The sequence below is a fragment of the Caretta caretta genome, chromosome 14 (genome assembly GCF_965140235.1).
Source record: "Caretta caretta isolate rCarCar2 chromosome 14, rCarCar1.hap1, whole genome shotgun sequence".
NCBI lineage: Eukaryota > Metazoa > Chordata > Testudines > Cheloniidae > Caretta > Caretta caretta.
The window spans coordinates 38,561,250-38,630,571 of record NC_134219.1 but is presented as its reverse complement, the minus strand read 5'-3'; the positions used below and the strand labels follow the sequence as shown (position 1 = coordinate 38,630,571).

At 56.1% G+C, this 69,322-nt stretch overlaps 4 protein-coding genes across 6 annotated transcripts in view; 2 read left to right on the top strand and 2 right to left on the bottom strand.

Moving 5' to 3' along the window:
• The window catches only part of LOC142068936 (zinc finger protein RFP-like), a 23,782-nt gene extending 78 nt beyond the window's left edge, over positions 1–23,704 (top strand). The window contains exons 1-2 of the mRNA XM_075119052.1: positions 1–324; positions 22,940–23,704. The exon at positions 1–324 is cut by the window's left edge and continues 78 nt beyond it. Of these exons, the coding sequence (XP_074975153.1) occupies positions 1–324; positions 22,940–22,949 (334 nt within the window). The 3' untranslated portion in view covers positions 22,950–23,704. The remainder of the gene's footprint in view (positions 325–22,939) is intronic.
• Positions 23,705–25,946: 2,242 nt separating this feature from the next.
• On the bottom strand, positions 25,947–31,572 carry LOC142069099 (uncharacterized). The gene is made up of 2 exons (XM_075119471.1): positions 31,251–31,572; positions 25,947–28,368 (listed from the first exon to the last, which is right to left on the bottom strand). Exons 1-2 carry the CDS (start codon positions 31,367–31,369, stop codon positions 27,363–27,365), a joined length of 1,125 nt encoding a protein of 374 aa, XP_074975572.1. The 5' UTR covers positions 31,370–31,572; the 3' UTR covers positions 25,947–27,362.
• Positions 31,573–31,622: 50 nt separating this feature from the next.
• LOC125621637 (olfactory receptor 10A4) lies at positions 31,623–54,923 on the bottom strand. 2 transcript variants are annotated; one of them, XM_075119472.1, is made up of 2 exons: positions 54,694–54,923; positions 31,623–34,067 (listed from the first exon to the last, which is right to left on the bottom strand). In XM_075119472.1, the coding sequence occupies exons 1-2, from the start codon at positions 54,704–54,706 to the stop codon at positions 33,082–33,084; spliced, it is 999 nt and encodes a 332-aa protein (XP_074975573.1). In that variant the 5' UTR covers positions 54,707–54,923; the 3' UTR covers positions 31,623–33,081. The 2 variants fall into 2 exon arrangements, 1 of the variants encoding a protein (XP_074975573.1); XR_012664956.1 differs by lacking the exon at positions 31,623–34,067 and adding an exon at positions 54,064–54,266.
• Positions 52,008–57,399, top strand: LOC142069100 (olfactory receptor 14A16-like). Of its 2 annotated transcripts, XM_075119473.1 has the most exons (3): positions 52,008–52,122; positions 54,850–54,944; positions 56,407–57,399. In XM_075119473.1, exon 3 carries the CDS (start codon positions 56,437–56,439, stop codon positions 57,394–57,396), a length of 960 nt encoding a protein of 319 aa, XP_074975574.1. In that variant the 5' UTR covers positions 52,008–52,122; positions 54,850–54,944; positions 56,407–56,436; the 3' UTR covers positions 57,397–57,399. The 2 variants fall into 2 exon arrangements, with proteins under 2 accessions (XP_074975574.1, XP_074975575.1); XM_075119474.1 differs by lacking the exon at positions 52,008–52,122 and having other exon boundaries at positions 54,696–54,944; positions 56,410–57,399.
• The last annotated feature ends 11,923 nt before the right edge of the window (positions 57,400–69,322 follow it).

Genomic DNA, 69,322 nt, shown 5'->3' with positions numbered 1-69,322 from the left:
CCCTGTACAGAGTCTCCAGGATGAAGCTTCTTGTGCCATCTGTCTGGAGTATTTCAAAGACCCGGTGTCTATCCACTGCGGCCACAACTTCTGCCGGGCCTGCATCACCGACTACTGGGAGGAGTCGGAGCCCAACTTCTCCTGCCCTCAGTGCAGAGAAACCGCCCAGCAGAGAAACTTCAGGCCCAACAGGGAGCTGGCGAAAATGATCGAAATAGCCAAGCGGCTGAGTTTCCAGGCAGCCAAAGGCTCAGGAGGCGAGCGAGTGTGTGAGAAACACCAGGAGACCCTGAAACTGTTCTGCGAGGAGGATCAAGCCCAGTGGTGAGCTGGAGCCGGTTCGCACCGGTTCGCGCAAAGTGGTTGTTAAATTTTGAAGCAGTTTTTAGAACCGGTTGTGAACCCGCTTCCCTGCAGGGGCCGCTGAGGGTTTGATGGGCTCCAGCCGGGAAGTGATGCAATCCCTCCTCCGGCCACCGGGGGCGCTGCGCTGCGGGAGCCATGTGGGCTGCTGCCTGGCCCTGGGCACGAGCCCTGTTGCTGATGCTGCCGCTCCCCCGACCCCTGGCCCTGGGGCTCCAGATGCTGTCTGGTGCGTCCCCGGCTGCTCTGCTGGGCCTGGGCTGCGTCCTGCTGCTCTCCCCACGAGCACCCCCCGCCCTGCCCGCAGCCAGCCCCTGCCTCCAGCCACCCCCGCACCCCCCGCCCTGCCCGCAGCCAGCCCCTGCCTCCAGCCACCCCCGCAGCCCCCGCCCTGCCCGCAGCCAGCCCCTGCCTCCAGCCACCCCCGCACCCCCCGCCCTGCCCGCAGCCAGCCCCTGCCTCCAGCCACCCCCGCACCCGCCGCCCTGCCCGCAGCCAGCCCCTGCCTCCAGCCACCCCCGCACCCGCCGCCCTGCCCGCAGCCAGCCCCTGCCTCCAGCCACCCCCGCACCCCCCGCCCTGCCCGCAGCCAGCCCCTGCCTCCAGCCACCCCCGCACCCCCCGCCCTGCCCGCAGCCAGCGCCTGCCTCCAGCCATCCCCGCACCCCCCGCCCTGCCCGCAGCCAGCCCCTGCCTCCAGCCACCCCCGCACCCCCCGCCCTGCCCGCAGCCAGCCCCTGCCTCCAGCCACCCCCGCACCCCCCGCCCTGCCCGCAGCCAGCCCCTGCCTCCAGCCACCCCCGCAGCCCCCGCCCTGCCCGCAGCCAGCCCCTGCCTCCAGCCACCCCCGCACCCCCCGCCCTGCCCGCAGCCAGCCCCTGCCTCCAGCCACCCCCGCACCCCCCGCCCTGCCCGCAGCCAGCGCCTGCCTCCAGCCACCCCCGCACCCCCCGCCCTGCCCGCAGCCAGCCCCTGCCTCCAGCCACCCCCGCAGCCCCCGCCCTGCCCGCAGCCAGCCCCTGCCTCCAGCCACCCCCGCACCCCCCGCCCTGCCCGCAGCCAGCCCCTGCCTCCAGCCACCCCCGCACCCCCCGCCCTGCCCGCAGCCAGCCCCTGCCTCCAGCCACCCCCGCACCCCCCGCCCTGCCCGCAGCCAGCCCCTGCCTCCAGCCACCCCCGCACCCCCCGCCCTGCCCGCAGCCAGCCCCTGCCTCCAGCCACCCCCGCACCCCCCGCCCTGCCCGCAGCCAGCCCCTGCCTCCAGCCACCCCCGCACCCCCTGCCCTGCCCGCAGCCAGCCCCTGCCTCCAGCCACCCCCGCACCCCCCGCCCTGCCCGCAGCCAGCCCCTGCCTCCAGCCAGCCCCTCACCTCCTGCCCTGCCCGCAGCCAGCCCCTGCCTCCAGCCACCCCTGCACCCTCTGCCCACAGGCAGCTCCTACCTCTAACCACCCCCGCACCCCCCGCCCTGCCTACAGCCACCCCCGCACCCCCTGCCCTGCCCGCAGCCAGCCCCTGCCTCCAGCCACCCCCGCACCCCCCGCCCTGCCCGCAGCCAGCCCCTGCCTCCAGCCACCCCCGCACCCCCCGCCCTGCCCGCAGCCAGCCCCTGCCTCCGGCCACCCCCGCACCCCCCGCCCTGCCCGCAGCCAGCCCCTGCCTCCCGCCACCCCCGCAGCACCTGCCCTGCCCGCAGCCAGCCCCTGCCTCCAGCCACCCCCGCACCCCCCGCCCTGCCCGCAGCCAGCCCCTGCCTCCAGCCACCCCCGCAGCCCCCGCCCTGCCGCAGCCAGCCCCTGCCTCCAGCCACCCCCGCACCCCCCGCCCTGCCCGCAGCCAGCCCCTGCCTCCAGCCACCCCCGCACCCCCCGCCCTGCCCGCAGCCAGCGCCTGCCTCCAGCCACCCCCGCACCCCCCGCCCTGCCCGCAGCCAGCCCCTGCCTCCAGCCACCCCCGCAGCCCCCGCCCTGCCCGCAGCCAGCCCCTGCCTCCAGCCACCCCCGCACCCCCCGCCCTGCCCGCAGCCAGCCCCTGCCTCCAGCCACCCCCGCACCCCCCGCCCTGCCCGCAGCCAGCCCCTGCCTCCAGCCACCCCCGCAGCCCCCGCCCTGCCCGCAGCCAGCCCCTGCCTCCAGCCACCCCCGCACCCCCCGCCCTGCCCGCAGCCAGCCCCTGCCTCCAGCCACCCCCGCACCCCCCGCCCTGCCCGCAGCCAGCCCCTGCCTCCAGCCACCCCCGCACCCCCCGCCCTGCCCGCAGCCAGCCCCTGCCTCCAGCCACCCCCGCACCCCCCGCCCTGCCCGCAGCCAGCCCCTGCCTCCAGCCACCCCCGCACCCCCCGCCCTGCCCGCAGCCAGCCCCTGCCTCCAGCCACCCCCGCACCCCCTGCCCTGCCCGCAGCCAGCCCCTGCCTCCAGCCACCCCCGCACCCCCCGCCCTGCCCGCAGCCAGCCCCTGCCTCCAGCCAGCCCCTCACCTCCTGCCCTGCCCGCAGCCAGCCCCTGCCTCCAGCCACCCCTGCACCCTCTGCCCACAGGCAGCTCCTACCTCTAACCACCCCCGCACCCCCCGCCCTGCCTACAGCCACCCCCGCACCCCCTGCCCTGCCCGCAGCCAGCCCCTGCCTCCAGCCACCCCCGCACCCCCCGCCCTGCCCGCAGCCAGCCCCTGCCTCCAGCCACCCCCGCACCCCCCGCCCTGCCCGCAGCCAGCCCCTGCCTCCGGCCACCCCCGCACCCCCCGCCCTGCCCGCAGCCAGCCCCTGCCTCCCGCCACCCCCGCAGCACCTGCCCTGCCCGCAGCCAGCCCCTGCCTCCAGCCACCCCCGCACCCCCCGCCCTGCCCGCAGCCAGCCCCTGCCTCCAGCCACCCCCGCACCCCCCGCCCTGCCGCAGCCAGCGCCTGCCTCCAGCCACCCCCGCACCCCCCGCCCTGCCCGCAGCCAGCCCCTGCCTCCAGCCACCCCCGCACCCCCCGCCCTGCCCGCAGCCAGCCCCTTCCTCCAGCCACCCCCGCACCCCCCGCCCTGCCCGCAGCCAGCCCCTGCCTCCAGCCACCCCCGCACCCCCCGCCCTGCCCGCAGCCAGCCCCTGCCTCCAGCCACCCCCGCACCCCCCGCCCTGCCGGCAGCCAGCCCCTGCCTCCAGCCACCCCCGCACCCCCCGCCCTGCCCGCAGCCAGCCCCTGCCTCCAGCCACCCCCGCAGCCCCTGCCCTGCCCGCAGCCAGCCCCTGCCTCCAGCCACCCCCGCACCCCCCGCCCTGCCCGCAGCCAGCCCCTGCCTCCAGCCACCCCCTCACCTCCTGCCCTGCCCGCAGCCAGCCCCTGCCTCCAGCCACCCCTGCACCCTCTGCCCACAGGCAGCTCCTACCTCTAACCACCCCCGCACCCCCCGCCCTGCCTCCAGACACCCCCGCACCCCCTGCCCTGCCCGCAGCCAGCCCCTGCCTCCAGCCACCCCCGCACCCCCCGCCCTGCCCGCAGCCAGCCCTGCCTCCAGCCACCCCCGCACCCTCTGTCCTGCCCGCAGCCAGCCCCTGCCTCCAGCCACCCCCGCACCCCCCGCCCTGCCCGCAGCCAGCCCCTGCCTCCAGCCACCCCCGCACCCCCCGCCCTGCCCGCAGCCAGCCCCTGCCTCCAGCCACCCCCGCACCCCCCGCCCTGCCCGCAGCCAGCCCCTGCCTCCAGCCACCCCCGCACCCCCCGCCCTGCCCGCAGCCAGCCCCTGCCTCCAGCCACCCCCGCAGCCCCCGCCCTGCCCGCAGCCAGCCCCTGCCTCCAGCCACCCCCGCACCCCCGCCCTGCCCGCAGCCAGCCCCTGCCTCCAGCCACCCCCGCACCCCCTGCCCTGCCCGCAGCCAGCCCCTGCCTCCAGCCACCCCCGCACCCCCCGTCCTGCCCGCAGCCAGCCCCTGCCTCCAGCCACCCCCGCACCCCCCGCCCTGCCGCAGCCAGCGCCTGCCTCCAGCCACCCCCGCACCCCCCGCCCTGCCCGCAGCCAGCCCCTGCCTCCAGCCACCCCCGCAGCCCCCGCCCTGCCCGCAGCCAGCCCCTGCCTCCAGCCACCCCCGCACCCCCCGCCCTGCCCGCAGCCAGCCCCTGCCTCCAGCCACCCCCGCACCCCCCGCCCTGCCGCAGCCAGCGCCTGCCTCCAGCCACCCCCGCACCCTCCGCCCTGCCCGCAGCCAGCCCCTGCCTCCAGCCACCCCCGTACCCCCCGCCCTGCCCGCAGCCAGCCCCTGCCTCCAGCCACCCCCGCACCCCCCGCCCTGCCCGCAGCCAGCCCCTGCCTCCAGCCACCCCCGCACCCCCCGCCCTGCCCGCAGCCAGCCCCTGCCTCCAGCCACCCCCGCACCCCCCGCCCTGCCGGCAGCCAGCCCCTGCCTCCAGCCACCCCCGCACCCCCCGCCCTGCCCGCAGCCAGCCCCTGCCTCCAGCCACCCCCGCACCCCCCGCCCTGCCCGCAGCCAGCCCCTGCCTCCAGCCACCCCCGCAGCCCCTGCCCTGCCCGCAGCCAGCCCCTGCCTCCAGCCACCCCCGCACCCCCCGCCCTGCCCGCAGCCAGCCCCTGCCTCCAGCCACCCCCTCACCTCCTGCCCTGCCCGCAGCCAGCCCCTGCCTCCAGCCACCCCTGCACCCTCTGCCCACAGGCAGCTCCTACCTCTAACCACCCCCGCACCCCCCGCCCTGCCTCCAGCCACCCCCGCACCCCCTGCCCTGCCCGCAGCCAGCCCCTGCCTCCAGCCACCCCCGCACCCCCTGCCCTGCCCGCAGCCAGCCCCTGCCTCCAGCCACCCCCGCACCCCCTGCCCTGCGAGCAGCCAGCCCCTGCCTCCAGCCACCCCCTCACCCCCTGCCCTGCCCGCAGCCATCCCCTGCCTCCAGCCAACCCCGCTCCCCCTGCCCTGCCCGAATCCAGCCCCTGCCTCCAGCCACCCCCGCACCCCCCGCCCTGACCGCAGCCAGCCCCTGCCTCCAGCCACCCCCGCACCCGCTGCCCTGACCGCAGCCAGCCCCTGCCTCCAGCCAGCCCCGCACCCCCTGCCCTGCCCGCAGCCAGCCCCTGCCTCCAGCCACCCCCGCACCCCCTGCCCTGCCCGCAGCCAGCCCCTGCCTCCAGCCACCCCCGCACACCCCGCCCTGCCCGCAGCCAGCGCCTGCCTCCAGCCACCCCCGAACCCTCTGCCCTGCCCGCAGCCAGCGCCTTCCTCCAGCCACCCCCGCACCCCCTGCCCTGCCCGCAGCCAGCCCCTGCCTCCAGCCACCCCCGCACCCCCTGCCCTGCCCGTAGCCAGCGCCTGCCTCCAGCCACCCCCGCACCCCCTGCCCTGCCCGCACCCAGCCCCTGCCTCCAGCCACCCACTCACCCCCTGCCCTGCCCGCAGCCAGCGCCTGCCTCCAGCCACCCCCGCACCCCCCGCCCTGCCCGCAGCGAGCCCCTGCCTCCAGCCACCCCCGCACCCCCCGCCCTGCCCGCAGCCAGCCCCTGCCTCCAGCCACCCCCGCACCCCCCGCCCTGCCCGCAGCCAGCCCCTGCCTCCAGCCACCCCCGCACCCCCTGCCCTGCCCGCAGCCAGCCCCTGCCTCCAGCCACCCCCGCACCCCCCGCCCTGTCCACTGCCAGCCCCTGCGTCCAGCCACCCCCGCACCCCCTGCCCTGCCCGCAGCCAGCCCCTGCCTCCAGCCACCCCCGCACCCCCCGCCCTGCCCGCAGCCAGCCCCTGCCTCCAGCCACCCCCGCACCCCCTGTCCTGCCCACAGCCAGCCCCTGCGTCAAGCCACCCCCGCACCCCCTGCCCTGCCCGCAGCCAGCCCCTGCCTCCAGCCACCCCCGCACCCCCTGTCCTGCCCGCAGCCAGCCCCTGCCTCCAGCCACCCCCGCTCCCCCTGCCCTGCCCGCAGCCAGCCCCTGCCTCCAGCCACCCCCTCACCCCCTGCCCTGCCCGTAGCTAGCGCCTGCCTCCAGCCACCCCCGCACCCCCTGCCCTGCCCGCAGCCAGCCCCTGCCTCCAGCCACCCCCGCACCCCCTGCCCTGCCCACAGCCAGCCCCTGCCTCCAGCCACCCCCGAACCCCATGCCCTGCCCGCAGCCAGCCCCTGCCTCCAGCCACCTCCTCACCCCCCGCCCTGACCGCAGCCAGCCCCTGCCTCCAGCCACCCCCGCACCCCCCACCCTGCCCGCAGCGAGCCCCTGCCTCCAGCCACCCCCGCACCCCCTGTCCTGCCCGCAGCCAGCCCCTGCCTCCAGCCACCCCCGCACCCCCTGCCCTGCCCGCAGCCAGCCCCTGCCTCCAGCCACCCCCGCACCCCCCGCCCTGCCCGCAGCCAGCCCCTGCCTCCAGCCACCCCCGCACCCCCTGCCCTGCGAGCAGCCAGCCCCTGCCTCCAGCCACCCCCGCACCCCCCGCCCTGCCCGCAGCCAGCCCCTGCCTCCAGCCACCCCCACACTCCCCGCCCTGCCCGCAGGCAGCCCCTGCCTCCAGCCACCCCCGCACCCCCCGCCCTGCCTGCAGCCAGCCCCTGCCTCCAGCCACCCCCGCACCCCCCGCCCTGCCCGCAGCCAGCTCCTGCCTCCAGCCACCCCCGCACCCCCCGCCCTGCCCGCAGCCAGCCCCTGCCTCCAGCCACCCACGCACGCCCTGCCCTGCCCGCAGCCAGCCCCTGCCTCCAGCCACCCCTGCACCCTCTGCCCACAGGCAGCTCCTACCTCTAAGCACCCCCGCACCCTCCGCCCTGCCTCCAGCCACCCCCGCACCCCCTGCCCTGCCAGCAGCCAGCCCCTGCCTCCAGCCACCCCCGCACCCCCCGCCCTGCCCGCAGCCAGCCCCTGCCTCCAGCCACCCCCTCACCCCCGCCCTGCCCGCAGCCAGCCCCTGCCTCCAGCCACCCCCGCACCCCCCGCCCTGCCCGCAGCCAGCCCCTGCCTCCAGCCACCCCCGCACCCCCCGCCCTGCCCGCAGCCAGCCCCTGCCTCCAGCCACCCCCGCACCCCCCGCCCTGCCCGCAGCCAGCCCCTGCCTCCAGCCACCCCCGCACCCCCCGCCCTGCCCGCAGCCAGCCCCTGCCGCCAGCCACCCCCGCACCCCCTGCCCTGCGAGCAGCCAGCCCCTGCCTCCAGCCACCCCCTCACCCCCTGCCCTGCCCGCAGCCAGCCCCTGCCTCCAGCCACCCCCGCACACCCCGCCCTGCCCGCAGCCAGCGCCTGCCTCCAGCCACCCCCGCACCCTCTGCCCTGCCCGCAGCCAGCGCCTTCCTCCAGCCACCCCCGCACCCCCTGCCCTGTCCGCAGCCAGCCCCTGCCTCCAGCCACCCCCGCACCCCCTGCCCTGCCCGCAGCCATCCCCTGCCTCCAGCCAACCCCGCTCCCCCTGCCCTGCCCGAATCCAGCCCCTGCCTCCAGCCACCCCCGCACCCCCCGCCCTGACCGCAGCCAGCCCCTGCCTCCAGCCACCCCCGCACCCGCTGCCCTGACCGCAGCCAGCCCCTGCCTCCAGCCAGCCCCGCACCCCCTGCTCTGCCCGCAGCCAGCCCCTGCCTCCAGCCACCCCCGCACCCCCTGCCCTGCCCGCAGCCAGCCCCTGCCTCCAGCCACCCCCGCACACCCCGCCCTGCCCGCAGCCAGCGCCTGCCTCCAGCCACCCCCGAACCCTCTGCCCTGCCCGCAGCCAGCGCCTTCCTCCAGCCACCCCCGCACCCCCTGCCCTGCCCGCAGCCAGCCCCTGCCTCCAGCCACCCCCGCACCCCCTGCCCTGCCCGTAGCCAGCGCCTGCCTCCAGCCACCCCCGCACCCCCTGCCCTGCCCGCAGCCAGCCCCTGCCTCCAGCCACCCACTCACCCCCTGCCCTGCCCGCAGCCAGCGCCTGCCTCCAGCCACCCCCGCACCCCCCGCCCTGCCCGCAGCGAGCCCCTGCCTCCAGCCACCCCCGCACCCCCCGCCCTGCCCGCAGCCAGCCCCTGCCTCCAGCCACCCCCGCACCCCCCGCCCTGCCCGCAGCCAGCCCCTGCCTCCAGCCACCCCCGCACCCCCTGCCCTGCCCGCAGCCAGCCCCTGCCTCCAGCCACCCCCGCACCCCCCGCCCTGTCCACTGCCAGCCCCTGCGTCCAGCCACCCCCGCACCCCCTGCCCTGCCCGCAGCCAGCCCCTGCCTCCAGCCACCCCCGCACCCCCCGCCCTGCCCGCAGCCAGCCCCTGCCTCCAGCCACCCCCGCACCCCCCGCCCTGCCCGCAGCCAGCCCCTGCCTCCAGCCACCCCCGCACCCCCTGTCCTGCCCACAGCCAGCCCCTGCGTCAAGCCACCCCCGCACCCCCTGCCCTGCCCGCAGCCAGCCCCTGCCTCCAGCCACCCCCGCACCCCCTGTCCTGCCCGCAGCCAGCCCCTGCCTCCAGCCACCCCCGCTCCCCCTGCCCTGCCCGCAGCCAGCCCCTGCCTCCAGCCACCCCCTCACCCCCTGCCCTGCCCGTAGCTAGCGCCTGCCTCCAGCCACCCCCGCACCCCCTGCCCTGCCCGCAGCCAGCCCCTGCCTCCAGCCACCCCCGCACCCCCTGCCCTGCCCACAGCCAGCCCCTGCCTCCAGCCACCCCCGAACCCCATGCCCTGCCCGCAGCCAGCCCCTGCCTCCAGCCACCTCCTCACCCCCCGCCCTGACCGCAGCCAGCCCCTGCCTCCTGCCACCCCCGCACCCCCCACCCTGCCCGCAGCGAGCCCCTGCCTCCAGCCACCCCCGCACCCCCTGTCCTGCCCGCAGCCAGCCCCTGCCTCCAGCCACCCCCGCACCCCCTGCCCTGCCCGCAGCCAGCCCCTGCCTCCAGCCACCCCCGCACCCCCCGCCCTGCCCGCAGCCAGCCCCTGCCTCCAGCCACCCCCGCACCCCCTGCCCTGCGAGCAGCCAGCCCCTGCCTCCAGCCACCCCCGCACCCCCCGCCCTGCCCGCAGCCAGCCCCTGCCTCCAGCCACCCCCACACTCCCCGCCCTGCCCGCAGGCAGCCCCTGCCTCCAGCCACCCCCGCACCCCCCGCCCTGCCTGCAGCCAGCCCCTGCCTCCAGCCACCCCCGCACCCCCCGCCCTGCCTGCAGCCAGCCCCTGCCTCCAGCCACCCCCGCACCCCCCGCCCTGCCCGCAGCCAGCTCCTGCCTCCAGCCACCCCCGCACCCCCCGCCCTGCCCGCAGCCAGCCCCTGCCTCCAGCCACCCACGCACGCCCTGCCCTGCCCGCAGCCAGCCCCTGCCTCCAGCCACCCCTGCACCCTCTGCCCACAGGCAGCTCCTACCTCTAAGCACCCCCGCACCCTCCGCCCTGCCTCCAGCCACCCCCGCACCCCCTGCCCTGCCAGCAGCCAGCCCCTGCCTCCAGCCACCCCCGCACCCCCCGCCCTGCCCGCAGCCAGCCCCTGCCTCCAGCCACCCCCTCACCCCCGCCCTGCCCGCAGCCAGCCCCTGCCTCCAGCCACCCCCGCACCTCCCGCCCTGCCCGCAGCCAGCCCCTGCCTCCAGCCACCCCCGCACCCCCCGCCCTGCCCGCAGCCAGCCCCTGCCTCCAGCCACCCCCGCAGCCCCCGCCCTGCCCGCAGCCAGCCCCTGCCTCCAGCCACCCCCGCACCCCCCGCCCTGCCCGCAGCCAGCCCCTGCCTCCAGCCACCCCCGCACCCCCTGCCCTGCCCGCAGCCAGCCCCTGCCTCCAGCCACCCCCGCACCCCCCGCCCTGCCCGCAGCCAGCCCCTGCCTCCAGCCACCCCCGCACCCCCCGCCCTGCCCGCAGCCAGCCCCTGCCTCCAGCCACCCCCGCACCCCCCGCCCTGCCCGCAGCCAGCCCCTGCCTCCAGCCACCCCCGCACCCCCTGCCCTGCCCGCAGCCAGCCCCTGCCTCCAGCCACCCCCGCACCCCCCGCCCTGCCCGCAGCCAGCCCCTGCCTCCAGCCAGCCCCTCACCTCCTGCCCTGCCCGCAGCCAGCCCCTGCCTCCAGCCACCCCTGCACCCTCTGCCCACAGGCAGCTCCTACCTCTAACCACCCCCGCACCCCCCGCCCTGCCTACAGCCACCCCCGCACCCCCTGCCCTGCCCGCAGCCAGCCCCTGCCTCCAGCCACCCCCGCACCCCCCGCCCTGCCCGCAGCCAGCCCCTGCCTCCAGCCACCCCCGCACCCCCCGCCCTGCCCGCAGCCAGCCCCTGCCTCCGGCCACCCCCGCACCCCCCGCCCTGCCCGCAGCCAGCCCCTGCCTCCCGCCACCCCCCGCAGCACCTGCCCTGCCCGCAGCCAGCCCCTGCCTCCAGCCACCCCCGCACCCCCCGCCCTGCCCGCAGCCAGCCCCTGCCTCCAGCCACCCCCGCACCCCCCGCCCTGCCGCAGCCAGCGCCTGCCTCCAGCCACCCCCGCACCCCCCGCCCTGCCCGCAGCCAGCCCCTGCCTCCAGCCACCCCCGCACCCCCCGCCCTGCCCGCAGCCAGCCCCTTCCTCCAGCCACCCCCGCACCCCCCGCCCTGCCCGCAGCCAGCCCCTGCCTCCAGCCACCCCCGCACCCCCCGCCCTGCCCGCAGCCAGCCCCTGCCTCCAGCCAGCCCCGCACCCCCCGCCCTGCCGGCAGCCAGCCCCTGCCTCCAGCCACCCCCGCACCCCCCGCCCTGCCCGCAGCCAGCCCCTGCCTCCAGCCACCCCCGCACCCCCCGCCCTGCCCGCAGCCAGCCCCTGCCTCCAGCCACCCCCGCAGCCCCTGCCCTGCCCGCAGCCAGCCCCTGCCTCCAGCCACCCCCGCACCCCCCGCCCTGCCCGCAGCCAGCCCCTGCCTCCAGCCACCCCCTCACCTCCTGCCCTGCCCGCAGCCAGCCCCTGCCTCCAGCCACCCCTGCACCCTCTGCCCACAGGCAGCTCCTACCTCTAACCACCCCCGCACCCCCCGCCCTGCCTCCAGACACCCCCGCACCCCCTGCCCTGCCCGCAGCCAGCCCCTGCCTCCAGCCACCCCCGCACCCCCCGCCCTGCCCGCAGCCAGCCCTGCCTCCAGCCACCCCCGCACCCTCTGTCCTGCCCGCAGCCAGCCCCTGCCTCCAGCCACCCCCGCACCCCCCGCCCTGCCCGCAGCCAGCCCCTGCCTCCAGCCACCCCCGCACCCCCCGCCCTGCCCGCAGCCAGCCCCTGCCTCCAGCCACCCCCGCACCCCCCGCCCTGCCCGCAGCCAGCCCCTGCCTCCAGCCACCCCCGCACCCCCCGCCCTGCCCGCAGCCAGCCCCTGCCTCCAGCCACCCCCGCAGCCCCCGCCCTGCCCGCAGCCAGCCCCTGCCTCCAGCCACCCCCGCACCCCCGCCCTGCCCGCAGCCAGCCCCTGCCTCCAGCCACCCCCGCACCCCCTGCCCTGCCCGCAGCCAGCCCCTGCCTCCAGCCACCCCCGCACCCCCCGTCCTGCCCGCAGCCAGCCCCTGCCTCCAGCCACCCCCGCACCCCCCGCCCTGCCGCAGCCAGCGCCTGCCTCCAGCCACCCCCGCACCCCCCGCCCTGCCCGCAGCCAGCCCCTGCCTCCAGCCACCCCCGCAGCCCCCGCCCTGCCCGCAGCCAGCCCCTGCCTCCAGCCACCCCCGCACCCCCCGCCCTGCCCGCAGCCAGCCCCTGCCTCCAGCCACCCCCGCACCCCCCGCCCTGCCGCAGCCAGCGCCTGCCTCCAGCCACCCCCGCACCCTCCGCCCTGCCCGCAGCCAGCCCCTGCCTCCAGCCACCCCCGCACCCCCCGCCCTGCCCGCAGCCAGCCCCTGCCTCCAGCCACCCCCGCACCCCCCGCCCTGCCCGCAGCCAGCCCCTGCCTCCAGCCACCCCCGCACCCCCCGCCCTGCCCGCAGCCAGCCCCTGCCTCCAGCCACCCCCGCACCCCCCGCCCTGCCGGCAGCCAGCCCCTGCCTCCAGCCACCCCCGCACCCCCCGCCCTGCCCGCAGCCAGCCCCTGCCTCCAGCCACCCCCGCACCCCCCGCCCTGCCCGCAGCCAGCCCCTGCCTCCAGCCACCCCCGCAGCCCCTGCCCTGCCCGCAGCCAGCCCCTGCCTCCAGCCACCCCCGCACCCCCCGCCCTGCCCGCAGCCAGCCCCTGCCTCCAGCCACCCCCTCACCTCCTGCCCTGCCCGCAGCCAGCCCCTGCCTCCAGCCACCCCTGCACCCTCTGCCCACAGGCAGCTCCTACCTCTAACCACCCCCGCACCCCCCGCCCTGCCTCCAGCCACCCCCGCACCCCCTGCCCTGCCCGCAGCCAGCCCCTGCCTCCAGCCACCCCCGCACCCCCTGCCCTGCCCGCAGCCAGCCCCTGCCTCCAGCCACCCCCGCACCCCCTGCCCTGCGAGCAGCCAGCCCCTGCCTCCAGCCACCCCCTCACCCCCTGCCCTGCCCGCAGCCATCCCCTGCCTCCAGCCAACCCCGCTCCCCCTGCCCTGCCCGAATCCAGCCCCTGCCTCCAGCCACCCCCGCACCCCCCGCCCTGACCGCAGCCAGCCCCTGCCTCCAGCCACCCCCGCACCCGCTGCCCTGACCGCAGCCAGCCCCTGCCTCCAGCCAGCCCCGCACCCCCTGCCCTGCCCGCAGCCAGCCCCTGCCTCCAGCCACCCCCGCACCCCCTGCCCTGCCCGCAGCCAGCCCCTGCCTCCAGCCACCCCCGCACACCCCGCCCTGCCCGCAGCCAGCGCCTGCCTCCAGCCACCCCCGAACCCTCTGCCCTGCCCGCAGCCAGCGCCTTCCTCCAGCCACCCCCGCACCCCCTGCCCTGCCCGCAGCCAGCCCCTGCCTCCAGCCACCCCCGCACCCCCTGCCCTGCCCGTAGCCAGCGCCTGCCTCCAGCCACCCCCGCACCCCCTGCCCTGCCCGCAGCCAGCCCCTGCCTCCAGCCACCCACTCACCCCCTGCCCTGCCCGCAGCCAGCGCCTGCCTCCAGCCACCCCCGCACCCCCCGCCCTGCCCGCAGCGAGCCCCTGCCTCCAGCCACCCCCGCACCCCCCGCCCTGCCCGCAGCCAGCCCCTGCCTCCAGCCACCCCCGCACCCCCCGCCCTGCCCGCAGCCAGCCCCTGCCTCCAGCCACCCCCGCACCCCCTGCCCTGCCCGCAGCCAGCCCCTGCCTCCAGCCACCCCCGCACCCCCCGCCCTGTCCACTGCCAGCCCCTGCGTCCAGCCACCCCCGCACCCCCTGCCCTGCCCGCAGCCAGCCCCTGCCTCCAGCCACCCCCGCACCCCCCGCCCTGCCCGCAGCCAGCCCCTGCCTCCAGCCACCCCCGCACCCCCCGCCCTGCCCGCAGCCAGCCCCTGCCTCCAGCCACCCCCGCACCCCCTGTCCTGCCCACAGCCAGCCCCTGCGTCAAGCCACCCCCGCACCCCCTGCCCTGCCCGCAGCCAGCCCCTGCCTCCAGCCACCCCCGCACCCCCTGTCCTGCCCGCAGCCAGCCCCTGCCTCCAGCCACCCCCGCTCCCCCTGCCCTGCCCGCAGCCAGCCCCTGCCTCCAGCCACCCCCTCACCCCCTGCCCTGCCCGTAGCTAGCGCCTGCCTCCAGCCACCCCCGCACCCCCTGCCCTGCCCGCAGCCAGCCCCTGCCTCCAGCCATCCCCGCACCCCCTGCCCTGCCCACAGCCAGCCCCTGCCTCCAGCCACCCCCGAACCCCATGCCCTGCCCGCAGCCAGCCCCTGCCTCCAGCCACCTCCTCACCCCCCGCCCTGACCGCAGCCAGCCCCTGCCTCCAGCCACCCCCGCACCCCCCACCCTGCCCGCAGCGAGCCCCTGCCTCCAGCCACCCCCGCACCCCCTGTCCTGCCCGCAGCCAGCCCCTGCCTCCAGCCACCCCCGCACCCCCTGCCCTGCCCGCAGCCAGCCCCTGCCTCCAGCCACCCCCGCACCCCCCGCCCTGCCCGCAGCCAGCCCCTGCCTCCAGCCACCCCCGCACCCCCTGCCCTGCGAGCAGCCAGCCCCTGCCTCCAGCCACCCCCGCACCCCCCGCCCTGCCCGCAGCCAGCCCCTGCCTCCAGCCACCCCCACACTCCCCGCCCTGCCCGCAGGCAGCCCCTGCCTCCAGCCACCCCCGCACCCCCCGCCCTGCCTGCAGCCAGCCCCTGCCTCCAGCCACCCCCGCACCCCCCGCCCTGCCCGCAGCCAGCTCCTGCCTCCAGCCACCCCCGCACCCCCCGCCCTGCCCGCAGCCAGCCCCTGCCTCCAGCCACCCACGCACGCCCTGCCCTGCCCGCAGCCAGCCCCTGCCTCCAGCCACCCCTGCACCCTCTGCCCACAGGCAGCTCCTACCTCTAAGCACCCCCGCACCCTCCGCCCTGCCTCCAGCCACCCCCGCACCCCCTGCCCTGCCAGCAGCCAGCCCCTGCCTCCAGCCACCCCCGCACCCCCCGCCCTGCCCGCAGCCAGCCCCTGCCTCCAGCCACCCCCTCACCCCCGCCCTGCCCGCAGCCAGCCCCTGCCTCCAGCCACCCCCGCACCCCCCGCCCTGCCCGCAGCCAGCCCCTGCCTCCAGCCACCCCCGCACCCCCCGCCCTGCCCGCAGCCAGCCCCTGCCTCCAGCCACCCCCGCACCCCCTGCCCTGCCCGCAGCCAGCCCCTGCCTCCAGCCACCCCCGCACCCCCCGCCCTGCCCGCAGCCAGCCCCTGCCGCCAGCCACCCCCGCACCCCCTGCCCTGCGAGCAGCCAGCCCCTGCCTCCAGCCACCCCCTCACCCCCTGCCCTGCCCGCAGCCAGCCCCTGCCTCCAGCCACCCCCGCACACCCCGCCCTGCCCGCAGCCAGCGCCTGCCTCCAGCCACCCCCGCACCCTCTGCCCTGCCCGCAGCCAGCGCCTTCCTCCAGCCACCCCCGCACCCCCTGCCCTGTCCGCAGCCAGCCCCTGCCTCCAGCCACCCCCGCACCCCCTGCCCTGCCCGCAGCCATCCCCTGCCTCCAGCCAACCCCGCTCCCCCTGCCCTGCCCGAATCCAGCCCCTGCCTCCAGCCACCCCCGCACCCCCCGCCCTGACCGCAGCCAGCCCCTGCCTCCAGCCACCCCCGCACCCGCTGCCCTGACCGCAGCCAGCCCCTGCCTCCAGCCAGCCCCGCACCCCCTGCCCTGCCCGCAGCCAGCCCCTGCCTCCAGCCACCCCCGCACCCCCTGCCCTGCCCGCAGCCAGCCCCTGCCTCCAGCCACCCCCGCACCCCCCGCCCTGCCCGCAGCCAGCCCCTGCCTCCAGCCACCCCCGCACCCCCTGCCCTGCGAGCAGCCAGCCCCTGCCTCCAGCCACCCCCGCACCCCCCGCCCTGCCCGCAGCCAGCCCCTGCCTCCAGCCACCCCCACACTCCCCGCCCTGCCCGCAGGCAGCCCCTGCCTCCAGCCACCCCCTCACCCCCCGCCCTGCCTGCAGCCAGCCCCTGCCTCCAGCCACCCCCGCACCCCCCGCCCTGCCCGCAGCCAGCTCCTGCCTCCAGCCACCCCCGCACCCCCCGCCCTGCCCGCAGCCAGCCCCTGCCTCCAGCCACCCACGCACGCCCTGCCCTGCCCGCAGCCAGCCCCTGCCTCCAGCCACCCCTGCACCCTCTGCCCACAGGCAGCTCCTACCTCTAAGCACCCCCGCACCCTCCGCCCTGCCTCCAGCCACCCCCGCACCCCCTGCCCTGCCAGCAGCCAGCCCCTGCCTCCAGCCACCCCCGCACCCCCCGCCCTGCCCGCAGGCAGCCCCTGCCTCCAGCCACCCCCTCACCCCCGCCCTGCCCGCAGCCAGCCCCTGCCTCCAGCCACCCCCGCACCCCCCGCCCTGCCCGCAGCCAGCCCCTGCCTCCAGCCACCCCCGCACCCCCCGCCCTGCCCGCAGCCAGCCCCTGCCTCCAGCCACCCCCGCACCCCCTGCCCTGCCCGCAGCCAGCCCCTGCCTCCAGCCACCCCCGCACCCCCCGCCCTGCCCGCAGCCAGCCCCTGCCGCCAGCCACCCCCGCACCCCCTGCCCTGCGAGCAGCCAGCCCCTGCCTCCAGCCACCCCCTCACCCCCTGCCCTGCCCGCAGCCAGCCCCTGCCTCCAGCCACCCCCGCACACCCCGCCCTGCCCGCAGCCAGCGCCTGCCTCCAGCCACCCCCGCACCCTCTGCCCTGCCCGCAGCCAGCGCCTTCCTCCAGCCACCCCCGCACCCCCTGCCCTGTCCGCAGCCAGCCCCTGCCTCCAGCCACCCCCGCACCCCCTGCCCTGCCCGCAGCCATCCCCTGCCTCCAGCCAACCCCGCTCCCCCTGCCCTGCCCGAATCCAGCCCCTGCCTCCAGCCACCCCCGCACCCCCCGCCCTGACCGCAGCCAGCCCCTGCCTCCAGCCACCCCCGCACCCGCTGCCCTGACCGCAGCCAGCCCCTGCCTCCAGCCAGCCCCGCACCCCCTGCCCTGCCCGCAGCCAGCCCCTGCCTCCAGCCACCCCCGCACCCCCTGCCCTGCCCGCAGCCAGCCCCTGCCTCCAGCCACCCCCGCACACCCCGCCCTGCCCGCAGCCAGCGCCTGCCTCCAGCCACCCCCGAACCCTCTGCCCTGCCCGCAGCCAGCGCCTTCCTCCAGCCACCCCCGCACCCCCTGCCCTGCCCGCAGCCAGCCCCTGCCTCCAGCCACCCCCGCACCCCCTGCCCTGCCCGTAGCCAGCGCCTGCCTCCAGCCACCCCCGCACCCCCTGCCCTGCCCGCAGCCAGCCCCTGCCTCCAGCCACCCACTCACCCCCTGCCCTGCCCGCAGCCAGCGCCTGCCTCCAGCCACCCCCGCACCCCCCGCCCTGCCCGCAGCAAGCCCCTGCCTCCAGCCACCCCCGCACCCCCCGCCCTGCCCGCAGCCAGCCCCTGCCTCCAGCCACCCCCGCACCCCCCGCCCTGCCCGCAGCCAGCCCCTGCCTCCAGCCACCCCCGCACCCCCTGCCCTGCCCGCAGCCAGCCCCTGCCTCCAGCCACCCCCGCACCCCCCGCCCTGTCCACTGCCAGCCCCTGCGTCCAGCCACCCCCGCACCCCCTGCCCTGCCCGCAGCCAGCCCCTGCCTCCAGCCACCCCCGCACCCCCCGCCCTGCCCGCAGCCAGCCCCTGCCTCCAGCCACCCCCGCACCCCCCGCCCTGCCCGCAGCCAGCCCCTGCCTCCAGCCACCCCCGCACCCCCTGTCCTGCCCACAGCCAGCCCCTGCGTCAAGCCACCCCCGCACCCCCTGCCCTGCCCGCAGCCAGCCCCTGCCTCCAGCCACCCCCGCACCCCCTGTCCTGCCCGCAGCCAGCCCCTGCCTCCAGCCACCCCCGCTCCCCCTGCCCTGCCCGCAGCCAGCCCCTGCCTCCAGCCACCCCCTCACCCCCTGCCCTGCCCGTAGCTAGCGCCTGCCTCCAGCCACCCCCGCACCCCCTGCCCTGCCCGCAGCCAGCCCCTGCCTCCAGCCACCCCCGCACCCCCTGCCCTGCCCACAGCCAGCCCCTGCCTCCAGCCACCCCCGAACCCCATGCCCTGCCCGCAGCCAGCCCCTGCCTCCAGCCACCTCCTCACCCCCCGCCCTGACCGCAGCCAGCCCCTGCCTCCAGCCACCCCCGCACCCCCCACCCTGCCCGCAGCGAGCCCCTGCCTCCAGCCACCCCCGCACCCCCTGTCCTGCCCGCAGCCAGCCCCTGCCTCCAGCCACCCCCGCACCCCCTGCCCTGCCCGCAGCCAGCCCCTGCCTCCAGCCACCCCCGCACCCCCCGCCCTGCCCGCAGCCAGCCCCTGCCTCCAGCCACCCCCGCACCCCCTGCCCTGCGAGCAGCCAGCCCCTGCCTCCAGCCACCCCCGCACCCCCCGCCCTGCCCGCAGCCAGCCCCTGCCTCCAGCCACCCCCACACTCCCCGCCCTGCCCGCAGGCAGCCCCTGCCTCCAGCCACCCCCGCACCCCCCGCCCTGCCTGCAGCCAGCCCCTGCCTCCAGCCACCCCCGCACCCCCCGCCCTGCCCGCAGCCAGCTCCTGCCTCCAGCCACCCCCGCACCCCCCGCCCTGCCCGCAGCCAGCCCCTGCCTCCAGCCACCCACGCACGCCCTGCCCTGCCCGCAGCCAGCCCCTGCCTCCAGCCACCCCTGCACCCTCTGCCCACAGGCAGCTCCTACCTCTAAGCACCCCCGCACCCTCCGCCCTGCCTCCAGCCACCCCCGCACCCCCTGCCCTGCCAGCAGCCAGCCCCTGCCTCCAGCCACCCCCGCACCCCCCGCCCTGCCCGCAGCCAGCCCCTGCCTCCAGCCACCCCCTCACCCCCGCCCTGCCCGCAGCCAGCCCCTGCCTCCAGCCACCCCCGCACCCCCCGCCCTGCCCGCAGCCAGCCCCTGCCTCCAGCCACCCCCGCACCCCCCGCCCTGCCCGCAGCCAGCCCCTGCCTCCAGCCACCCCCGCACCCCCCGCCCTGCCCGCAGCCAGCCCCTGCCTCCAGCCACCCCCGCACCCCCCGCCCTGCCCACAGCCAGCCCCTGCCGCCAGCCACCCCCGCACCCCCTGCCCTGCGAGCAGCCAGCCCCTGCCTCCAGCCACCCCCTCACCCCCTGCCCTGCCCGCAGCCAGCCCCTGCCTCCAGCCACCCCCGCACACCCCACCCTGCCCGCAGCCAGCGCCTGCCTCCAGCCACCCCCGCACCCTCTGCCCTGCCCGCAGCCAGCGCCTTCCTCCAGCCACCCCCGCACCCCCTGCCCTGTCCGCAGCCAGCCCCTGCCTCCAGCCACCCCCGCACCCCCTGCCCTGCCCGTAGCCAGCGCCTGCCTCCAGCCACCCCCGCACCCCCCGCCCTGCCCGCAGCCAGCCCCTGCCTCCAGCCACCCCCGCACCCCCCGCCCTGCCCGCAGCCAGCCCCTGCCTCCAGCCACCCCCGCACCCCCTGCCCTGCCCGCAGCCAGCCCCTGCCTCCAGCCACCCCCGCACCCCCCGCCCTGCCCGCAGCCAGCGCCTGCCTCCAGCCACCCCCGCACCCCCTGCCCTGCCCGCAGCCAGCCCCTGCCTGCAGCCACCCACTCACCCCCTGCCCTGCCCGCAGCCAGCCCCTGCCTCCAGCCACCCCTGCACCCCCCGCCCTGCCCGCAGTGAGCCCCTGCCTCCAGCCACCCCCGCACCCCCCGCCCTGCCCGCAGCCAGCCCCTGCCTCCAGCCACCCCTGCACCCTCTGCCCACAGGGAGCTCCTACCTCTAACCACTCCCGCACCCCCCGCCCTGCCTCCAGCCACCCCCGCACCCCCTGCCCTGCCCGCAGCCAGCCTCTGCCTCCAGCCACCCCCGCACCCCCTGCCCTGACCGCAGCCAGCCCCTGCCTCCAGCCACCCCCGCACCCCCTGCCATGCCCGCAGCGAGGCCCTGCCTCCAGCCACCCCCGCACCCCCCGCCCTGCCCGCAGCCAGCCCCTGCCTCCAGCCACCCCCGCACCCTCGCCCTGCCCGCAGCCAGCCCCTGCCTCCAGCCACCCCCGCACCCCCGCCCTGACCGCAGCCAGCCCCTGCCTCCAGCCACCCCCGCACCCCCCGCCCTGCCCGCAGCCAGCCCCTGCCTCCAGCCACCCCCGCACCCCCCGCCCTGCCCACTGCCAGCCCCTGCGTCCAGCCACCCCCGCACCCCCTGCCCTGCCCGCAGCCAGCCCCTGCCTCCAGCCACCCCCGCACCCCCTGTCCTGCCCGCAGCCAGCCCCTGCCTCCAGCCACCCCCGAACCCCCTGCCCTGCCCGCAGCCAGCCCCTGCCTCCAGCCACCTCCTCACCCCCCGCCCTGACCGCAGCCAGCCCCTGCCTCCAGCCACCCCCGCACCCCCCACCCTGCCCGCAGCCAGCCCCTGCCTCCAGCCACCCCCGCACCCCCTGTCCTGCCCGCAGCCAGCCCCTGCCTCCAGCCACCCCCGCACCCCCTGCCCTGCCCGCAGCCAGCCCCTGCCTCCAGCCACCCCCGCACCCCCTGCCCTGCCCGTAGCCAGCGCCTGCCTCCAGCCACCCCCGCACCCGCTGCCCTGCCCGCAGCCAGCCCCTGCCTCCAGCCACCCCCGCACCTCCTGTCCTGCCCGCAGCCAGCCCCTGCCTCCAGCCACCCCCGCACCCTCTGCCCTGCCCGCAGCCAGCCCCTGCCTCCAGCCACCCCTGCACCCTCTGCCCACAGGCAGCTCCTACCTCTAACCACCCCCGCACCTCCTGCCCACAGCCAGCCCCTGCCGCACCGCCTGCCCTGTCTGCAGCGAACCCCTGCCGCACACACCCCACTGCCCGAAGCTAGCTAGCCCCACACCCCCCTTCTCCAGCCAACCCCTGCTGCACCCCCCTGCAGCCCTGCCCGAAGCCAGCCAGCCCCACACTCCCTGTCTCCAGCCAGCCCCGCACCCCCCTACCCTGCCTGCAGCCAGCCCCTACCTCCAGTCAGCCCCTGCCCTGTTTCCAGCCAGCCCCACACCCCCTTGCCTCCAGCCAAGCCTGCACCCTCCTGCCTGCAGCCAGCTCCGCACCCCCTGCCCTGCCTGCAGCCAGCCCTGCACCCCCTGCTTACAGCTAGCCCTGCCCCACGCCCCTGTCTGCAGCTGGCCCCATGTCCACTGGTGCCCTGCAGTTCCCAGGGCAGTCACCCTGCACACCTGCTTCAATAAGGGGGGCAGGAAGCAGCTGGGACCCACACATGTGCACCCTAGGTTGACCAGACAGCAAGTGTGAAAAATCAGGACGGGGGTGGAGAGTAATAGGAGCCTCTGTAAGAAAAAGACCCCAAAATCGGGACTGTCCCTATAAAATTGGGACATCTGGTCACCTTAGCACACCCCCAGGGAGTGGTGGGGACCCACACATGTGAAGCGAAGCAGTTCCCGGCCAATGGGAGCTGCGGAGTTGGCACGGGGGGGGTGGGGGGCCATCGGCAGCGCAAGAAGTCGCCTGCCCCTCTACCCCCCCTCCCCCTGCCACAGGCCACAGAGACATGCCAGCTGCTTCCCAGAGTGGTATGGGGCCAGGGCAGGCAGGGAGTCTCCCTTAGACCCGGTATGCTGCTGACTGGGAGCCACCTTGCACCTCTTCCTGCACCCCAACCCCCTAATCCAGGCTCAACCTAGAGCCTCCTCCCACACTCCAAACCCCTCAGCCCCAGCCCAGAACTCCAGCCCTCTGCCCCAGCCCGGTGAAAGTGAGTGAGGGCGGGGGAGAGCGAGCGACGGAGGGAGGGGGAATGGAGTGAGCAGCATGGGGCCTCGGGGAAGGGGCTGGGTAGATCCTGGGTTGATCTTAAATTCAAAAAGCGATCTTGTGCGTAAAAAGGTTGGAGACCACTGATCTAATGAAAGCATGTGTTTCAGTGTTTTGCTGAACAATGGCCATGCTTTTCCTTTGTCTGTGTCACTCCTTTTATTCCTGACACGGGAATCACTCACTTCTTGGTTCCCAAACATGGGGATGTCTCAGAGACCAGGGGGCTAAGGACTATACAGAGGTCCAAGATTGTAACATCAGTAACCAGTAAAACAATCCAATGAATTGGAGGAGACAAACCTGGTGGCCAACTATGCATGGTTGTGGAATCATTTTCTCCTTTTGAGTTAAATCAGGTGCAAAGCATTTAAACAAATACAGTCATATCCGTGAAGCTGGGTTATAGTTTGTAGGGACTGGATTCTCCCTACGCCGCTATCCAAAGAAGGGAAAAAAAGTTGAACACCCAACATTGAATGAAACAACGAAGCAATGAAACAGCCCTGCAGCCCAGTGGCGCTGACTTTGTGGTTTCCCCGGGGGTGCTTGACCCCCGCTCTGCCCAATGCCCCGCCCTCACTTCATCCGTTCCCCCAAGGCTCTGCCCTGTTCCACCCACTGCCCCGAGTGCACCTCACCCTCGTTCCACCTCCCCCATCCCGCCCCAGCGTGTCCTGCATGCCACTGATCACTGGTGCATGAGAGGCGCTGGGTGAGAGGAGGAGCTGATCGACGGGGCTGCTGGTGGGTATTGAGCACCCACGGATTCGGTGCCTATGCTGCAGCCCGAGCCCCACGAGCCCGAGTCAGCTGGCACAGGTCAGCTGCAGGTTTTTCTTTGCTGTGTGGACATAACCTCAGGGTCCTGTCTTATCTGCTCTTTTAGGGACATACCTGGAAGGTCACAGACTCTCTCGTGTCAGGCACATAGACACACCAGTCAGATTACAGCAAGCAGGGAACTGTAGGAAAATCTTCCCCCAAACAATACTGGGAACTAGAAAAGTTCCTGGAGGACAGTCCATCAATGGCTCTTAGCCAGGATGGGCAGGGATGGTGCCCCTCACCTCTGTTTGCCAGAAGCTGGGAATGGGCGACAGGGGATGGATCACTTGATGATCCCCTGTTCTATTCATTTCCTCTGGGGCACCTGGCACTGGCCACTGTTGGAAGACAGGATACTGAGCTAGATGGACCTTTGGTCTGACCCAATCTGGCTATTCTTATGTTTTTATGGGAAAGTTTCCCTCAAGCACTATTTAAGGTTGCAATAAAATACCCCCTCCGTCCCCCACCCCCATTGAGCACCCAGGGTCTCATCTGGAGCTGGCCTGAATTGGCAGAGCTGCCTTGACACTCATGAAATTAAACCAGCTGAAGATCTGGCTCCAGGTGACTCACTCTGTGGGCCCTGCCCTGCCCGTTCCCTTCCTCGTTACAGGAGCAGGTAGAAACCGAGACGCTGAAGATTCTGTCTGAATTTGAGGAGCTGTGGCAGTTCCTGGAGGAACAAGAGCGACTCCTGCTGGCCCGGCTGGAAGAGCTGGACAAGGAGATTGAGAAGAGAAGGGATGAGAACATTGCCAAACTCTTGGAGGAGCTTTCCTGTCTAAATGACATGATCAGTGAGCTAGAGGGGAAGTGCCAGCAGCCAGGGAGTGAATTCTTGCAGGTGAGATACTGGATCCTTGATACGCAAGAGCCATGGAGTCCAGGAGTCAAATGCCAGAGTAGAACTCACAGGTTATGCAGGTCAAATATAATTTTTTTCTGTTTCTAACCATTAGTATTGTTATTTGTTTCATTATTCAGAGAACCTGGGTGTCATAAATATAAAGGGAAGGGTAAACATCTTTAAAATCCCTCCCAGAGGAAAAACCCTTTCACCTGAAAAGGGTTAAGAAGCTAGGATAACCTCGCTGGCACCTGACCAAAATGACCAATGAGGAGACAAGATACTTTCAAAGCTGGAGGGGCCAGAAACAAAGGCTCTCTCTGTCTGTGTGTTGGTTTTGCCAGAAACAGAAAAGGAATGGAGTCTTAGAATTTAGTAAGGAATCTAGCTAGATATGCGTTAGAGTCTGTTTTGTTTAAATGGCTGAGAAAATAAGCTGTGCTGAATGGAATGTATATTCCTGTTTTTGTGTCTTTTTGGAACTTAAGGTTTTGCCTAGAGGGATTCTCTATGTTTTGAATCTGATTACCCTGTAAGGTATTTACCATCCTGATTTTACAGAGGTGATTCTTTTACTTTTTCTTCTATTAAAATTCTTCTTTTACGAACCTGATTGCTTTTTCATTGTTCTTAAGATCCAAGCGTTTGGGTCTGTGTTCACTGATGCAAATTGGTGAGGGTTTTTATCAAGCCTTCCCCAGGAAAGAGGGTGTAGGGTTTGGGGAGGATTTTGGGTGTAAAGACGTTTCCAAGCGGGCGCTTTCCCTGTTATGTATTTGTTAGACGCTTGGTGGTGGCAGCAATAAAGTCCAAGGGCAAAAGGTAAAATAGTTTGTACCTTGGGGAAGTTTTAACCTAAGCTGGTAAAAATAAGCTTAGGGGGTTTTTCATGCAGGTCCCCACATCTGTACCCAAGAGTTCAGAGTGGGGAAGGAACCTTGACTCATGTATACCACTTATCCACATTTATTATGTGACTTCATATCAGAGTGGTTTAATAACACTGAGATAATGTTATAAAAATTAATTGGTTTTAATTTTGTTATATAATATTTCTATTTCTGTCTGTGACTTCACAGGTTAAACTAAATTTGTCTTTGGTGGCCTTTTCTGCTAATCATGATATAAAAGTGCAATTATAAATAGAGGAGGGAAACATTTTTTCTTAGATTTGTTGTAGTGTCCTTTTCACTGGCAATCTATAAATAATATTACAAAATGCTTTCATATATTTTCCAGATTTTTATTTTCAAGGAAAAAAAGCAAGTTTCTTTCCTAAATATATTTAGTTTTTAAATTTTTCTACATTTCCTCCTTTTTTCAAAGAAAGAAAGAAGCAGTTATGAGATTTTTACAATATGAGGAAAACAAAAATATTTGTAAAAAGAAAAGGAGTACTTGTGGCACCTTAGAGACTAAGATGCCACAAGTCCTCCTTTTCTTTTTGCGAATACAGACTAACACAGCTGCTACTCTGAAAAATATTTGGGTAAGTTTTCAAACAAAATTTTTGCTTTTTTTTTCTTTCCCAAGCAGTTCTATATTTTCAAAATTGATGTACTAAAGAGAAAGTTCTATTGTGAAAAATAGCTAAAAAAGAGCTCTCTTTCCTGAAAAGATGTACCCTCCATGTGTATCAAAATTGGATTTTCAGATCCAAAATGAATTATGACTATTTACACTCCTGTAAGATCTCCTAACCAATGCGGCTCTAAGACAATAGCTAGAAGCTACTTCTGGCAGTAACATCCTTAAAAAACACTGTTAATGAATATCAAATCAATTATACCTGTATATAATGAATGAAGACAACAGGAATCTAAAATGTAGAAAACCAATGTTCAAATCCCTTCTTCCTCTCAGGCAGAGGGGGAAATTGAACTGGGGGTCTCCCATATTCTTGGTGAGTGCCCTATGCAGTGGGCTAAAGTTTATAAAAGAGGCCTTCTCCTCTCCCTGCCATTTGGTATGTGGTTGGGCTTGTTCTGAGAAAGCCTACCACCTGAGGTATGCCACATGTTGTGATAGGCATGTGTAGGGCCCATGGATCTGGAAATGTGTGTTGTGGGGGGTGTTGACTATCGTGGCAGTGGAGATATGTTGACAGGTTTTGCATCTGTTGTTATGGCAAGGGCTGGTGCCGCTTTGAGTTGGTGGCTCCTGGTCTGTGGGGAGCTTGCTTCTGATAATGAGGTTGGAGAGGTTGCAGGGGTGTGTTTGAAGGCCAGAGGAAGGGGTTCGGGAAAGATATCATTCAGGATGTGGTCCCCAGTGAGTATGGGTTGTAATTGTTTCATGATAACTTAAATTCATAAATCTGCTACACAGCAAAAATCATGGCCTTAATTATTAAGTTGTAACCTGTAAGTTGTAATGCTGCAAGTTTCACTGCTGATAGGGGACCAGTGAAAGTAAAGCGCTGGTTTGTGTACTCACTCAATTCCTCAGGTGTCAGAGAGTGTTTACGCTACCAGCATTTCCATCCCCGATGAGAGCAGCGCTGTAGGGCAGCTATCCCACAGTGCATCTCTCTCAATAGTCTTGTGGGAAGGGGGAGTGTGTGTGAGCGGAAGGCATTCTGGGTCCTGGCTCAGTGCCCCATGCTGCCCTGCTTCATGTCTCAGGAGACCCATTACTTCCTTGTTTCTTCCGTGGCATTTTTTTTTTAAAAGCTCCTGTTGCCGGCACCCAGTGCCAGAGGCAAGCAACAGCCGGGGGTTGGGGGGGGAAGGGTTTGCTGCCTGGTGTGCGTCACCCAATAATCACAACGGGGTGGAGAAGCAGAAAAGTTTATTTGCACCTGCAAAGAAGGTACAGGGAGAATAGAATCTCAAATCCTGCACACAGAGCAGGAAGTTACACAGGCTTTTATACATCCTTTCTTCAGCATACTTATCCAATAGCAAGCTGCCCTAAGTATCCATATAGCCAGCCAATCCAGTTCCCAGCTAGTTCCCTTGTTCTCTGTACCATCTGTTAAACCATACATAAAGCTGCTTTATTCAGCATTGTTCTTCCATATCTGCCTTGTTTGGCCTTGTTTAGTTTCAGGCAGTCTGACTTTGCAACATATTGTTGCAGATTCTCAGCATAACTGCTGTGAGTGCCTCCAGGCGGGGGGGGGCAGGCCCAAGGATACTTGGGCCTAGTGCGCGGGGGCTTCATCGACACTCGTGGTCTTCCATCCCCTCGAGTTACCTAGTGGCCATGCCCAGTGTCCCCAACAACTCCCTCCTTTGAGAACACTCAACAGCCTTGGCTCTGAGTTTTCTCACTTGGGCTACTTATTTCTTTACAATAGGACTTTGCATAAGCACTTTGTGACAGCCTTGAAGAGAATGACTTATTAACTTTTGCAAAAGGGTCCTGACACATGATACTGCACAGCATAATACCATTAAGACAAGCAATACAGGAAAGAGAAGTTTCAATAACAGGCAAAATAAACCACCAAGCCAAGACGACAAACCCCAGCCTGAAAACAAGGTTTGCAACCAATCGCTCTCGGGGGCAGTATAGGCAACCTGTGCTCCGGCTCGGGCATGGGCCTCAGCCTGTACCACCTTTTCATAGATCTCATAACTGCTATCATTTACATATACACAACATCGGGGCCCGACGAGGGCACAAACCCCTCCTTGGGATGCCAAGAGATAGTCCAAAGCCAGCCTATTTTGGAGGGAAAACATCCTGAGCTGCTGTACCTCTTTATTTAATGTTTTTACTGCTGACCCTAAATCACTAACCGAGTCCTCTAACTCTAAGGCAACTTTCTCAAGTACCATTTGCAGCCTTACAGTATAGCGGCCTATGCATGCCATGGCTGGCCCGGTAAACAGTGGCGCTATTCCCAGTACAGAGCACCCTACAAGCTTCTCGGTTGTGAGGGGATTCTTTATATTGCCCTCCAATGCTGTAATCAGTCGCCGCAGGGTCTTTTCTCGTGGCTCAACAGAGGTATCTTGGGCATTTCTAATCTTTCCTTTGGGCAGTGTGGTAGTTATGGAAAGATGAGGAACTCCATGAGCTATATAACAGCTACCTGTCCAGTTGGCTGGCAGCACCTTGTAAGCCTTTCAGCCACATACAAAATAGTGACCCTGTAGGGCCCAGTAAGGACTGTTTCTTAAGGGGATTCCTGGGATATTTAAGGCTGCTTTGGCTGCTTTTCCAAATGGTTCATATGCCCCTAAGGGGGCATCCCATCTTCCTGATTGGTACAAGTGGGGGCGTTTCTAATTGTGCCGTTCAAATTACACTCGCCATAGGGACCACTATAAACCCACCATTGGCTTGCTACATTGGAGATATTAACTGGACGGCAAGTTATATTTCCAAACCCTTCCTTTGTGGTAAGATTATTCGTAAGAGTTTCCCTAAAAGGGGAGGAACCATTACACCCACACTGCTGACCTCCCCTCTTGGTCTTTATCCAATACCCATCAGCCCACTGTGTAATAACACAGGAGCTTTTTCCCACAGGACGCCCATAGTGATCAGATTGGTTTCGGGTAAAACATAACACTCCCTCAGTGAGTACTGCAACTGAATACTCCTGGTCCTGATAGGTGGCTTGCTGTAAAGAGGTCTTGTTCCAGAACGGCGAGTCCGTTCTTTCCTGCTCTTTGGTGGTGGCTAATTCTGCTAGGGTCAAGGGCAGCATGTGAAGGGGCATTCCCGTTTTGGGGGACAGTGGAGTTGGAGCATATGCCCAGCAATCAGTCTGGTTTGTTAACGTAGCAACATGATGCGCAAGCGAAACAAAGGAGTTATGCTCCCGATATGCACAGTTTGGAAATACCAATACAGAGAATAACAATGTTACCCAATTAATTATGACCAGAGTCTTCCCAACCCAGGGTCTCCAGTACCTGGGTGGGCCTATTTTAGCGTTAAGGTGCCCACTATTTGTGTCTTTTAGCCTGAGATCGTCACTAGATGAGGAGTCAGCAGGTTGGACGGTCCACTGTTCTGCTGACGAGGGGGCGGGTACTGTCTTCAGACGAGAGTGCTGGATCCAGTTCTTGTGGCCCTCGATCTTTGCCGCTGTATGGGAGATCAGCAGGACGGTATAGGGTCCTTTCCACTTTTCCCGGAGAGGCTCGTCTTTCCAGGTATGAACAAGCCCGGAGTCACCGGGCTGTAAGGAGTGGACGGGAGAGTCCAAGGGGAGAGGCTGGGAATCCTTGGTATACCTGTGAAGAGACAAGAGAACAGCAGACAGGGAACACATACTGAGACAAAAAACCACACCCTATTTCCCACTCCCCTGCCAGAACCGGTGTCCCATTCGTAGGCCATGCCCTTCCAAACATAATTTCAAAGGGACTAAGCCCTAATCTACCCTTCAGAAGAGCACGGATACGGAGCAGGACGAGGGGCAAAGCATCAGGCCATCGCAGTGAGGCTTCTTGGCACACTTTTGAGAGATGCTGTTTAAGGGTCTGATTGGTACGCTCCACTACACCACTGGCTTGCGGTCTCCAGGGCGTATGGAGTTTCCAGGGGATCTGTAAGGCATGTGAGATGCTTTGAATGATTTTTGACGTGCAGTGTGTCCCCTTGTCAGATTCCATCCACAGGGGGAGTCCAAAGCGAGGAATGATTTCCTTAACAAACTTGAGGGCCACTGTTCTGGCAGTGCAATTACGGCAGGGGAAGGCTTCTGGCCATCCGCTGAACCGATCCACTATGACAAGGAGATATTTGAGCCCTTGGGTCCGGGGAAACTCAGTAAAATCTATTTGCCACACTCATCCGGGGCCCGGAGTGGGTTCTAGGGCAGCTGATGGCACAGGATGTCCCGGTCGGGGGTTATTCTTTTGGCAGACTAAGCAGTCCGCTTCTACCTGGGCAGACAGGGGTCGGAGTCTGGATGTGATAAAGTATTTTCCCATTAGTTGGATAAGTGCTTCCCTGCCAGCATGAGTGGTTTGATGTAGTTTCTGCAGCACCGGCCGGATCAGACCCTTTGGTAGGAGGACCTTCCCTTCCGGGGAATAGAGCCATCCCTCCTTTTCCTGGAGACCGAGTTTGTCAGTTAGCTGTCTCTTCTCCCCAGAGTACTGAGGGGTTGAAAGCTCCCCTACTGATGGGATAAGGGCATGCATATGGGCATTCTCAGTCTGAGGGGATGGCAGGGTGGCAGCATGCTTAGCCTCTCTATTTGCCCAGGCGTTACCTCTGGCCACATCTTGATCCTCCCTTTGATGGGCTTTACAATGTACCACCGCCACTTCCGAGGGGAGTTGTACGGCTTCTAGGAGCCGGAGGATTTGGGGCCCATACTTGACTGGGGAGCCTTGGGCTGTCAGCATTCCCCTTTGCTTCCATAGGCCAGAATGAGCATGCAGCACACCAAAAGCATACTTTGAATCAGTAAAAATGTTGACCCGCTTTCCTTTTGACAGTTCAAGTGCACGGGTCAGGGCTATTAGTTCAGCAAGCTGGACAGAGGTCCCAGCAGGCAAACCTTCAGCTTCCACAGTGTCATGGAGGGTCACAACAGCATAACCCGCCCTCCTTTGCCCATCTATTACAGTACTGCTACCATCAGTGTACCACTCATAATCTGCATTTGGGAGGGGTACATCCTTTAAATCCGGACGGCTGGAGTACTGGGCATCTATGATCTCTAAACAGTCATGTTCCTGGTCCTCTGTTTCTGGCAAAATGGTGGCTGGGTTAAGGGAGGGGCAAGGCTGTAAGGTGATTTCAGAGTTCTCTAACAGCTTAGCCTGATACCGAGCAATCTGAGCCTGGGTGAGCCAGAGCCCACCCTTGGTGTCTAGCAGGACTCGGACCATATGGGGAGTATAGATTTGCATATCCCCTCCCAATGTTAGCTTCTCAGCTTCCTCAAGAACTAGGGTAGTAGCTGTGACCACCTGTAAACATGCCGGCCAACCCTTTGCAACCTGATCCAGTTGCTTAGAAAAATAAGCCATGGGACGTTTCTAAGTCCCCAACAACTGGGTTAGCACTCCCAGGGCCACCCCTTTTCGTTAGAGATCCGGCAGACCCAGGGCTGGAGCTTCCATCAGCTTCCTTTTTAAGATTTTAAATGCCCTGTCAGCCTCTGGAGTCCAATAGAAGGGGTCATGATCTGCTCCTTTTACACAGTCATAACGGTTTAGCCCATAGTCCAAACTCTGGGATCCATATCCTGCAAAAGCCTGCCATACCCAGAAAAGCTCTGAGCTGTTTATGAGTGCTTGGGGTAGGGACTTGACAGATAGCTTCCTTTCTTTCGCTTGAAAACTGACGCTCCCTTTGCCTTAGCTGTAACCTGATCCCTCTCCACCTCAGACAACAGGGTTCTCAGGAGGATATTACAATTGTCCCAATCTGGCTTGTGACTACTGAGGCACCCCTCAAAGACTGAAATAAACCAGCTTGGGTTCATGAAGAATTCCCCAGCCTGTGTTTTAAAAGCTGCTAAGTCTATTGGATTGAATGGCACATGGGTGTAAACTTGCATAGTGGTAGCCTGACGTCCGTCTGCCCTGGGCGAGCCACAACAGTCTCGGTAATCAAAGGATAGAGTCCCACTGAGGGGGCAATCTCTGTAACTCGAGGCATCCTACCCTTATAAGGTGGGGGTGTGGGGGCCGAAGGGGACACCGGCTCTGCCATTACAGTGGGGGTGGGGGTCTGGGGACTAACATTAGCTGCTACCGAACCAGTCGGAGTCAGATTACAGTGCTGCAGAATTACAGCTCTGTTCTATCTCTTAAAGCCATAAACGCTTGTGCCTACAGAAGTTCATTCCATTTACCCATTCACCGGCAAAACAAAACTAATTGGAGGATCGTATTATAATTGATTGACCCTCCCGATGGCCACCGTTCCTGGTCCTCTAGCTGATATTGAGGCCAGTCTACTGTACAAAACCTTTTCAATTTGCTTTTTGTCATTGGATCTGATCCAAACACTTTCCAGTTTGCTAGAATGCATTCTAGAGGCGTACACTGTGCCTTAACCGCTGAGCTCTGTCCCTGTCCCATACCTACAGGGTAACTGTGGGCGTCCCCAGGTTCCAACAGAGCATACAATCCGGATTTCAAAAGGTTCCTACCTTATCCAAGGGACCGGTTCCTCACCATCACCCGCAACTACTCCTCCCCTATGTCCAAGGGACCGGTTCCTCACCGTCGCCCACAGCTGCTTCTCCACTATATGAGTGCGTTGGACCATTGTGCCCTCCGGGATCGATCAAATCGCGTCTCCTCCGAGGCCCCCGATGAACTCACCGGTGCGTGCTGGGCGTCGGTTCTCGCCGCAATCCTTGACCTCCAGGAGGGGTCCGGGCAAAGCTAAATAGCGGCCTCGTCGCCCACCCAAGCACGCCAAAAGCTGTTGCCGGCACCCAATGCCAGAGGCAAGCAACAGCGGGGGGGGGGGGGGGGTGTCACTGCCCTGTGTGCGTCACCCAATAATCACAACGGGGTGGAGAAGCAGAAAAGTTTATTTGCAGCTGCAAAGAAGGTACAGGGAGAATAGAATCTCAAATCCTGCACATAAAGCAGGAAGTTACTCAGGCTTTTATACATCCTTTCTTCAGCATACTTATCCAATAGCAAGCTGCCCTAAGTATCCATATAGCCAGCCAATCCAGTTCCCAGCTAGTTCCCTTGTTCTCTGTACCATCTGTTAAACCATACATAAGGCTGCTTTATTCAGCATTGTTCTTCCATATCTGCCTTGTTTGGCCTTGTTTAGTTTCAGGCAGTCTGCCTCTGCAACATATTGTTGCAGATTCTCAGCATAACTGCTGCGAGTGCCTCCAGGCGGGGGGGCGGGGCAAGGATACTTGGGCCTAGTGCGAGGGGGCTTCATCGACACTCGTGGTCTTCCATCCCCTCGAGTTACCTAGTGGCCATGCCCAGTGTCCCCAACACTCCTGCTGTCTGGCTGCTTTCCCCACCACATCTACAAACAAAGGGAAAGGGAGCTTCAAACTTCCCAGGGCTTACAGGGGGAGGGGCGGACGTCCGTGCGTCAGAGCAGCAGAGATGCTGGCCAGAGTGGTCGCTTTTGGAACTGTGGGATATCCTCCGGAGGCCAAAAGGTGTTTACACTGCTAGAATGTGTCTTCACTTTCACAGCCGTGCAAAAAGAACAGCGGGCAGAGCTGTATGCTTCTCGTGAAGGTGGGATTTTTTTTTGCGGAAAACCTGAGTTTCACTGCAAAAAGTCATTAACAAATGTAGACAGTCTGGCGGTTTTAACGCAAAAAAGGGACTTTTTGCCCTTTAAATAGTAAGTGTAGACATACCCCAACCCTTTTTGTCCTGTGACTGGAGAGGTGTTAACTGCCCACTTCACCTTGAATAGCCTCTTGCAACGTGTTAATGCCTTATCTGTTCCCCATTTGAATGCAGCTGTGACATGCCAAGTACCTGTCCCCGATCTCAAGAAGACCTCTGTGTAAATTCAAAAGCTTGTCTCTTTCACCAGCATAAGCTGGACCAATAAACGATATTACCTCACCTACCTTGTCTCTCTAATATCCTGGGGAAAAACACAGCTAAAACAACACTGCAAACATCGTATACCTCGCGTAGACCTGCTGCACTGTAGGGAACTTCATCAGGAATAAACCCCTTAAGTCCCCACTGACATCAGTGGAGTTCAGTTCAGGGTGGGCTGGACATGCTCTGCCCATCTCGCAGTGCAGCTCCTTTAGCTCACTTTACCCCAGGCAGATCCAGGTCCATCCAGACCGCGCCTTATGAGTCAGCGAATACCTGGCGCTGCAATCATTACTTAGAAACTGGCCCTTCCGCACACCAGGGGTCTCACTGTAGGTAATAGAACTGCTCGAATAATTCAGGGCTCCCACGTGCGCTGTGGTTTGCTATATTACACCCCTTGATGAGCTCCCATTATATCCATTTTATTGCAACTTACAATAAATGTTGAGAAGAAAGTTTGTGATTGGTTATAAAAGCCATAGTCTTACTTAGAGCTTTTCTCAGGGCCTCCTTGACCTCCTTGTTTCTCAGGCTGTAGATGAGGGGATTGACCACGGGAGTCAGGATGGTGTAGAAGACGGAGAACACTTTGTTCAGGTCTCGCAGTGCAGCAGTGTCTGGGAGCATGTAAACAACAAACAGGGTTCCATAGAAAATTGTCACCACGATGAGGTGAGAGGAGCAGGTGGAAAAAGCCTTTTGCCTCCCAGCGCTGGAAGAGATTCTCAGGACAGTGCTGATGATAGCCATGTAAGATGCCAGGGTTAATAGAAATGGGGGAAGAATGAATATGAAGCAGACAAGGAAAATCACAAGAACCATCAAACTGGTGTCACTGCAGGACAGTTTTATCAATGGGGTGTAATCACAAAGGAAATGGTCAATTTCATTGGGGCCACAGAAAATCAATTGTGATAGCCAACATGCTGTGATGGTGTTGACTACAGACCCACTTAGCCAAGACCCAGCTGCTAGCTGGAAGGAAAATCTACTATTCATGCGGGCTGCATAATGCAGTGGTTTGCATATGGCTAAATACCGATCGTAAGACATCACTGATAAGAGACAACATTCTGCAGCTAACAGAGAACCAAAGATATCAAATTGTACCAGGCAGCCATGAACAGAAATGGATCTGTCCCCAGTCAGGAGACTGGCCAGCATCCTGGGCAGGATGGTGGAGGTGTAGCAAGTCTCCAAGCAGGACAAGTTCCCCAGGAAGAAGTACATGGGGGTGTGAAGGTACTGATCGGACACAATTAGTGCAACAACGAGGATGTTCCCAGCCACTGTCACAATGTAGATCAGTAGAAACAGCAGGAAGAGAAGAATTTTCAGTTCATGGAGATTCCCAAAGTCCAGGAGGATAAATCCTGTGACGGACGTTTGATTTCTCTCCTTTGTGTCTGCCATGGATTCTAGCAAGAAAAGTAATTTTTAAAAAGTAGCAATAATAGCTTGTGAAATATGACAAGAAACAGATACCTTTGTGGGGAGGGGGTTACTTTGTTTTTGTTAAAAGAAGAGGAGTACTTGTAGCACCTTAGAGACTAACAAATTTATTTGAGCATAAGCTCACCGAGAATGCCTCAGCTGGAGGACTAGGTTCAGTTTTGGCAATCACAAAATAAGAAATATATGGACAAATTGGAGAGAATCTAGAAGTGCTCAACAAAATGATAAAAGGTTCAGAAAACCCGACCTATGAAGCAAGGCGGAAAGAACTGGACATATTTAGTCTAGAGAAGAAAAAACGGAGGGGGAACCTGATGAGCCTTCAAACATGTAAGAGGTTGTTACTAAGAGGACAGTGATCACTTTTTCTTTATGTCCACTGAGGGTCTCACAAGAAGCAATCAGCTTTATCTGCAGCAAGGGAGATTTAGTTTAGACAGTAGAAAAACTTTCTAACTCTAAGGATAGGGAAGCCCCAGAACAGGTCACAAGGCAGGTTGTGGAATTCCCATTATTTGACTTTTTTAAAAGCAGCTTAGACAAACACCTGTCAGAGATGGTCTAGATGGTCAGCACAGGAGGCTGGACTAGGTGACCTCTCAAGATCCTTTCAAGCCCTTCAGTTCTATGATTCATTATTCTACCTCCTTCTCACACACATATCTGCATTTTTTACTGATACCTGAGTTAGTGATGAATTTGTATGTGAATTTTGAATTAGGCAGTACATTAGTAGTTGTTTGTTTGTTATTCTATGTCTTTGTTTAGGGAGTTTTAACAGAATGACTAGCCATGCAAATATCAGATACAATACAATATTCATTTTAATACTTGCCTATTTCTTCTTCATATCCGCATCACATTGCATTTTTTGCTGTCATATTGAACTGTAAACTCATGTGTTTTAGGGTTTCTTTTATCTTCTGTAACTTAGAAATCACTCTGATGGCAAATGAATGAAGTTAGATAGATAGGTAGATAGATAGATGAAGGAGAGACAGAGACACTGCCAGATAGACAGGCAGAAATAAAGCTAGACTGTGGAGGGAAGGTTAGATAGCGACAGATGGGCAGACAGAGAGTTAGCTAGCTCGATACCTCATTGAAGATTTCCTATTTTAAGGTTTGTTCCTCCTACTGAATATGTGGCTTTTGTGCAGTGAATGACTGGGGAGGCAGAAATTCTCATAAATCCTCACAAATTCCTGCCATCTAGCTCTGGCTAGGGCTGACTCTGAGTAACCCCAGGGTGTTCTACATACGACTAAAACTATTCCTGTCTGTTCAGGGTGTGTCTCACAGAAACACAATATCTCTGTTACACATTATTCATGACAATATACAACATCCTTTACCTTCTGTGAATCTGATGAGAAAGATTGTGCTTCCTCAAAAACAGAGGATCCCCTGTTCTATTCTCCTGCTTGTCACAGCTGGCTTTTATCTGATCCCCAAAAGTGAATGGCTTCTCTGATTCGTTATATGAGAGTGAAACAACTCCCTGGAAACTTATGCTAATGGGAATTTACAACTGCCGCAAAGGCAGCGTTAATGCTCCATTTTATTTTTAGAACTTACAAACAAGTTTAATACATGAACTCCTAACCTCAGAGAGAAAGTTGTGGAAATAGGACAACTTCTAGCTTCAAAGGAATAGTTATGGAGATAGGAAAATGTCTAATATCAAAGGAGGTGTTTCTCTTTACCAGTTCTAAGGAACATAGGAATTGCCATTCTGGAGGAGGCCAGTCATCTACCTTGTCCACTCTCCGATCTCTGAATTAGCTAGTACCAACTGCTTTAGAAGAGGGTTCATAGATTCAACCATCTTAGGAGAACAGGGACATTGAATCACCTTCCCTGTACATAGCAGGATGTTACATTTCACCTAGTTACCCCTGTATTTAGCCCAATAACATGTGTTTGGTTAAAGCAACTTTCAGAAAAGCATCTGGTCTTTATGTGAAGATATCAAGAGATGGAGAATTCACCACTTCTCTTGGTAGCTTTTTCCAATGGTTAATCAACTTCTCTAGAAGTGTGACTCCCTGGCTGGCGTGCCTCCTCATGGTTGGGCATGGCATAGTTTTAGTTGGGGATTGGTCCTGCGTTGAGCAGGGGGTTGGACTAGATGACCTCCTGAGGTCCCTTCCAACCCTGATAGTCTTTGATTCTATGATTCATAGCAAGGTCATCTTCTTCTTCGGCACTCCTTGCTGACTGTCACTCTGGCTGTGCTGTGATCTACTTCTCGTAACTCAGCCGTCCAGCCAAGTCACATATATTCCCATCCAATCTGAGGTAAACCCAGTCTAGCTCCTCAGTAGTCCAGTGGGTTCAAGCCAGGTCTTCAGGCTGACTTCAGTCTTTATTGGCCTTCCAGCTCATCTCTGGGGGGCCTTCGTGCCACCATCCTTGGGGGGCTGGGAGGGGAACCCAGGCTTACTATCTACTCTGGGTACCCTGTAATAAGCTGTTCAGGTCTTTCTATTCAAACCCTTTGCCTCCTCCTGGGCTACTTTCTAACTCAGCCTGTCATAGAATCATAGAATATTAGGGTTGGAAGAGACCTCAGGAGGTCATCTAGTCCAATCCCCTGCTCAAAGCAGGACCAAAGCCAACCAAATCATCCCAGCCAGGGCTTTGTCAAACTGGGTCTTAAAAGCCTCTAAGAATGGAGATTCCACCACGTCCCGAGGTAACCCATTCCAGTGCTTCACCACCCTCCTAATGAAATAGTGTTTCCTAATAGCCAACTTAGACCTCCCCCACTGCAACTCGAGACCACTGCTTCTTGTTCTGCCATCTGCCACCACTGAGAACAGCCTAGCTCCATCCTCTTTGGAACCCCCCTTCAGGTAGTTGAAGGCTGCTATCAAATCCCCCCTCACTCTTCTCTTCTGCAGACTAAATAACCCCAGTTCCCTCAGCCTCTCCTTGTAAGTCATGTGCCCCAGCCCCCTAATCATTTCTGTTGAGCTCTGCTGGACTCTCTCCAATTTGTCCACATCCCTTCTGTAGTGGGGGGACCAAAACTGGACACAATACTCAAGGTGTGGCCTCACCAGTGCTGAAAAGAGGGAAATAATCACTTCCCTCAATCGACTGGCAATACTTCTACTAATACAGCCTAATATGCCGTTGGCCTTCCGGGCAACAAGGGCACACTGCTGACTTATATCCAGTTTCTTGTCCACTGCAATCCTCAGGTCCTTTCCTGCAGGGAAACTCAAAAGGGCTCACCTGGGATTTGAACCCAGGACCTCTTGCACCCAGAGCGAGTGAGACTCATACCCCTTGACCAACGAGCCTGGCCCTTAGCCTTTCTCACAGCTCCTTCTCAGGCTCCCTCCTCCACAGATCCCAGAAGGAAAGAGGATTCATTATGATGAACCAAGCAAATGTACAGGTCCAAGGTGGGGTCTATCTGCCCCAAATAGGATATGGCACCTAGCAGGCTCAGGACAGCGTCTGGCCCCAGACCAGCCTGCCTCCACACAACCTATAGGTTTTCTCTGACCCCAGCCAGGCCTTCCTTCAAGGTGCTAGCACAAGAGGTCCACTCCTTCTCCTGCTCAGCCCTTACTGTATTGGGCTTTTCCTTTTTCAACTGCTCCCTCCAGGCTTTGACCCCTCTCATAGGTGTAACAGGGTAGGGCTGACTGAGCACCTGGGCCCTCATTAGCCTCTTTCCAGCCAGTGTGGGGTCATTGTACCCCTTCAAACCCTCACTGTTAGACATTTGTGCCCTATTTCTAATTTGCATTTATCTGGCTTCAGCTTCCAGCCATTGGTTCTTATCCTGCTAATTTGAAAGTGCCCTTTAGTACCAGGTACTTTCTCCCCATGAAGGAACATATAGGTTTTAATCAAGTCACCTCTCAGTCTTCTTTTTGATAAGACTGAGAGGTGGAACACCATGACCCCATGAAAAGTCCCCACGTATCCTAATCAGTTAGCAGTTGGCTGAATACGGGATAAGTGATCTGGTAAATCTGAAGCAATAAATAATTTATCACTACAAGCAGTAACGTCCTGGAGTCGTAACCCTCCTTTCCTTGTTTACCCAAATTTCCCATTGATCCTTGCGGGTAAGGAAATGGGCACTATAGTTTGGTACGCAATGTTGCACCCAAAATCTTACTCACATAATGGGCTGAGCAGAGAAGCTGAGGATCTCTGAATCAGATTCCCCTTTCTTCTCTTGAGTGACCTTGATAATAACTTGCATATCACCCCCATCAGTGGGATAAATACATTAACATATAATGATTAGAGCTGGTCAAAAATTATCTTATGGAACAATTTTCTACTGGAACATACTCTTTTGACAGAATAGGAACTTTTCATGGGAGTGTGTTGAATCCATTGAAACTTTTAGTGGACAACAGGCAGGCTCCTGGTTGACTTCAGCTTGACTGCTGCCTGATTCCTCGGCTGCCCGGATACCTATGCTGTCTGGCTTCCCAGTTGTCCAGCAGGAAATGTAAATTTTGATGAAATCACATTTTTCAAGGGAAAAATCTCTCATGTGAAAAACAGCCCTTGAAAGAAGTTTTAAGGGGAAAACTAAAGGCAGATTTCCTCTAGCAATGTTAACTCTGCTCCACTGGGAATGCCAGTCTTCTGTCTCCACCATGGATCATACTAACCCCTCCCTGCACACAACTCTACTACATCAATATCTACAAATTATGTGGATAGGATAGGAAAGGGTAGTTTGGTAAAGGGACGTATAAATAGTGTGGCCACCTCTGGAGTGCCACCTCGTGACTTGGGATGACTCTGCAGTGCCTGGCCTCCATTTCCTTTCTTGTTGCTCCTCAATAACTCCACAAAGGCACATGTGTCCCTTCTTGGGGTCTGGCTTATTAACATATGTCAGGCTTCCTTCCCCACTCTGAACTCTGGGGTACAGGTGTGGGGACCTGCATGAAAGACCCCCAAAGCTTATTTTTACCAGCTGAGGTTAAAACTTGCCCAAGGCACAGATTTCCTTCTGCCCTGGGTTCGCTGCCACCACCAAGTGATTTAACAAACAATTAGGGAAAGGACCACTTGGAGTCCTATTCCCCCAAAATATTCTCCCAAGCCTATACACCCCCTTTCCTGGGGAGGCTTGAGAATAATATCCTAACCAATTGGTTACAAAATGATCAAAGACCCAAACCCCTGGGTCTTGGAACCATGGAAAAAATCAGTTAGGTTCTTAAAAAGAAGGATTTTATTTCAAGAGAAAAAGGTAAAAGTATCACCTCTGTAAACTTAGGCTAGTAGTTCACCTTACAGAGTAGCAGAAAATTGAAAGAGAACAGAGGAACCCCCTCCAGCCTTAGTTTCAAAAAGTTACAACAAAACAGGGATAAACCTCCCTCTAGCAAAGGGAAAATTCACAAGTTGAGAAAACAAAGGTAAACTAATACACCTTGCCTGGTGTTAGGGGGCTTATTCCTTCACCCGCTTACTTCCCTGGGCCTTCTCACATGAACAGAGAGCAACAATACCCGAAGTCCAAAGGTGCAAATAATTTGATGTTTATTGGGGTGAACTTCCAGCAAGCATGATTCCACTTTCCTTCCTTAGTGTCCCCCACTCCCAGCTCTGACACCACAGAGGGTTACCTGCGTCCCTGTTCCCGTTCTTCCTCCTGGCAAAATATGATTCCAATTTCCCCACCCCCATTCCCTGTTCCCATTCCCCCCCTTACTTCCTGACTGACTGCAGACTGTATAGTAAAACTTGAGTTCTGCTTAGCTATACCTTAGTTTAATTTCAGTAAAATGATTGGTTAACTAATCCTAACATATTGAAACACGATTATTTAACCAATTATATCCCAGCACCTTAATTAGTTTACACCCAGCAAAATTAATTATACAGCAGACAGAAACAATCACAGAACCAGACAGAGATTATACAGACAAACAATAGGGAAATGGGAACTACAATGACAGAACAACACAGAAATGAGGATTTCACATCTCAGCTACTGAGAAGTGAGTTCTTGCCAGACAGGATGCTATCAAACTAAGTTTCCTTTTACACCTTCTAGGCACTTCCCTTTCTCTGGAGGTGATAGGAATACAATCCTGTCCTGATAATGCCTAGCAGCCCAATAGCATTGACAAGGTTCCTTCCCCACTCTGAACTCTAGGATACAGATGTGGGGATCTGCATGAAAACCTCCTAAGCTTACTTTTACCAGCTTAGGTTAAGACTTCCCCAAGGTACAAACTATTTTACCTTTTGCCCTTGGACTTCCACTGCCACCGCCAAACATATATCTGGGTTTATTTTTATTAGGAAAGCGTAGTTTGGAAACGTCTTTCTCCCCAAAATCCTCCCAACCCTTGCACCCCACTTCCTGGGGAAGGTTTGGTAAAAATCCTCACCAATTTGCATAGGTGACCACAGACCCAAACCCTTGGATCTTAGAACAGTGGAAAAAGCATTCAGTTCTTGAAAAGAAACATTTTAATAGAAGAAACAGTAAAAAGAATCACCTCTGTAAAATCCGGATGGTAAATACCTTACAGAGTAATCAGATTCAAAACATAGAGAATCCCTCTAGGCAAAACCTTAAGTTACAAAAAAGACACACAGACAGAAATATTCATTCTATTCAGCACAGCTATTTTCTCAGCCATTTAAGAAATCGTAATCTAACACACACCTAGCTAGATTACTTACTAAGTTCTAAGACTCCATTCCTGTTCTGTCCCCGGCAAAAGCATCACACAGACAGACACAGACCCTTTGTTTTTTTCCCTCCTCCCAGCTTTTGAAAGTATCTCGTCTCCTCATTGGTCATTTTGGTCAGGTGCCAGCGAGGTTACCTTTAGCTTCTTAACCCTTTACAGGTGAGGAGGATTTTTCCTCTGGCCAGGAGGGATTTTAAAGGTGATTACCCTTCCCTTTATATTTATGACAAGCATCTTATTTCAATGTGACTAGGTTGGAATGTGAGGAGGTGACCGGTCGCTTCCCAGCTTATGGCTGCCTCTGCTGCTTAGCCAAAGGCCTTAGCCTAAGAACAGGGCCTCACGCTGCCACAGTAAGAGAAGGGCCTTACACCAGCAGAAGTGATTTTGATTCTTTCTTTTATACCTCTAGAACTAGCTAAGTGATAAGAATACACCTACATTCTTAGAGTATAGGCCTTTACAGAGAGGCCTGAATATCTATATCCTAACATACCCCTATGGTTATGACAACATAAAATTCAAAGTAAGCACAAAAGAGTCTTCCAGCCCGGTCTCAAGCTGGACCCAGCCTCCCCTCCCTTGGGCTCTCTGTCTATCTTCAAGTTTCCAAGTTGGGAACAGCTTTTCATCCCTTCCCAGGATCTGCTTCTGCTTCTGCTCTCCCCTCAGTCAAAGGTCTGTGTAGGTGCCTCCTCAGCTCTGCAGCCTCTGCCACAGCTTCCTCTCCTGTTTCCTATTCTTCTCTGTCTCTTTAGAAAGTCCAGCTGCTCTCTCTCAGGCCCTATTGAGAGGCGTTAATAAGGCACAGATGGGTTGGATCCATTCCCTCCTAAAGGCCCGGCTCACCCAGTAACAGAGTGTGTGAAGAAAGGGAGGTTGAGAAGGTGGAGTTCAGGTTACAGTGCACGGTCTGAAGTTTATAGGAGCTGATGAAATCAGTGAGCTGCCTCCTTGGTTCTTGTAAATCAACATAGCTCCATTGACTTCAACTATGTTGCTTTGCATCAGCTGAGGACATGGCTTAATAGCGGATTTTTCCTGGTGTGTTTGCCATGGTGCGAAGCAAGCTGAGGTCTCTGTACACCAAGTTCCAGACCTTCTTTAACACTGTTTAATGTTGGACAGTGACTGGATTATGTTAACACCTTTAGCCCATTTATTCTATCTAAGTGAATACATGAGAGTGTGGCTGTAGTTTTATTTTAGGTTTGAAATGATGAAGACACCCGTCCAAAGCTCGAGAGCCCCTAACATGTCATAACTAATACAATAAAATCCCAGCACCATCAAAAGAATCCTTTCAACAGGAACTCAGCCACCCAGAGAGCTACAGCAAATCCTTTCCACCCCTTGATCATCATGGAAAGCAAACCTTCAGCTCACTCAGAAAACAACATCAAAGTGATGGCACATTGGCTTCCCAAAGGCAAGACAGAATATCGATGCCTCCCATGTAACAAACATTTCCCTCCCCTCCCCAAAATAAAAAAAAAAGAACTAAAACCAAATTGAGAAACTGATCAAATACAAGAAAAGCCAGATAAACAAGGTGTTACAAGCTGGCCCTTTATCCAGCAGTACAGTCACCCTGTCTCTTGCAAGAGGGCCCAATCAATGGGAGCCATGTACTTCAAAGATAAGTGCATCTGGGTAGAGTCTCTTCATTGTTTCTAGCTCTGGGGTTGTAGGAAACACTCTCCAGCTCAGACCCCTTTTCTGACACCCTTCCTTTGGCCATGGGAGGCCATTGTCCAGCTGCCTTAGAACTCGGCCAGAGCTTCACCTCGGCTGTGCTCACTCTGGGCTTCTAGCTGAACCCCTTTAAGAAGAATACGGCAGAGAGGCAAGGAACACGGCTTTAGCAAAGGGTTTAGTAAGAGGAAACTGTATGCAGTAAGCCCTCGACAGATACAGATCTGTAAAACAAGACAGTTATGAGACACCCCCTTCTCCTGGTCTGATCTCACTGTTTCTGTGAGTCCAAGGTTCAACAGTGTTTCAAGCTGGGCAGAGTCCTTCCTGCCATCTTGCTCCTGAAAGTCTTTTCTACACATGGCCATGGTTGGCCCCAAGAATGGAATTGCACTGTTAAGTAGGCCCCAGTCTCTGGGCCATGGGTTCAAACTGTGAAGCTCCATCTCCGACATTCATGCCTGTGGGCCCCCTGTATAGAAAACTCATTTTTCTCTGGGGGTGGCCAAGTTGTTGAGACATTATAAAAATCGATAGCCCCAGACTCTAGTCTTGATGGGTTCTGAATGATGGTCCTTCAATGACATGTCAAACACCTTTCCCAGGCAGGTCAGCTGTCTGGAATACAACACAATAGGCTGCCATTGAGCCAGGCCAGACTTGTGCAGTCACCATGCCAATATTTCCACCAATATTGCACACAAAGTTCACAAAGTGACACCATCATACCCCACGCTGTCACACAAGCAAACAATTAACCAAAAGCCATGGCACCCCAGCAGAGTTTATACCCCCCAAAAGGAAAAGACCTCATGAAGTACACTGGGGACTTGATTATGGCTATTCATTTTAGGGGGAAATTGCTCAGATAATGTGACTTCCAGAATGCTTTCAGGGAGTCAACAAGTATGTGGACAAGGGTGATTTAGGGTACTTGGACTTTCGGAAAGCTTTTGACAAAGTCCAAAACCAACTGCTCTTAAGCAAAGTAAGAAGTCATGGGAAAAGAGGGAATGTTCTCTCATGGATTAGTATCTTGTTAAAAGACAGGGAACAAAGGGTAGGAATAAATAGTCAGTTTTCACAATGGAGAGAGGTAAATAGCTGCATTCTCCGGGGATCTGTACTGAGACCTGTGCTGTTCAATATATTCATAAATGATCTTGGAGCGACCAGTGAAGTGGCACAATTTGCAGACAATCCAAAATGACTCAGGACTGTTAAGTCCAAAGCTGACAGTGAAGAGTCAAAAAGGGATCTCACAAAACTAGGTGAATGGGCAACAAAATGGCAGATGGAATTCAATATTGATAAATGCATAGTAATGCACATTGGAAAACATAATTCCAACGATACATACAAAATGATGGGGTCTAAGTTAGCTATGACTACTCAAGAAAGAGATCTTGGTGTCATCATAGATAGTTCTATAAAAACATCTGTTGAATATGCAGTAGCAGTGCAAAAAGCGAACAGGATGTTAGGAACCTTTAGGAAAGGGATAGATAATAAAACAGAAAATATCGCAATGCCACTATATAAATCCATGGTACGTGCAAACACCTTGAAAACTGTGTGCTGTTCTGGTTGCCCCATCTAAAAAAAAAGACAGGTTAGACCTTGTCAAGGTTCCTTCCCCACTCTGAACTCTAGGGTACAGATGTGGGGACCTGCATGAAAACCTCCTAAGCTTACTTTTACCAGCTTAGGTTAAAACTTCCCCAAGGTACAAACTATTTTACCCTTTGCCCTTGGACTTTCACTGTCACAACCAAACATTTATCTGGGTTTATTTTTATTAGGAAAGCGTCGTTTGGAAACGTCTTTCCCCCCAAAATCCTCCCAACCCTTGCACCCCACTTCCAGGGGAAGGTTTGGTAAAAATCCTCACCAATTTGCATAGGTGACCACAGACCCAAACCCTTGGATCTTAGAACAATGAAAAAGCATTCAGTTTTTTTACGAGAAGACTTTTAATAGAAGTAAAAAAGAATCACCTCTGTAAAATCAGGATGGTGAATACCTTACAGGGTAATTGGATTCAAAACATAGAGAATCCCTCTAGGCAAAACCTTAAGTTACAAAGAAGACACACAGACAGAAATATTCATTCCATTCAGCACAGCTATTTTCTCAGCCATTTAAAGAAATCATAATCTAACACATACCTAGCTAGAATACTGACTAAGTTCTAAGACTCCATTCCTGTTCTGTCCCCGGCAAAAGCATCACACAGACAGACAGAGACCCTTTGTTTCTCTCCCTCCTCCCAGGTTTTGAAAGTATCTTGTCTCCTCATTGGTCATTTTGATCAGGTGCCAGCGAGGTTACCTTTAGCTTCTAACCCTTTACAGGTGAGAGGATTTTTCCTCTGGCCAGGAGGGATTTTAAAGGTGATTACCCTTCCCTTTATATTTATGACAGACTTGGAAAAGGGACAGAGATTAGGGGTATGGAACAGTTTCCATATGAGGAGAGAGAGAAAAAGACTGATATTGTTCAGATTAGAAAAGAGAGGACGAAGGCGGGATATGATAAACATCCATAAAATCATGAATGCTGTGGGGAGAGTGAACAGGGAAGTGTTATTTACCCCTTCACATAACAGAAGGACCAGGGGTCACCCAATGAAATTAATAGGCAGCAGATTCAAAACAAACAAAAGGAAGTACTTTTTCCCACAACACACAGTCAACTTGTTGAACTCATTGCCAGGGGATTTTGTGAAGGCCAAAAGTATAACTGGCTTAAAAAATGAATTAGATAAGTCCATGGAGAATACATCCACCAATGGCTATTAGCCAAGATGGTCAGGGACACAAACCTATGCTTTGGATGTTCCTAAACCTCTGACTGCCAGAAGCTGGGATTGGACAATGGTGGACGGATCATTCGATAATTGCCCTGTTCTGTTCATTCCTTCTGAAGCAGGGTTCTGACTATTTGGCATTATTTTGTAAGCAGAGTCAGAATGAGCTCTCCCCTGACATCTGGTGGTGAGCTGTGGAAAAGGACTTCAGGGCTGATCTCATTTGCATGGGCACCCCCATCCTGCCTAGCATGACGGGACTGCTTGCTCAAATGGCCACTTTGGCTGCTGTGGGATCCCAAGTCTCTTTGTTTTTGGGGCAGGAGTAATAAAGGGTTGTTATCCTAGTTATGTGAATCAAGGACAGTAGAACTGTACTTGGCACCTTATGACTGAGGGACTCACCCTCAACTAAGTAGCATTCACTAGGTGAGGGACATGGGTTCCAAAGTCCAATGAATTAAGAGAAATAAGTGGCACTAATATTGCTTGCCTGTTGCCCCAAACACCAATTTGCCCCTTTCTCTCACCACTGTGTAATAACAGAGTTAATTTAGACTCAATTAGGAGTCTTGCTAAATGCTGTAAAGCTGAAATCAGTGATGCCTAGGTTTCAGCATTAGACCTACTTTGGGCTGGTGTTTCTTGTGTGTCATAAATATAAAGGAAAGGGTAAACACCTTTAAAATCCCTCCTGGCCAGAGGAAAAACCCTTTCACCTGTAAAAGGACAAGAAGCTAGGACAACCTTGCTGACACCTGAACAAAATGACCAATGAGGAGACAAGCTACTTTCAAAGCTGGAGGGGTTGCAGAGAAACAAAGGTTCTCTCTCTGTGTGTGATGCTCTTGCTAGGAACAGAAAAGGAATGGAGTCTTAGAACTAATCTAGCTAGATATGCATTAGAGTCTGTTTTGTTTAAATGGCTGAGAAAATAAGCTGTGCTGAATGGAATGTATATTCCTGTTTTTGTGTCTTTTTGTAATGTAAGGTTTTGCCTAGAGGGATTCTCTATATTTTGAATATGATTACCCTGTAAGGTATTTACCATCCCGTTTTTTAGAGAGGTGATTCTTTTACTTTTTCTTCACTTAAAATTCTTTTTAAGAACCTGATTGCTTTTTTCATTGTTCTTAAGATCAAGGGTTTGGGTCTGTGTTCACCGATGCAAATTGGTGAGGATTTTTATCAAACCTTCCCCAGGAAAGGGGGTGTAGGTTTGGGGAGGATTTTGGGGGGAAAGACGTTTCCAAGTGGGCTCTTTCCCGATTATATATTTGTTAGACGCTTGGTGGTGGCAGCAAAAAAGTCCCAGGGCAAAAGGTAAAATAGTTTGTACCTTGGGGAAGTTTTAACCTAAGCTGGTAAAAATAAGCTTTGGGGGTTTTCATGCAGGTCCCCACATCTGTACCCAAGAGTTCAGAGTGGGGAAGGAACCTTGACATGGTGGCAGAGTGGTGGGATTACAAAACACCCTCCAAACCTCTCTAGTCTTTGCTAAAGAAAACCTACAGGATGCTCAAAAAGAGCAAAAAGCCTGGTGTGATAAACATGCCAGAGAGTGTTCCTTCAAAGTAGGGGACCAGGTCATGGTCTTAAAGGCGCTCCAGGCCCATAAAATGGAAGCATCATGGGAAGGGCCATTCACGGTCCAGGAGCGCATGGGAGCTGTTAATTATCTCACAGCACTCCCCACCTCAAACTGAAAGCCTGAGGTGTACCATATTAATTCTCTAAAGCCCTTTTATTCCAGAGAATAAAAGGTTTGTCAGTTTACAGCCCAGGGAGGAGATGACGCTGAGTGGCTTGAAGGTGTCCACTACGAAGGGAAAAGTGCTGGTGGCGTGGAAGAGGTGAACTTCTCCATGACCCTTTGGCATATGCAGCGACAGCAGATCAAGGAGCTGTGCACTAGCTACGCGCCAACGTTCTCAGCCACCCCAGGACTGACTGAACGGGCATACCACTCCATTGATACAGGTAATGCTCACCCAATTAAAGTCCAACCTTTCCGGGTGTCTCCTCAAGCTAAAACTGCTATAGAATGGGAGATGCAGGATATGTTACAGATGGGTGCAATCCACCCCTCTGGCAGTGCATGGGGATCTCCAGTGGTTCTAGTTCCCAAACCAGATGGGGAGATACGTTTTTGCATGGACTAAATGCTGTAACTTGCCCAGACAACTATCCATTGCCACGCACAGATGAAGTATTAGAGAAACTGGGTCGGGCCCAGTTCATCTCTACCTTGGACTTAACCAAGGGGTACTGGCAGGTACTGCTAGATGAATCTGCCAAGGAAAGGTCAGCCTTCACCACCCATGTCGGGCTGTATGAATTTAACATACTCCCTTTTGGGTTGTGAAATGCACCCGCCACCTTCCAAAGACTTGTAGATGGTCTCCTAGTGGGATTAGGAGACTATGCAGTCTCCGACCTTGACGATGTGGCCATATTTTCGGATTCCTGGGCAGAACACCTGGAACATCTACAAAAAGTCTTCAAGCTCATAAGGGAGGCAGGACTAACTGTTAAGGCTAAGAAGTGTCAAATAGGCCTAAACAGAGTGACTTACCTTGGACACCAGTGGATCAAGGAACTATCAACCCCCTACAGGCCAAAGTGGATGCTATCCAAAAGTGGCCTGTCCCAAAGTCAAAGAAACCGGTTCAATCTTTCTTAGGCTTGGCCGGTTATTACAGGCGATTTGTACCGCAATACAGCTAAATCGCCGCCCCACTGACAGACCTAACCAAACAGAAACAGCCAAATGCTGTTCAGTGGGCCGAAAAGTGTCAGAAGGCCTTTAACAAGCTTAAAGCGACACTCATGTCTGACCCTGTACTAAGGACCCCAGACTTTGACAAACCATTCCTCGTAACCACAGATGTGTCCGAGCGTGGTGTGGGAGCAGTTTTAATGGAGGAAGGAGCGGATCAAGAATTCCATCCTGTCGTGTTTCTCAGCAAGAAGCTGTCTGAGAGGGAAAGCAACTGGTCAGTCAGTAAAAAAGAACGTTAAGCCATTTTCTACGCTCTGGAAAAGCTACGCCCATATGTTTGGGGACGGCGTTTCCACCTGCAAACCAACCATGCTGTGCTACAGTGGCTTCATACCGCCATGGGAAATAACAAAAAACGTATTCGGTGGAGTTTAGATCTCCAAGATTTTGATTTCAACATCCAACACATCTCAGGAGCTTCTAACAAAGTGGCTGATGCACTGTCCCGTGAAAGTTTCCCAGAATCAACTGGTTAAAATCGTCCTTGAGATGTGGAAAATATTGTTAGTCTTTATATACTTGTTAGTAGATTTAGAGGTGCATGTGTCTTATTAACTCTCTTTTCTCCTAGAGTTCCAGAAAGAAATCCTAGAAAGCATTTCACCCTATCTGTGATTTGGGGGACGTGTCATAAATATAAAGGAAAGGGTAAACACCTTTAAAATCCCTCCTGGCCAGAGGAAAAAGCCTTCCACCTGTAAAGGCTAAGAAGCTAGGATAACCTCGCTGGCACCTGACCAAAATGACCAATGAGGACCAAAGTGACCTTCTGCGGAAAAGGACCTAGGGGTGACAGTGGACGAGAAGCTGGATATCAGTCAGCAGTGTGCCCTTGTTGCCAAGAAGGCCAATGGCATTTTGGGATGTATAAGTAGGGGCATAGCGAGCAGATCGAGGGACGTGATCGTCCCCCTCTATTCGACATTGGTGAGGCCTCATCTGGAGTACTGTGTCCAGTTTTGGGCCCCACACTACTAGAAGGATGTGGATAAATTGGAAAGAGTCCAGCGAAGGGCAACAAAAATGATTAGGGGTCTGGAACACATGACTTATGAGGAGAGGCTGAGGGAACTGGGATTGTTTAGTCTGAAGAAGAGAAGAATGAGGGGGGATTTGATAGCTGCTTTCAACTACCTGAGAGGTGGTTCCAGAGAGGATGGTTCTAGACTATTCTCAGTGGTGGAAGAGGACAGGACAAGAGTAATGGTCTCAAGTTGCAGTGGGGGAGGTTTAGGTTGGATATTAGGAAAAACTTGCCTAGGGAAGTGGTGGAATCTCCTTCCTTAGAAGTTTTTAAGGTCAGGCTTGACAAAGCCCTGGCTGGGATGATTTAATTGGGGATTGGTCCTGCTTTTGAGCAGGGGGTTGGACTAGATGACCTTCTGAGGTCCCTTCCAACCCTGATATTCTATGAGTCTATGATTCTATGAGGAGACAAGATATTTTCAAAGCTGGAGGGGGGGCGGGCGAGAAACAAAGATTCTCTGTGTGTGTGTGTGATGCTTTTGCCAGGAACAGAAAAGGAATGGAGTCTTAGAACTTCGTAAGTAATCTGGCTAGATATGCGTTAGATTCTGTTTTGTTTAAATGGCTGAGAAAATAAGCTGTGCTGAATGGAATGTATATTCCTGTTTTTGTGTCTTTTTGGAACTTAAGGTTTTGCCTAGAGGGATTCTCTATTGTTTGAATCTGATTACCTTGTAAGGTATTTACCATCCTGATTTTACAGAGGCGATTCTTTTACTTTTTCTTCTCTTAAAATTCTTCTTTTAAGAACCTGATTACTTTTTTCATTGTTCTTAAGATCCAAGCGTTTGGGTCTGTGTTCACTGATGCAAATTGGTGAGGATTTTTATCAAGCATTCCCCAGGAATGGGGATGTAGGGTTTGGGGAGGATTTTGGGGGGGAAGACGTTTCCAAGAGGGCTCTTTCCCAATTATATATTTGTTAGACACTTGGTGGTTGCAGCAAAAAAGTCCAAGGGCAAAAGGTAAAATAGTTTGTACCTTGGGGAAGTTTTAACCTAAGCTGGTAAAAATAAGCTTTAGGGGTCTTCATGCAGGTCCCCATATCTGTATCCTAGAGGTCAGAGTGGAGAAGGAACCTTGACAGGGTGACAGGGCATGGATCACTTGATGATAACCTGTCTGTTCATTCCCTTTGGGGGACCTGCCATTGGCCACTGAGAGAGGACAGGATACTGCGCTGGATGGACCTTTGGCCTGAACCAGTATGGCCATTCTTATTGTCTTATGTTCTTAGAGCATGGAGCCCGCTGAACATTGAACGAGACAGGACATCACACCCCTCTGTTCTCCCAGTCCCCCTATCAGTCATGTCCCCTCTTCCCAGTGTCCCACCCCTCCTCATCTCCTGACCCCCAACTCATCTCCTACCCACCCACCCTTTCTGTCCCCCACTCCATAATCACCCCTCCCCTCGCTGCCCCGAAAAGCCTTCTCCCCAATTCCCACCCCCATCATCCTCCCCTCCCAGCAGGTAAGGGCATTTCAGAAATTGGTTCATCACCTTCTAAATATCCTGTGGTGCCCAGGTGACATTTCCCCACAATTCAAAACCCTCAGGCAGAGCCAGGTACCTCCTTATTCTTAGGTTCAGATTTCAGCTCAGGGTTAGATCTGAACTCAAAGTGCCCAGATGGCATGCGGGTTTGTCAGCCACTACTGGACATTCCCCCTTCAAGGACTCACAGCCTGTGAGCCAGAGGTAGCTTTCAACCAGCTCATCCTCTCTCCATACACGTGCACAGCGTAATCCATTTGGCGCAATTCCAAGCACTTTGAAGGCTGACAAGCCTAACTGAGAGCTAAACCCTTTGGCTAATAACACTATCACTTTATTTCCTCCAAAGAGCTGGTGCGTGGCCCTTGAGCACCGGAAATGCTCCCTGCTATGAGGATCTGAGCCCTGGTTTGATCTCTGTCTGGGCACAATACATGAGCACCAAAACACATCAACGTTAAGAAAAGTTAGAAGTCACTTCTTTCCAGTCGATGGGGCTGATTCCCTCTCACTCACCCTGATGTAAATCAGGAGTAACTCCATTGGACTCAGTGGGGCTGATTTCTCCCTCCCTCACCCCAGGGTAAGTCCATGGTGTTCCAATGGAGTATGTCTGGTCTCAGGAAGAAGAGATTCAAGTCCTTTGACTCCAGCCCCTGCTGAGGTGTGGCCCTTTTCTGTGTGGTCCTGGGCCCTTCAATCCCAAATCCCCTGGGGCACAGCCCTTCTCTATGAGATGTTGGGACCCTCAATCCCAGAATCCCTTGGGGCATGGCCCTTCTTTATGGGGTGCTCTGCCCTCCAGCCCCCACTGACCATAGTGTCTCCTTCCCCACTTTTCTATCCCTCTGCCCCCTGCTGCAAACCCCGCACCTGGTGAATCTCAAGGAGACCCCCTGATACCAGAGTGCCTGCTGTACCACGCCAAGTATGGCATGACTCGGTACCAGGAGCGGGGCATGCTGGGGTGGGGGTGTCCAGTGCCCTGGGTCTGACTGGGGCCAGCAACGGATGCTGCATCACCCACAGCCTGGAACAACTGGGGTGGGATGAGGAGATCGGCCCCCACTGCAGCAGCTGCAGCATTGTCTGCCTGAGTCTGAAAAAAGCCTGAGATAATGGCTCTGGGAGAGGGGAACTGCCCCAGGTAAGGACTGGGGGGACCATGACTGCCCCCTGCCTGTCTGGGGGCACCTAGCCGATCCCAAGGGATTGGGGGAGAGTCACCTGCTCCTCTTCTGGGACAGAGCAGGGCTCCATGCCATTGGCCCAGCCTCTCTTTGAAGCCTCCCCCCACCCCGTGCATGCCCCTGGAGTGTCTGAATCCAGTCCTGAGAGTCAGCAGAGCTTTATGGGATTAACTGTGCCTCTTTCCACAGGCTCCTGGAAACAGCTCGGCTCAGAGTTGTGACACTTGGAGGGACCAGCACCAGCTGCTGGAGAGGGAGGGAGAGGAACCCCCTCAGTGGACAGTTCTGCACTAACCTCCGTGTCAGGGATGTTCCCTGTGAGTTAATGGCTGGCTGGAGACCTACACCATGGCAGTTTAATTCATTCTGTGATCTAATGTAACCATGAAGGCTCTGGTGATCCATGCCAATGTCTCACCCTGCTGGTCATTTTGTCTCAGCAATCCCTTGTGGCAGTGAGTTCCCCAGCTTAGCTGTGTGCTGGGCAGAGGCCACCCTGAAAATATTGTTCAGAAAAGGGGCTGGGCCAGGCAGAGGAAGGAGGAGAGTGGGGAAGGAAGGAAGTGGTGTCCAGGGCTTGCCAATGGGGAGAAGGAGGAGAGAATGGGCAAGTATTTGGAGCCGGGGTGAGTGGCTGTTCCCTGGGGCTGGCGCCATGTCATGGGAGTGGGGCTGAGCAGAGGAGAGGACTAGTGGTAGAAGAGGGGACTGGTGGGCAGAGGGGTTGAACAGGGAGCTCTGAGGAAGCTGAGTCAGGAACTCTGGGTGGGGAAATTGGCTCTTGGCCATGGAAGGGGGAAATCTCAAAGAACAAGGGCTGAGAGGGTCTGTGGGGTGGGGGTTGTGAGAGGGGTGGGAGAAGATTAAGGGCTGTGGGTGTTTGCTTGGGGGTGTGGGCTGAGTGAGGGAGAGGGAAGGAAACACCCAGAGTCTTGAGCAGGGGTTGCCAAACTGGGGATCAGGACCCCTCAGGGGGTCACGAGGGGTTATTACATGCAGGGTCGTGAGCTGTCAGCCTGCACCCCAAACCCTGCTTTGCATCCAGCATTTATAATGGTGTTAAATATATAAAAAAGTGTTTTTAATTTCTAAGGGGGTGGGGGTCATACTCAGAGACTTGCTAGTTGAAAGGGGTCACCAGTACAAAAGTTTGAGAACCACTAGTCTCGGGTAAGATGGGTTCATTGGGTGAATCATGGATCATCTCTAAACAAAAGTTTCTTTTTGAATTTTTGATTCAGTCTCAATTATTATCCCCCAGGTTTTGGTAAAGAGAGGCACAGAGAGTTGAGGTAACATAGCTGCATAGCTGGGCTTAGATCACAGGAATTCTTAGCATCTTGAGCTCCTTTCTCTAGATGCGTGGCTGTCAGAGGTGAAAGTAAGCCGGTCCGGTCTGGCATACCAGCAAAAGCCCGTACACCAGACCGGACCAGCTTCCCCAGGCTGGCGATTTAAAGGGCCTGGGGCTCCCAGCAGCGGCCGGAGCCCCGGGCCCTTTAAATTACTGCCAGAGCCATGCTGCTGGAGCCCCCGGGTAGTGGAGGTGGCCGGGAACCCCGGGGGTCGGGTGGCGATTTAAAGGGCACGGGGTGCCCCTGCGGTAGCGGCAGCCGGGAGCACCGGGCCCTTTAAATCACCGCCTGAGCCACCGGCCACCACCGCTACCCCGGGGATTCCAGCAGCAGGGCTCGGGTGGTGATTTAAAGGGCCTGGGGCTCCTGTCCCTGTGGGGAGTCCCGGGACCTTTAAATTGCCCCCAAACCCCGGGGCTCCCAGGTGCCTCCGTATCTGGTAGCTCTGGCCGTAATTGAAAGGCTTCCAGACACTGCTGCTGCAGCCGGAGCCCCAGGCCCTTTAAATCTCGATTTAAAGTTCCCAGGGATATCAAGCCCCACCTCTTCCGGTTCAGGCCCCGCCCCCCTGCTCAGGACTCCGGCGTACCGGTACGTCCTGTAAGTTAATTTCACCTCTACTGGCTGTACTAGTTATCATTACATGCTGATAGGGCATCTAAGGGAGTTAGGAGCCCAAGATGTACATGCCTTACTGCTGTGGAGGAAAAATCTAGTAGGTCAGCTTAAAAATGTAACCACAACCACTAGAAGTTAGAAAAGACCGTTAACCGCAAAGGAAGCACCTGTCAATAACCGGTAAAGCTTGTTTTGCTATATTCCAAATTAGGTAAAGCTACCGTTGAAGCTTGCACTGTAGGCCAAATAAGGAAAAATGCTGTTGAAGGAAGTGTGCTTAACAGATTGTGGTTTTCAGCTTTATTAGCTCCTGTATTTTCTGTTTGCGGCAGAGGAGCTCTGGCTGACTCTCCCTGTATGCGCATGCTTGAATAAACGGACCTCAGGCTTTGTTCTGATCCAAACACACCGTGCAGTTAATTTTTCCATGACACTGCTCCTTTGCCAATCCCAGGCACGATTTTCTGAAATTCAGGAGAAGCCCAGGCCTTGGAAGTTAATGAGAGAGACAGGGCCAGGATTACAAAGGGGTTTAGGTACCTAAAGAAGGAGATAGCTGCCTATTGGGATTTACAATAGCATCTAAGCAGGTTACGCTCCTCACTCCCACTGAATGACCATGGGACTTAGGCACCGAGCTCATTTCAGAGCATTGATAAATCCCCATAGGTGCCTGTCTCCATCTTTGTGATCCTGGCCCACAGATAACACAGAAGCTGGGCTGGAATCAGGGAATGCTGGGGGAGATCATAGGCCCCATGCTATGTGAGGGTCAGACTGGAGAGACAGAATGGCTCTTTTGCCTTCATCAGCTCTGCATCTCTGCACTTACTCCCTGGAGCCCTGCACAGCTCAGCAGCAGAGGCCCAGAGGTGAGTCCCACCCGCCCTTAGGAAATAGATATGAATAAATTACCTTCCTGCAGCATCAGTCCTTTAATGCCAGTGATGCCCAGCACCAGCTACACGCAGCTCATCTGCAGAGAGCAACAGGAATGAGTCTAGTTCTGGCAGTGCAGTCTCAAAACGAAGGGGGAAAGAATTCTCAGATGCATGTGCTTTTCGCTTCTAGATTCTGGTACATAGATAGATATTGACCAAAGAATCGTTGTGCTGGATGACTGATTGGATCATACATTGGGGAAAAAATCCACAAAGATCAGCACAGTAAGTTTGCTTTTTCAATTAACTAGGTTTGGGGATGAACATAGAGGGAAAATTAAGAGGATAAATATGAATTACGATCTGAACTCGTTAAGACTTTTACTCTCAAATTAATCAGATATTTACTGCTGATTGGAATTTTTCCACCTTTCAGGAAAATTTTGAGTTTTCACTGAAAACCCCAAATCCATTCCCCCCCCCCCCGCTCAGTTTTTGGCAAATGAAAACTTTCTGCTGAAAAGTGGATTTTTTTAATTGAAAAAACAAAAATGTTTGGGTTTTGAGTTTTCAGTTTCTTTAGTGAACAATCCAAAAATGTTTAGAGAAAAGCAGACAGATTCTGAGATTTGTTGTTGTTTAGCTGAAAACCCAGTCTTGATTAAAAAGAACACAGCTGAAAATTTCCAACCAGCCTTAAACTTCAAATAAACTGGAGAACATTAATATTGCCTGATAAACCCTTAATTTCAAACCATTTATTCTATTGTATCTGTGTGATTACTCCTTCAAAGGGATAGTTGCGAGGAGGTAACAACTGAATAACCGGTAAAGTTGACAGCTCACAGACTCTGTTTTATACAGACTATCCCCTTTAAACCCTGGGTTAGAGTTGAGCCAAGCAGACAACCCCTGTCTATCCTGACCCGTTCAAGGACATACGGGAGCTCACTGAGAGTAGAACTGAGAGCTCCTGTCCTATTTTCACACTGCTGCCAAAGGCATTTTGGCACCTAGTGGGATTTTCAGAAGCACTTAGGAGCTTATAACTTGTTGATTTCAAGGGGTGTTGAGGGCCCTGATGCTTTTGAGAATCCCACTAGGTGCATCAATACCTTTAAAAATCTGCCCCACAGCCCCTCTACGAAAGCCCTTACAGTCCTAGTAGACATGGCAGAAAGAGGGGAAATGACTGGCCCAAGGTCACACAGCAGGTCACTGGCAGAGACAAGAGTAGAGCCCAAGTGTCCTGGCAACCCCTGCACCGCACAGCACAGAGTAAATGACACAACATAGTGATGATGGAGGGATGCTGCTAGTCCATTGTAACACGCAGGCCAAAGTGCAGCTGGGAGTTGGTGCCATAAATCAATTTGGAAGCAGGCAGCCCGCCGTCTAGGCAGAGAGCTTGGGGTAGAAAAATCAGAGCTGAGCTGCTACTTATGATGCAGGGTGAGTGTACGTGGGAATCAGGCTGCGTTTAACAAGCCACATCTTGGGCCAAATCGTCAGCTAGGGTAAAGTAACGAAGCTCCATTGACTTTAAAGGAGCTGACCCAATTTACAATAGTGTGATAACATGACTGACTGATTGTCAGAGGTGAGGAGCACTGCCAACACCTACTCATTGTAAGTGACGAGTTCTGTGCACCTTTGACATTCATATAATGAGATATTAGAGAAAGGGGAATCAGGGCAATTCCCTCTGTTGCTCTAATCCTGACCATGGTCCTTCTCATTTCCCCAGCAGCCATCACACAGTGTACTGAGGAAGAAAATGTCCAACCAAACCACCATGACCGAATTCCTTCTCCTGGGGTTCTCTGATGTTCCAGAACTGCAGATTTTATGCTTTGTGGTGTTTCTAGTGCTTTACCTGATATCCCTACTGGGGAACCTTCTTATCATCACAGCCATAGCCCTAGACCGACACCTTCACACCCCCATGTACTTCTTCCTGATGAATCTGTCCATTCTAGACCTTGGCTCCATCTCTGCCACCATCCCCAAATCCATGGCTAACTCCCTCATGACCACAAGATCGATTTCTTATTCTGGATGTGTTGCCCAAGTCTTTCTCGTCGTCTTCTTCACTTCAGCAGATTTTGCCATACTGACCATCATGGCGTACGACCGATACACTGCCATCTGCCAACCACTGCACTATGAGACAGTGATGAACAGAAGAGCTTGTGTCCAAATGGCAGCCAGTGCCTGGATCAGTGTTCTTCTCTACTCTGCAGTGCACACTGGAAACACCTTTGCAATATCCTTCTGTGGAGGGAACATGGTGGATCAGTTCTTCTGTGAAGTCTCCCAGCTACTCAAGCTCGCTTGCTCTGATTCAGAAATCAGTGAAGTTGGGTTTCTCATCTTTAGTGTGTGCTTAGCCTCAAGCTGCTTTATTTTCATAATTGTGTCATATGTTCAGATCTTCACCACAGTGCTGAGAATCCCCCCTGAGCAGGGCAGGCATAAAGCCTTCTCCACCTGCCTCCCTCACCTCATTGTGGTCTCCTTGTTTATTTGCACGGGGAGCTTTACCTACTTGAAACCCATCTCCAGCTCTACCTCAGGTCTGGATCTCGTGATGGCTGTTCTCTATTCTGTGTTGCCACCAATGATGAATCCAATCTTCTACGGCATGAGGAACAAGGAGCTCAAAGGTGCATTGAGTAAACTGATAGTTTGGAGGTTATTCTCTAAGAATAAAATGTCCTTATTTCTTCTTCAGTAACAATTTCATTCTGTCTTTCTTTATAAATATAATTATCTGATGACATTATCGCCTGCATGAGAAAATACTGTGCACTCTGTTTATGCAGAATTGGGTATTTACACTAGGAAAAATCCAGACAAACATGACTCAGAAAAATGGGGTTACTATAGGTTTAGACCAATGTAAATAAGATAGGAATCTATCTATCTATCATATACTGCTACCCATCACCATACTATCTGAGCACTTTGCCCATAAAATCAGTAGCCAAAGCAAAGTCCGTAGTGAGATCTCTGGCTCTTCCTGTTTTGGGGGATAAAATCTCTGATTGAGGTATCAATGCATTTGTTCTTTGTGCTTTTTGTTTGTTTGTTTGTCAGATTTTCAGCATTTTTTTTTTTGGCTTAACTGGTTGGTTGGTGGTTTGTTTTGTTTCTTTGTTCCAGGAAGTTGTGGAGGTGGGAAAGCCTGGGGAGATGGTGAGTGTTTGGTTTGACAGAAATTTCAATGTTTGTCCTCCCTTGGAAGTGCCACTATGTCATCTCTTTGATGGGGTTCTCTGAGTGAGCTGAAGGTTTGCTCCCCACAATGATAAAAGGGTGCAAAAGAGGTTTCTGCTTGGCTGAGTTCCTGATGAAATGATTATGTATCGACTGTTGGGGTATTATTGTATTATTAATGATGTTAGAGAAATAACAATCTCAGGTAGGCATCTTTTCTATTATTTTTACCTATTGAATATGTAAAAACGGTGTCATTCTTGCTATGGTGAAAAGGGTGTTTTGAAGAGAAACTTTTTCCAGAGTTTCCTAAAGAAAACCTGACACAGGATAATGAGGTCAGATTTGTATTCCATGGAAGACACTAGGGTTTAGCCCATCACTTCAAGGAGATCAGGATTTGGCCAATAACCTATATACACAAGGATTCAGATTTGGCTGACAGCACCCTGAAGAAAGTGAGTGTGACAGAGAGGTCAGGGTCTGATTTCCCAACTCAGCTAGACCAGCACCAATGCAGAGTAGACCCACTGACATCACACGTTTCCTAATGATGCGGTTCTGGCCCAAAGTCACTGGGCAGCACTCAGTAGTGACATGAACACTGGTGTAAGCTTCTTGTCTGGGGTCATTTTGTTCTAATCTTGGTGTAGATGGAAAAGTGCCATCACTTACACTGATCTGGTGTTCCATACGCCTTCCCGTGTCGATCTACTCACATCCAAACTGAGAAAGGATCTCAGAAGCTGGCCAGTGATTAGTATTAGGATATCATCTTTGTGCATGGTTGTGTACACTGGATATATGATAGAGAAAAGCAGAGTATGTGATTAGATAGAGAGACAGACAGACAGGACCTTCCTTGTCCTAACACACAACCTCATTTTGTCATCATGATAGATTTCTATTTGATTGTGAATTATGTTAGCTAGCTAGATAATGAATAATCTATGGAAATTATTGTGCAAATTATTGTGCTTCTTTTCCTGTTAACGATTGTCTATGTCCAGATCATGATTTTCTTATAAGGACTTCTTATTAAACATTATTTAACAAAGATTTTTATGGCTCTCTCTTACTCTAGCTGTCATTTACAAACAGTTCGTTGTAAAATACTCGGTGTTTGACCTTTGAGCTGTTTTGACAGGATACATTTTTAACATGCTCTCTTTTGCTTCTGTGAACAAATGAAAGTATCACACTGGGGATCCTTAAAAATCAAAGAGCCAATCCTCAGATGGTTGAAATTGTCATAGCTCCATTGAAGTCAATAGATCTCTGAGAATTTTCACCAGCTGAAGATCCGTTCCAAACACTCATGAGTATGAATTTAAAACTCACTCCCTTTGAATATTCTGTACAAAGACCCTGATTCACAGCCACTTCAGCACATTCTTATGAGTGGCCCCATTGAAGGTTGAAAGGTAAACTCATGCTGAAGTCCCTGTTGAATACGGGTTAGGGCTATGCCTAGGGCTGAAGGCTAACAACAAACTGGTGTCAGACCCTGACACTGTCTCCATTTCTCTCCTTTCCCAGTGAAAGAAAGCCTTACAATTGGTGCATGGGAATTACTCTCCCCTTCTGGGATCTGAATTATTAACATAAACTAACAATTATTATTCACCAAATCCAAGCTGTGAAGGCTCTGGTCTCTGCAGCCTCTGTATTCATGCAGCCTTTAACTGGTGTCTTTAGAATGGAGCAGCTTGAGACTACAAAGAATGGGACTGTGTTGATGGTTGGTGGGCGCATGAAATGAACTGTTTGTCTGTCTATCTCTCTGTATATATACATGACCCCCATCTCAGTCGTTTGATTAATCATATATTTGGTTTTCTGCAGAGGTGTATACTCTCACATCTAGAGGGAATATTCAGGGGCAGTTCTGTGCTTAGACGAGGGTGATTTATGAGATCTGGAATCTCTTCCTGCCCCAGCCACATGTTAGCTACGCAACCTTAGAAGAGAATTATGTCTAGCCTCTCTGTACCTCAGTTTCCCCACCTGCAGAAATGGGGTAAATACTGACCTGCCTCAGCCAGAGTTAGTGAGGCAGACATAACTGATGTTAGTAGTTCAGAGGTGACAGATTGTGATACCTTCATATTGAACGGGACCTTGTTCTGTAAATTATCACAATGGTTTCTGTGGAATTGCTCATGGAACAATTGAAATGACAATCAGTAAGTCGAGCATAATGGGCTCAAAGAATTGGCTTATTATTAATTATTATTATTATAAAATATTTATTACAAATTAGAATAAGAGCAATGCCTGACCTCTTTTTCAGAGCTGGTCATGAAACAAAATATTCTGAAATATTGCATATCAATAAGGAAAAATGTTTTTTTAAATAAGGTTGAAACATTTCATTTGGACTTTATCATTATATCATATTATATAATATTACGTTATATTGTATTATATATGAAATGATATAGAGAAAACAAAATGTTTCAATCTTATCAATTTCCTCTGGAAAAATTTGACAAAATCAATGCATTGCAGCTAAACATTTAGATTTTGTTGAATTAGCATTTTGTTATGGGGAAAACATTTACCTCAAAATTTTCAACCAGCTCTACTTTTTGTTACATCTCTCTTCATAGCTATTTACAGTTGTTATATTTCCTGGTAGACCTGTAGTCACATCCTCCTGGTCTCTGGTAATGCGTTCATACTTTAGATCATGTGTGGTCAAACTATGGCCCTTGGGCCGAATCCGGCCCATTAGGGCTTTGGAGGCGGCACATGGGATTGCCAGTCTCTGGCGCAGTGGGGCTAAAGCAGGCTCCCTGCCTGCTCTAGTCCCCCGCCGCTCCTGGACGCGGCCAGCACCACGTCCCTGCGGCCCCCACGTGCCGCAGCTCCCATTCTTTGGGAACGGGGAACCACGGCCAATGGGAGCTTCGTGGGAGGTACCCGCAGGGTACCCTCTGCCCCCCGCCCCCTGGGCCGCAGGGACATGGTGCCGGCCACTTCCAGGAGGAGCGCGGGGCCAGGGCAGGCAGGGAGCCTGCTTTAGCCCCGCTGCGCACTGCTGCCACCCCGGAGCCACTCAAGTTAAATGGCGCAGGGCTGGAACCTGCACCCCAAACCCCTCCTGCACCCCTCACCCCAACCCCTGCCCTGAGCCCCCTTCCACACTCTGCACCCGCTCCTGCACCCCAACCCCCTACCCTGAGCCCCCTCCCACACTCCACACACCCTCCTGCACCCCAACCTCCTGCCCTGAGCCCCCTCCTGTACCCCAACCCCTTGCCCTGAGCCCTCCCACACACCGCACCCCCTCCCACACCCCGCACTCGCTCCCACACCCCAGCCCCTTGCCCCAGCCCTACATTCATGGCCATGCATGCAAGTTCCCCACCCAGGTGTGGCCCTCAGGCCAAAAAAGTTTGCCCACCCCTGCTTTAGATTCACCGAGCAGGGCAGAAAACTCTGTGCTGATTAGATGGAATTCTAGGGGTAAATCAGCATAGCTCCATTTACTTCAAAGCAGCTTTGCTGATCTGCACCACCTCGGGACCTGCATAGTATGTCAGTTAGACCATAGTGTAGTCAATCTGTTCCTTATGAATTACAAGTCAGAAACTGCGCATCCTTATTGGATAGGGAGGGAAGGTGGGATGGTTAAAGGAATGTGAAAGAGGATAGAATTTAAACAAGTAACTTGTGTTCAAATGAAATCTATCCATTGGTCTACTGGTCTATGTATCTATTGGTGTATCTGTATTTTTACTGGTCTGCCTATGTGTCTGTCTGTCTTTCTTTTGGTCTATCTGTGAGTCTATCTGTCTAACTGAGGGGCCCTTTCCAAGCAGTCCTGACTGCTCACAGAGAAATTATGAACTTTTGGGGATGATTCTTTCTCTTGAGACATTTTTTTTCCATTTTCTGGCCACATCGAGAATATGGAAATGCCAGTCAACCCACACAGGGATTTTGGAAGCACCCTCCATGAGATTTGAACTTGGTGACATGAAGAGAGAATTTGCTCCTATGACTTTTGGGGAAGATTTTCAAAGGCACATGTGGCATTCAGGCTCCCAGACACTTTAAAATATTTAGGTGCCTAACCCCACTAGAAATCGATGGGAGTTAGCCACTCACATACCTTTGGGGATGTGGGCCACAACTCCTATTGAATGTCCTCGGGAATTGAGTCCATAACTTCCATGTGTGCCTTTGAACATCTCCTCCTTAGTTCCTGAAATGGGTCATTCCTTCACATGTTATCTAGATATTTATTGTCCCACCACAGATGAGATATGCAGAAGAATCAAGATGGGGGAACCTCACTGTGGTGACTGAATTCACTCTACTGGGATTGTCCAACCACCGCGAGCTGGGGGTACCTCTGTTCTGCATCTATCTGTTATTTTACACCATTACCCTGACTGGGAACATCCTTCTCATCACCATCACCATGGACCCAGCCTTTCACAGCCACATGTATTTCTTTCTCCGGGTCTTATCCTGCTACACCTCGGTCACTGTCCCCAAGATGCTGGTGAACTTCCTCTCAGAGGACAAGAACATTTCCTACATGGGCTGTGTTGTACAAATGGATTTCCTGCTCTTCCTTGGGGCCTCTGAGTGTTTCCTTCTGGCCACCATGGAGTATGACCCTTGTCAGGGTTCATTTCCCCACCCACTCTGAACTCTGTGGTAGAGATTTGGGGATGCACATGAAAGACCCCCTAAGCTTATATTCTACCAACTTAGGTTAAAACTTCCCCAAGGCACAAATTCCTTCCTTGTCCTTGGACAGTATTGCTGCCACCACCAAGTGATTTATAGAAAAATTCAGGGAAGGATCACTTGGAATCCCGATCCCCAGAAAATATCCCCCCAAACTCCTTCGCCCCCCTTTCCTGGGGAGGCTTGAGAATAATATACCAACCAATTGGCTAGCAATGTGAGCACAGACCAGACCCTTTGTCTTTAGGACACTGAAAATCAATCAGGTTCTGGGACTGGCTCTTTCTGGGTCTCTGGGACTGGATCCACTACTGCTGTTGCAGATGTTGGCATGTGGTCTGGGTCCATCACCTCTGACTGGGTCCTGGTAGAAGTTTCCGTAACAGAGCTAGGCGGGACGGCTTGCTTAGCCTGGCAGCCGGTGACCATTCCCACCCTCTTGGCTAGTTTGGCTAGTTTGGCCTCTTGGCTACCACCACCAAACAAATACTGGTTACTGGGGAAGAGCTGTTTGGACACATCTTTCCCCCCAAAATACTTCCCAAAGCCTTGCACCCCACTTTCTGGACAAGGTTTGGTAAAAAGCCTCACCAATTTGCCTAGGTGACTACAGACCCAAACCCTTGGATCTGAGAACAATGAAAAAGCATTCAGTTTTCGTACAAGAAGACTTTTAATAGAAATAGAAGTAAATAGAAATCACCTCTGTAAAATCAGGATAGTAGATACCTTACAGGGTAATTAGATTCAAAACATAGAGAACCCCTCTAGGCAAAACCTTAAGTTACAAAAAAGATACACAGACAGAAATAGTTATTCTATTCAGCACAATTCTTTTCTCAGCCATTTAAAGAAATCATAATCTAACACATACCTAGCTAGATTACTTACTAAAAGTTCTAAGACTCCATTCCTGGTCTATCCCCGGCAGAAACAGCATATAGACAGACACACAGACCCTTTGTTTCTCTCCCTCCTCCCAGCTTTTGAAAGTATCTTGTCTCCTCATTGGTCATTTTGGTCAGGTGCCAGTGAGGTTACCTTTAGCTTCTTAACCCTTTACAGGTGAGAGGAGTTTTTCCTCTGGCCAGGAGGGATTTCAAAGGGGTTTACCCTTCCCTTTATATTTATGACAGCCCACTTGGAAATGTCTTTCCTGCCAAAATCCTCCCAAACCCTACACCCCCTTTCCTGGGGAAGGCTTGATAAAAATCCTCACCAGTTTGCATAGGTGAACACAGACCCAAAGCCTTGGATCTTAAGAACAATGAAAAAGCAATCAGGTTCTTAAAAGAAGAGTTTTAATTGTAGAAAAAGTAAAAGAATCACCTCTGTAAAATCAGGATGGTAAATACCTTACAGGGTAATCAGATTCAAAACATAGAGAATCCCTCTAGGCAAAAGCTTAAGTGACAAAAAGACACACACACACACAAAGAGGAATATACATTCCATTCAGCACAACTTATTTTCTCAGCCATTTAAACAAAACAGAATCTAACGCATATCTAACTAGATTGCTTATTAGCCCTTTACAGGAGATCTGACCTGCATTCCTGCTCTGGTCCCGGCAAAAACAACACAGACTGAGAGAACCTATGTTTCTCCCCCCCTCCAGCTTTGAAAGTATCTTGTCTCCTCATAGGTCATTTTGGTCAGATGCCAGCGAGGTTATCTTAGCTTCTTAACCCTTTACAGGTGAAAGGGTTTTTCCTCTGGCCAGGAGGGATTGTAAAGGTGCTGACCCTTCCCTTTATATTTATGACAGCTGCCTTTTGGGATGTACAATAGCATCTAAGCAGGTTAAGCTACTCACTCCCACTGAATGACCACGGGACTTAGCCACTGAGCTCATTTAGGAGCATTGATAAATCCCCATAGGTGCCTATAGGATCTAGTTGTGATCCTGGTGCACAGATAACACAGAAGCTGGGCTGAAATCAGGGAATGCTGGGGGAGATCATAGGCCCCATGTTATGTGATTACTCCTTCAAAGGGATAGTTGCGAGGAAAATTTCCAGCCAGCCTTAAACCTCAAATAAATTGGAGAACATTAATATTGCCTGATAAACCCTTAATTTCAAACCATTATTCTATTGCATCTGTGTGATTACTCTTTCAAATGGATAGCTGCGTGGAGGTAACAGCTGAATAACCAGTAAAGTTGACACCTCACAGACTATGTTTTGTACAGACTAGCCCCTTTCAACCCTGGGTTAGAGTTGAGCCAAGCAGACAACCCCTGTCTATCCTGACCCGTTCAAGGACATACGGGAGGTCACCATGAATAGAAGTCAGAGCTCCTGTCCTATCTTCACACGTCTGCCGGCTGAGTATACTCGGTGTCAATGGGTGTGCAGAACTTACACATAACGAGACATGGGGCTATGTTTCCACAGGTATTTTGGCACCTAGTGGGACTTTCAGAAGCACCTAGGAGCTTATAACTCGTTGATTTCAAGAGGTGTTGAGGGCCCTGATGCTTTTGAGAATCTCACTAGGTGCATCAATACCTTTAAAAATCTGCCCCACAGCCCCTCTACGAAAGCCCTTACAGTCCTAGTAGACACAGCAGAGAAATGGAGGGAGGGGAAACTGAGGCAGAAAGAGGGGAAATGACTGGCCCAAGGTCACACAGCAGGTCACTGGCAGAGACAAGAGTAGAGCCCAAGTGTCCTGGCAACCCCTACACCACACGCACAGAGTAAACAATACAACACAGTGATAATGGAGGGATACTCTTTGTCCACTGTTACACGCCGGCCGAATTTCAGCTGGGAGTTGGTGCCATAAATCAATTTGGAAGCAGACAGCTGGCCATCTAGGCAGAGAGCTTGGGGTAGAAAAATCACAGATGAGCTGCTACTTAGAAGGTTGTGTGTGTCTACGTGGGAATCAGGCTGTGTTTAACAAGTAACATCGTGGGCCAAATCGTCAGATGAGGTAAAGTAATGAAGCTCTATTGACTTTAAAGGATCTGACCCAATTTACAATAGTGTGATAACATGACTGACTGATTGTCAGAGGTGAGGAGCACTACCAACACCTACTCTTTGTAAGTGACGAGTTCTGTGCACCTTTGATATTCATATAATGAGATATTAGAGAAAGAGGAATCAGGGCAATTCCCTCTGTTGCTCTAATCCTGACCATGGTCCTTCTCATTCCCCCTGCAGCCATCACACAGTGTACTGAGGAAGAAAATGTCGAACCAAACCACCATGACCGAATTCCTTCTCCTGGGGTACTCTGATGTTCCAGAACTGCAGATTTTATACTTTGTGGTGTTTCTAGTGCTTTACCTGATATCCCTACTGTGGAACCTTCTCATCGTCACAGCCATAGCTCTTGGCCACCACCTTCACACCGCCCCTGTACTTCTTCCTGATGAATCTGTCCATCCTAGACCTCGGCTCCATCTCTGTCACCATCTCCAAATCCATGGCCAACTCCCTCATGAACACAAGATCAATTTCTTATTCTGGATGTGTTGCCCAAGTCTTTCTCGTCGTCTTCTTCGCTTCAGCAGATTTTGCTATACTGACCATCATGGCGTACGATCGATATGTCACCATCTGTCAACCCCTGCACTACGAGACAGCTATGAACAGAAGAGCTTGTGTCCAAATGGCAGCCAGTGCTTGGACCAATGTTATTCTCTACTCTGCAGTGCACACTGGAAAAACCTTTGCAATATCCTTCTGTGGAGGCAACATGGTGCATCAGTTCTTCTGTGGTGTTCCCCAGCTACCCTTTGTCTTTAGGACACTGACAATCAATCAGGTTCTTCACAGAAAAACTTTATTGATAAAGAAAAAAGTAAAAGAATCACACCTGCAAAATCAGGATGGAAGGTAACTTTACAGGGTAATACAAAGATTTAAAACACAGAGGATTCCCCACTGGGCTCAGCTTGAAAGTTACAAAAACAGGAATAAAACTACCTTTCTAGCAGAGGAAAATTCACAAGCCAAAACAAAAGAGAACCGAATGCAATTCCTTGCCTTACTTACAATTTCTGTAATTTTAGATGGATTCTTCCAGGTATGTTTTCAAGAGATATTGTACCTGCTTGGTCTCTCCCTTCATCCAGAGAGGGAACAAAACAAAGAGAGCCACAAACAAGCCCTCTCTCCCCCCACCCCAGATTTGAAAGTATCTTCTTTTCTCATTGGTCCTTCTGGTCAGGTGCCAACTAGGTGATTTGAGCTACTTAACCCCTTACAGGTAAAGCGATTCAGTACAGCCACCAAGGAGGGATTTTGAGCTACTCTTTTCTTTATATTTATGACACTGCTACGTGGCCATATGCAACCTACTGAGGTACAGGCTCATCATGAACAGGACGGTCTGCCTTTCATTGGCAGTTCTCTCATAGCTCAGTGGTAATGTGGTGTCCCTAGAACAGACAGTCCGGGGTTTCACCTTGCCATTTTGTGTATCCAATAAGATTAACTATTTCTTCTGTGACACTCCCCCATTGATTAAGCTTTCTTGCATTGACACCTCTCAGTATGAAATGCAGTTGTTTACAGCTGCTATACTGGTCATCTTCATGCCATTTACTCTCATCTTTGTGTCCTACATCTTTATTATCTCCACCATCTTAAAGATGGCATTGGCTGAAGGCAGACACAAAGCCTTCTCCACCTGTTTCTCACACTTCATTGTGGTGACACTGTATTATGGGAGCAGCAGCCTGATCTTTTAAGACCCATTAACTTACCAGACAGCAACAAAGTGCTATCTCTGATCTACACAACCGTCACACCCACCTTGAACCGCTTTATTTACAGCCTGAGGAAGAAGGAGGTGAAAGAGGCTCTGAGGAGAATATTGCGGGACATGATGAAGAGAAAAATATTTTCTCATAGAAAGTAATTTGGGTACACATCTTTTTTCTGATGTCAGTTACACAACTGTGCAAATCTGGAGTAGCTCCTTTGAAGTCAATGGCATTCAATGCTATGGTTGAACTGGTGTCGAAAAACTGGAAAAAGAAACACATAAAATGTTACCCTTCTGTCAACTTTTTGCATGCATTGGAATTAGAAAATCTGGGCAAAAAAAGTCATCAAAGTTTCAGAAATAATGATCATCTCTGTAGCTGATTGAAACACTGAAAAAATCACATGTGTATATGATTGTCTTCTAGATACCTGTATTTATTGGGAAGGGCTTGCATGGATCTGGGAAGGGCATGTGGACAGCATCACGTCTCGGTTCATTGCCCCTTTAGGGTTAATGTTGTCGAAATGCTATTCATTTAATCATGAATGTCTGTGATTGGTTGACTGTGGCAAGGTAAGCTGGTGGTTCAGTCATTCCTTCATGGGACAGGTGTCTATATCTGAGGAAAGTTCCTCCAAATTTTCATTCATCCCTGCCCTGTTTGGCCAAGGTCTGAAAGAAACCATGGAGTATGATGGCATGAATCTCCATGGCCTTGCAGCTTCTGTAGTCGATTATACTTGCAGAAAGCAATCACAGAGCTGATGTAAAATGCTAGCAGAGCAGAATGATAGTGCCTGATTCTTCTCTGACTGACACCAGTGTCAATCAGAAGGGACTGCACAGCCATCAGAGGCATAAGCTCAGTACCAATGCTGACACAAGAACAAATGGATATAAACTGGCCATCAGGAAGTTTAGACTTGAAATTAGACGAAGGTTTCTAACCATCAGAGGAGTGAAGTTCTGGAACAGCCTTCCAAGGGAAGCAGTGGGGGCAAAAGACCTATCTGGCTTCAAGATTAAACTGAGTAAGTTTATGGAGGAGAGAGTATGATGGGATAACATGATGTTGGCAATTAATTGATCGTGAACTACTCATGGTAAATAGGCCCAATGGCCTGTGATGGAATGTTAGATGGGGTGGGATCTGAGTTACTACCGAGAATTCTTTCCTGGGTATCTGGCTGGTGAGTCTTACCCACATGCTCAGGGTACAGCTGATTGCCGTATTTGGGGTCAGGAAGGAATTTTCCTCCAGGGCAGATTGGTAGAGGCCCCGGGGGTTTTTCACCTTCCTCTGCAGCATGGGGCACGGGTCGCTTGCTGGAGGATTCTCTGTACTTTGAAGTCTTTAAACCATGATCTGAGGACTTCAATAGCTCAGACATAGGTGAGAGGTTTATTGCAGGAGTGAGTGGGTGAGATTTGGTGGCCTGCATTGTGCAGGAGGTAAGACTAGATGATCATATTGGTCTCTTCTGACCTTAATATCTATGAGTCTATGAGGAAATAGGTCCTGAGCATTTATATTCTCATTCAGAGGTGTGAATGATTGCACAAGTTGCAAGGAAGTAGACATTCATACTTCCCTCTCCTTCCTCGAACTGGCTCATATAAAGTAGGCCAGTTGGCTGGTTGTTCTCCAATTTCTCCATTCTAGCTACACTACAAAAAAGAATTTTTCTCAGGGAACCTTTGGCCAACTCCTGAGTCTCTCAATCCTATTAGGGAAGGAGCCAAAGCCCAATGAAGTCAATGGGGAGACTCCCATTGAAGTCAGGGAGCTTTGGACCAGGCCCAAATTCTTAAAGGGTGAAACTCACTGCTGTTCAGAAGATCAATACAAGACCTGTGCACCACCTGACTCCCAGTTAAGTCCTCAAAATATGTCTGAAGTGTTGTGTAGGCCTAACGCTGGCACTCTGGGGAGGGTAATATTTCACCCCAAATGATGCATTCTGAAGCACACTGAGAGCTCGGTGTAGAACCGGTGGCTCACAAAC

Coding starts and splice junctions, on each gene's coding strand:
- LOC142069099 (XM_075119471.1), bottom strand. CDS start 31,369: ATGGTCCAACGCACTCATATAGTGGAGAAGCAGCTGTGGGCGACGGTG. Junction 28,369..31,250: donor GAACCGGTCCCTTGGATAAG/GTAGGAACCTTT, acceptor GTCTCTTCACAG/GTATACCAAGGATTCCCAGC.
- LOC142069100 (XM_075119473.1), top strand. CDS start 56,437: ATGTCCAACCAAACCACCATGACCGAATTCCTTCTCCTGGGGTTCTCT.